The 63032-nt window shown below is 44.1% G+C and overlaps 5 protein-coding genes across 16 annotated transcripts in view; 1 reads left to right on the top strand and 4 right to left on the bottom strand.

Annotated features, from left to right (window-relative positions):
• LOC311106044 (leucine-rich repeat-containing protein 75A-like) overlaps positions 1-6698 on the bottom strand; it is a gene marked incomplete at both ends in the record, with an annotated part of 23582 nt that extends 16884 nt beyond the window's left edge. Inside the window, 2 exons of the mRNA XM_084148323.1 lie at positions 281-418; positions 6444-6698. Coding sequence (XP_084004449.1) covers positions 281-418; positions 6444-6698 — 393 coding nt within the window. The remainder of the gene's footprint in view (positions 1-280; positions 419-6443) is intronic.
• A 2616-nt stretch (positions 6699-9314) lies between these two features.
• On the bottom strand, positions 9315-23972 carry LOC311106294 (polymerase delta-interacting protein 2-like). Of its 12 annotated transcripts, none has more exons than XM_084148590.1 (11): positions 20124-20380; positions 15203-15278; positions 14750-14847; positions 14526-14625; positions 14335-14410; positions 13932-14039; positions 12070-12215; positions 11673-11699; positions 11374-11499; positions 11011-11090; positions 9315-10570 (listed from the first exon to the last, which is right to left on the bottom strand). In XM_084148590.1, exons 1-11 carry the CDS (start codon positions 20303-20305, stop codon positions 10456-10458), a joined length of 1134 nt encoding a protein of 377 aa, XP_084004716.1. In that variant the 5' UTR covers positions 20306-20380; the 3' UTR covers positions 9315-10455. The 12 variants fall into 12 exon arrangements, with proteins under 12 accessions (XP_084004716.1, XP_084004712.1, XP_084004719.1 ...); XM_084148586.1 differs by lacking the exon at positions 20124-20380 and adding an exon at positions 23829-23972 and having other exon boundaries at positions 9325-10570; positions 14526-14643; positions 15203-15284; XM_084148593.1 differs by having other exon boundaries at positions 9325-10570; positions 11367-11499; positions 14526-14643; positions 15203-15284.
• A 3042-nt stretch (positions 23973-27014) lies between these two features.
• Positions 27015-29282, top strand: LOC311106295 (transmembrane protein 199-like). The gene is made up of 6 exons (XM_084148596.1): positions 27015-27610; positions 27705-27778; positions 27875-27964; positions 28075-28117; positions 28241-28353; positions 28606-29282. The coding sequence occupies exons 1-6, from the start codon at positions 27427-27429 to the stop codon at positions 28699-28701; spliced, it is 600 nt and encodes a 199-aa protein (XP_084004722.1). The 5' UTR covers positions 27015-27426; the 3' UTR covers positions 28702-29282.
• A 3876-nt stretch (positions 29283-33158) lies between these two features.
• Positions 33159-34411, bottom strand: LOC311105746 (homeobox protein SEBOX-like; the record flags this gene model as incomplete). Its single annotated transcript, XM_084147955.1, has 3 exons — positions 33159-33782; positions 33903-34105; positions 34408-34411. 3 exons carry the CDS (start codon positions 34409-34411, stop codon positions 33159-33161), a joined length of 831 nt encoding a protein of 276 aa, XP_084004081.1.
• A 6448-nt stretch (positions 34412-40859) lies between these two features.
• On the bottom strand, positions 40860-61795 carry LOC311105460 (smoothelin-like protein 2). The gene is made up of 10 exons (XM_084147619.1): positions 61447-61795; positions 60328-61063; positions 45896-45977; positions 45546-45788; positions 45348-45410; positions 45170-45236; positions 44883-45026; positions 44451-44574; positions 43324-43475; positions 40860-42415 (listed from the first exon to the last, which is right to left on the bottom strand). Exons 2-10 carry the CDS (start codon positions 60862-60864, stop codon positions 42289-42291), a joined length of 1539 nt encoding a protein of 512 aa, XP_084003745.1. The 5' UTR covers positions 60865-61063; positions 61447-61795; the 3' UTR covers positions 40860-42288.
• Between the last annotated feature and the right edge of the window lie 1237 nt (positions 61796-63032).

Below are 63032 nucleotides of genomic sequence, written 5' to 3'. Positions count from 1 at the left end.
AGACATGCATCAGCACACTGAATTAAGTAAGGCTGAGAGGTAATATTGTGATGGGGGATCTGTGAGTAGCATGTAATAATGGAGTAATAATAAATTACCTTTACATGTGCTTTTTACTAGGTCTCAACGCACTTTACGTGTGTGTGTGTGTGTGTGTGTGTGTATATGTGTGTGTATATGTGTGTGCGTGCCCACGCATGTGTCCGTGTGTGTCTGTGTGTGCATATGTGTACTTGCATGTGTGTGTTAACATGTGTGTATGGAGTGTTAGGTGTCCTACCGGGCCTGTCTTGGGGGGACACTGGATGTATCTGGCCAGGCTGATGATGAGGTCGTGGGTGATAGGGTCCACCAGGTTCCTGAAGCTGGCGTAGCGGTACAGCACATCATCCAGAGATGTGGACTCCATCCCCAGGTCCTACACAGAGAGATATACAGGAGAGATGTAGAACAATGTTACAAGATTAGGGCCTGGAGTTTTCACGAACCATGTGACCAGACCAGGAAAAACTCTGCATCCTACTTATAGCCTATAACTCAGGCCCTGGGTTTTTCCCGGTTATACCACGTTGTCAGGAAAACCTCTGGGCTCTACATAATACACAGAATTAATCTCCTGCATAATATATCAATATTACATTAGTTTATGTGACAGTGACTGACTAACATACAGGAAACTAGCACACATCCTTATTGACCTGTACTCAGAGGTGGGATGAGCAAACGTGGAAACACTCACAAATGTACCACTGCTAAGCAAATTTAACACTTAAACCTGCTGATCAAGTAGTGTTGACTCAAATACTAAGATTTCGGCACCAGGAAAGTGAGTGTGCTTGCTGCATGTCAGCAGCCCAACTGTGAAATTGAAAACAACTCATTCATCCTTGAAGCTTTTCCTTCAGGCGCAGGAAGTCTTTGTCAATTCATGCAAAGACCTTGAATTTGCTTAGGCTCCCGAAACATGAACAGACTATTTCCTACAGGTTTCTACCTGAAGCTAAATCCATGGCAGGCTATTTAGAGGCTAGCCGCTGGGTCAACAAACCCTTGGCTCTGGATGATAAGCAGCCTCACTTAGTCTCTCTCTCTCTCTCTCTCTGTGTGTGTGTGTGTGTGTGTCTGAATGAGAATCAGAGCCTTGACACAGTCACAGACACCCCTCAACTGCATTCTCCTCTCTGTGAGGCCAACCACTTCAGACGTTTAGACAACTCAAGTCCCTCCTACACATGTGGTTGACTTCCATAAATATCAACAGGTGCATTATAGCAGTTTGAAGACAAACACAACATTGACTCTTTCTTTGCTATGTTAGTTACCCTAGCATTGAGGCCACATCCAGAATAACGTTTCAACTGTGTGGCATGCGGCCGTTTGAGGGTGTGTGTGCGTGCGTATGCGTCCATGACAGCTGGATGAGTCACAGGACATGAGGGGAGCCAATTCTCTCCGTGCCCGCCGAGCGAGCGATAAGACATCACGCAGCTATGCAAATAGATAACCCCTAAATGGAAATGTATCTGCCATCTCTGTGTGTTATCTTCGGCACAGCAGATTTAGGTACCTGCAGTTACAGATTGGCCACGAATTGGCGAGGGGAGAGGGGCAAGGTGTGGTGGATGGGGGCAGTCTATGGTTCTAGCCAAGGTAAAAACAACATGGCAAAGGCAGAATGAGACTTTGAGGTGGAGAGAGAGAAAGGACAGAAAGAAAAATATGACATTTGAGCAGCAATTCCCTCTAGTAAAGAAAAGGCCATGCATTTTTGATGTCAGTCGTCCTCTATTCAAAATTAATGACTATGACAACTAAAGTCGCAAAATGATTTGAACTGTATGGTGGTGATGGTGGCGTGAGTGGGAGGGTTAGCAGGGGAAGTGAGGACAATAAATTGTCTTTCATTAAAGTATTCCTCCCACATCAATCAGCCACATTCAACATCAAAGCAGTGGACTCCATGTAAAAACCCTGCAAATGGACTCAGGAGGAGAAATGAAGAGTTTTTCGGTACATTAGGTGTTAACAGAGCTGCCCCTTCATTAATCAATTCCCATTTAATGGGAATTTCCATGGTATCCGGGCAACAACGGAGTGCACCTGGTTGCCAGTGAACTGAGATGCTTCTCTCAGTCTCTCCGTCTTTTTCGAAGAACAGGCACTCTCTGTCTACCCGCCACATCACGCTCTCTTTCTCTCTCTCTCTCTCTAAGTCTCTCTCCCTCTACATCTCTTTCTCTCATTCCATCTTCTACTCCCAAATTAATTAGCAGGACAAACAGTAACAGCATCAGAATTAACAGTTTAGTTTCTAATCAACCTGTGTGGACTCAGGGCATGATGATTATACTATATTATACAACGGGTGGGTCTAATCCTGGATGCTGATTGGTTAAAACCGTTTTCCAGCCGGTGACTATTCCACAAGTTACCACCTGCTAAAGCTATGACGTTATAATGCCTATTTACTCTGTTCCATCTGACTGCACAATCCACTGTCTCATCAGCCCAGCCAGGCAATTTATAAACTTGATCTCCACTATAAAAAGCATCTAGACATTATCTCCCATTTCTTTTAGACTAGCATTTGTTTTTCAACTGCGGAGATTTGTATAAACCTTGCTGTCTGTCTCTCCGACATTTGCAAAATTATTTCATATTGAAATTCGATCTCCAGCTGTCCCATAGTAATGAACATGTCGGAAGTTGGGACGAGACAGACAGCTTTTCTCAGCCAGTCGAAATCATGAATCAGCTGACATCATTTTTATGAATATATACAAAGGAATATCAATAGAAAACAGGTCAAACTAAACAAAATTCAGCTAGTTTGCAGTCTTTCCAGCTTCAGTTTGAATTGATTGTGTTAGCTGTGTTGTTGGCTAGCTCCTCTGAACAACAGTGTCCTGACGAGAGAGCACATTTTCTATGCCAGGCGAAATCATGCATCATTAGCTCATTGTTATGGATGTCTCCAAATAAATGTCACTAGAAAACAGCTTAAACAAATGCAAATGCGGCTACTTTGTTGTTATTCTGGCTGCACTGTTTGACGTGACTAAGTTAGCCGTAGTTGGCTAGCTAGCAAGCAAGAGATAAGAACGTTGCCAGCCAGTATGGCAATAGACCATTTAGAACAAACAAATGGGTCGCGTCCATAGATACAGAACAAAAAGACTTCATGACCTGGTCGCATCTCTGGCAACCGAACTGATAGAACGAACGACCAGCCGGCTTGGGTAGCAACCTTAGATTTGTGTCGGGACTATATCTCATGGAAGGATGAAATAGTATGAATAAATTCATCAGAATAATGTTTTTTATGAAAATATGTCAATCATTATTTGAATATGTTGGTAACCCGTTGTATAAAAGTGATAATGCCCTCGAAGCCGGTGTTTGGAGGATGTATTGGCACGGTTAGCCAGCCCTTGACTTCGTCTTGGGCCTAACAACACCCGTGCCAATATATCCTCCAAACACCGGCTTCTCGGGCATTATCACTTAAGTGTAGCAGGTGTGTGTTGAAAATGAGGGCCACACTCTTAGAAAAAAATGTGCTATCTAGAACCTAAAAGGGTTTTTCGGCTGTCCCCATAGGAGAACCCTCTGCACTCTTAGGAAAAAAAAGGGTTCCAAAAGGGTTCTTCAGCTGTCCCCATAGAATAACCCTTTTTGGTTCCAGGTATAACCCTTTTTGGTTCCAGGTAGAACCCTTTTGAGTTCAATGTAGAAACCTTTCCACAGAGGGTTCTACATGGAACCCAAAAGAGTTCTACCTGGAACCAAAAAGGGTTCTCCTATGGGGACAGCCGAAGAACCGTTTTGGAACACTTTTTTCTAAGAGTGCAGAGCCAGAGCTAGAGGATTGATAATGACATGATAATACTCTGTGTCCCTCCCTGGCCTCATCTCAGCTCAGCCTGTGCCTAAATTTACAAAGTGTCTCAGAGTAGGAGTGCTGATCTGGGATCTGGTCCCCCCGTCCATATAATCTAATTCAGTCTGGTCGAAAATACAAAACTGATCCTAGATCAGCACTCGTACTTTGAGACGCTTTGTAAACAGAGGCTCTGATCTCAGAACCACAACCAGCAGGGATTTTTTTATTTAAGCAGGGAGTCATGCTGAGTCTCTTTCACAGATGAGCCCTGCATGAACACATCAATAAACAACAATTACACTATACATATCTACATAGACTCAACATCAACTACACAATACATAAAAAGCAAACAAAACACAAAAAGCAAAACACAGTAATATGAAACAAAAACATTGTTCAGTAACATCCGCCTGAATTGTCCTAGAGGCACCAACTCCACCAACTTTAAGGAATTGTGGGTATCATTCCACATGAGGTGCAAAAAAACTAAAAGCAGATTTATTTAACTCGGTGGAGATGGAATGGATCTCCGGGTTATCCATCCCTGAGTCTGGGTCTGGTAACTTATACATGTGAAGGTTAACAATGAGGTAAGGTATGGTGGAAGTTTATGCAAGAGGGCTTTATAGACAAAAATAGCGCAATCCATCAGTCTAAGAGACTTCAAAGAGGGCCAGGCTACTTTCTGATACAAAATGCAATGATGTGTACGGAACCAATCGCCCGTAATAAAGCGCAATACGCTATGATAAACTGCATCCAATGGCTTCAATACAGTGGCAGCTGCATTCATATAGACTATATTGTCATAGTCAATAACCGGAATGAATGTTGACTGAATTATTTGTTTTCTGCTATTTAATGAAAGACCTGTTTATATAGAAGAAGACTATTTTAATGATTAATTTCTAACTCATCAACATGCTTTTTGAAAGATAGCTTTTTGTCAATCCAGATGCCAAGATATTTATAAGCGGGACACGTTCAATGAGGGCACCAGACATCCTTAAGGGGTGAGGATTGTCTGGCCTCACCACTATGATCCACAGGATAACCCTTAAGATTTAAGTTTACACAGCCGGTGTCTCCAACCTGGAACCTCCATCCTCTCAGATTGGATACTACATGGATGGATTGATTGTAACACAGCCTCTATTTCCAGGCATCTATTTTTGCAAAGCTCAAAATGTATAGAGGGAATGCGACAATATGACGGCCAGGCTGTCTACGTGAGACTAATTTGATCGTAACAAATTATACCTAGTGTTGAAGTAATGAAAACCGATTACCCTTGAGAGTGATATCAAAAAAAGGGATGAACCAATCGATGAAATCATGTCCGATATTCAATATAAAGTGTTTAGGTCTGGTGGGATCTGGATCTTAATGTGGGCCTAAACCACATCCCGAAGTTGCATGCATAGTGAAGTTCTCTTTCTCAATTATGTCTCGAGATAAATGTTATGAGGTAAAAGCACATTAGTAGGAGTAACTCTTCTTCAAACTATCTCTCCCTCCCTCTTACCTCCACTCCCTCTCTTCTTTCCTCCTCTCTCTCCCTACTTTCCTGCTCTCTTTCCATCCTCCCACAGGCCGATCGAGCCAGGCTGAATGGCATCACAGAGGGGCCATAAATTGTGCCACTCCTCTGATTGCATCAGCAGTGAAGGCGAGCCTCTGGGCATCTGTTTCAGCAACATGACAGCCCAGAATGAGTTATGCTTTCTCAAAAAAACCATGGACAGAGGGGCAAAGGAGGTGTGGGACGGGAGGAACACGGGAGAGTTGCAGGATGCATCTCTTCGGCTTGTTATGGTATCGCAACAAGAGCAGATACTGTAGATAGCTGTTGGTGTAAATGTCTATCTGTCATCTAAGTTGATCTAATATCCTTTGATCATTTAACTGTATTCGAATGCTGGGTCGTATTCATCAGGGCACACCCTAGCAAAACATTTCATAACATTGTGCAACGGAAAATGACAACAACGACCATTTCATATTGGACAAGTTCAGGTAGCACCTCCCCATTTCTTCCCATTTTCTTCAGTTTCGTGCCTAATGAACACGACCCTGGTGTGACATAGAATGGAGGTGTAGTTTGAGTTGGTCTTCCTTAGTATTCACGTCCTCTCCTCACTCAGACAGACAGTCACTATAGTTATATATGTCCCTTAAAGCGAGGTGTGCTTGGGCAGATGCACACAGTGTCAGTGTTCCTGTGGTAGAGCTAATCACAACCTAATTGAGAGAAAGCACGACCAGCTTTCTGTTGATCACACCTCTCTACCTGTCTCTGCATCAGTCCGCCCTCCTCTGTCCTCTGGAGCTCTCCTCCCTCCCATCTGTGTCTCCCTGGCCTAGTGAAGGACTTCTATCAGAGATGATGTCATCTAGACTCAGACTAGGATTTGCAGTGAACTTATATCGGATTTGGGGTCATAGTAGATGGTGCACACACATTAATACACACACACACAGGCAAACACACACACATGAACACAGGAGCATACAGGTGTACAAACACACGCACACACACATTTACATATACACACACCTGCCGGAGTGTCTGCAGCATCTCTGTGGCCTTGTCCTGTTTGCCTTGCTTGGCCATCAGCATCATCTCCTGGATCATGCCTATGCGGCGCTGGTAGGGCGGAGGGGTCCCTCCACGACTCAGCCGGTCCCCTGACCTCAACATGAAGGAGGTGAAGATGTCACCCCTCTCCTTGGTAGGGGTCCGTTTCCACCCGTGCTGTGGGCTGGGCCCAGCCTCTTGGCCCCCAGCGCCTTTGGTCTGTTTGGTGCCCATGTTCGGATGTTAGAAGATGCTGTAAGAAATGACTTGCTCCCCCAGGCAGTCATGCAAGGCTGACTTGCATAAAAATATTTGTTTTTGCACTAAACATTAAAACCTGCACATAAAGTCAAGAAGCCTTAAAGTGGATAGGACCTCTGGGTTCATTCCCCACCTGACTAGTTGGACAACACACCTGTCCCCTAGTGAATGGTACACTGTCCAGCTGTTAGAGCGCAATACCAGTGGAGGAAACAACCTCCAACACATTCATTCAGATTTTAATAAAATGTCTAACTCACATAATAAGCTTGAGCGAATTGGCTGCTACTTGTGCCTACTGTAAACACAGACACACACTCAACCCCATAGGGCCTACACTCTTCAACCCAAAACTTTTGTTATGCAATTCAAGGAACATAGCCTATAAATACTTAAATGTTTTCCACATAATTTTGTTAGAATAAAAATGTCAGAGCTAAGTGAAATATGATCAGCTCTCTCTGCACAGAGTCCTTTAGCAAACGATGAAACAAAGGTTGCAAAAAAAGCCTCAGGAATAGCCGTCTTCTAGACACCGAAATAATTTTCACGAATTCACTGTTATAACAATCGTCTGGTAAAAGCCCCTCAAGTCAGGATGATTCCTCCGAGCAGCAGTCCCGCATTTCGCCAGCAAACTCAGGTCGGATGCACTCGCTCACAGTGGCCCGTGCTATCCTGGAGACGACTTAATTACTGTCCTTCAAATATAAACGACTATCATCTGAAGGGCCGCTACTAAGTTGATGTGACTGTCAGTGTTAGGAGTGTCTCCTCTCCTCCCGTCCACATTGGATGTCTCTTCCACCTCCCTTTTAATCAATAATTCCACGCATCCTGCGTCTGTGCGGAAAATGAAGAGGAAGCTAAACGAATGTGGTGGTGGCGATGGAGACAGGGCATGGTAATGTTTACATCTGCTCCGTTTGTTTATTCACCTCCACCGCTCCAAATCATTCACGTGATGTCAACCTTTTCCTTTGCAAGATATTGGATTCGTTGTTCCTATATTATATGATTCGCTCTTCGAGGCATGTCCTGTTAGAAAGGCCTCCGCAATAGCCTAGGGTAGAGTCCCGGACCTGGTTGAAGGTGTCTCTTGTCGGGACTGAATTATGGGCTGCGCACTGTCGGAGGAGCCGACTGGAGCAGGCGCGGTGTGTACAGTGCGTGTGAGCGCTTCTCTCCTCAAGTCCTCGCACTGAAGAGGGATGGGTTGGGCAGGCTGCTCCCCACTACAAAGACGTCCTGCCAAGAGGATATTGTAACAACTATAGCTAGGCCAACATCCATGATATCTTTGCCTTTTTTTCTTAACGGTGTCTGGGTATGGGTTAGGCAAATTTAGAGGTAGTATAGTGCCTACAATAACTTTGAATAACACACTCAGTACTATGACATGCAAATAAATAGATAACATTATGACGTTGGCTTGTACAATAAGCACATTGCAAAGACGACTTCAACAGCAACTTTTAGTCTCGTAATTGCAGTATTTCAAATGACATAAATCTCAGCATTGGTCTGTTTATGTGAAGTGCAAATCATTGTACTGCATTATATTGACCTCTGGTGTTGGCTGCGTGGAATTACATACTATATCTTTTTTATTTTAGGGCCATAGTATTGTTTTATAGCATTATAGTGTAGTATTAAACTATAGAACACTTTAGTATAGTATAGTATTATCTCTCTAAATATGTAAGTTGCCTATTTCTCTGATTTAAAATGAATAGAAATCCCGGCAGCCGATAGGCTACCACTGTCATCAGTTAGATTTGAAATGGGAGTAAAAATTATATTCAATATGCCATCAAATAACATTTTCATTTCATGTTCAATAATAAAAAGGGACCACACAAATCATATGATTACAAGATGCACAGCAAGAACCTAATCACAGGTCAGAGATTCAACAGGAAAGATGGGGGCATGTTTGTAGGGGTTTGGTCTAGCAGTGTGCTCTCAGTGATCGTGATAACTGTTCAGCAAAATCTAATAATATTCACCATCTGTATACTCTAACCTTCCCTTGGAAGGAACTACACGTATAGAAACAGTATGTGCTATATGTCAGCTGAGCTGGTTGCCCTACTCAAATGCATTAGAAACTATTAAATGAAGTTTCATAGTGTCGACCCATGATGGCTTCAAAAACTCAAATCTGAGTGATTGCCTGTGGTTACTAAGGAACTGGATTTCTTTCTGACATGAGGTTTCTAGATGAACAGCAAGAGGGGAGAAACGTATGACCTTGTGCTGTCCTAATAAGCTGAGTGCACACAGCTCAATTTCTCAGCGTCAGCCAAATGCCCCACTCTCCTGCAAGGATAAGGTAGAACAGCGTTTCCCAAACTCGGTCCTTGGGACCCCAAGGGGTGCACGCTTTGGTTTTTGCCCTAACACTACACAGCTGATTCAAATGTTCAAAGCTTGATGATTAGTTGATTATTTGAATCAGCTGTGTAGTGCTAGGGCAAAAACCAAAACGTGCGCCCCTTGGGGTCCCGAGGACCAAGTTTGAGAAACCCTGGGGTAGACTAACTGTCCATTTGCTGATTGATACAGTGACTATCTGACCATTTCTTTAATTATTTTTACAACTTTATTTTACAGAACATCATTCAACCATTAGAGACAGTCATTTCAAATCACCTACCAAAAAGTTAGTTTCCTCCTTTAACAAGGCAAAATCAAAGTTTGAGACTTCAACCCACAGAACTGACTCAAGGGATGGATACTACAGACTCGAGCAGCATAACAGCCAGTCAGTCTCCCAGACACCTCCCTCACCAACACACAATGGTCGAATTCAGTAGGGCGCAACAATATGAAATGTTCAGATATAAATACATTGTGTGGAACAGACATGATTCTCTGTCATGTAGAATGAAGAACCATGTCTGCTCTATGCATGACATTTCTATCTGAAACAGAACATTGCACCCTCCTGAACCCGGCCCTCACATGAGACAAATCTACAGTTGGTAACATCAATGTGGGTCACTATGACATCCTTAGCTCACTGATTCCTCCTGTATTCACTTTCTTACTACATTCAAGGGCTACATCCCAACCGGCAACCTATTCCCTATACAGTGCACTACTTTTGACCAGGGCCCGTGCACTTAATAGGGAATAGGGTGCCATTTGAGACATGCACAAGGTTTTCTTTCCCTTTTCGTCATGTTTCACCACAAGCCCCATCACAGAGGCTCAAAGAAGTAACAGTCAAGCCAAACAACACTCAGAGGAATTTGCAGAACACTATACATCAGAGGAACATGAGGTCTAGACTTGACTGACTGAGGTCTCTGTTAAAGAGTAGGGCTACTATTTCGCTTTAGACGTCTACCTCTGGGTCAAGCTACTATGGCTGAGAAACAATTGGCATGATTTATTCCCACTCATCATCATAATAATAAAAGCAAATACCATCAGTGCTCACCGAGCCATTCTGCCTCTGCAGAACGATCTCAATCAACAACCTCGGTGACCGATCGCTTGTCCTTCTCCTTTCCACTAAAAAGCTAAAGTTGTCATTAGCCACAATAGTGTTGGGAGGATATTTTTTGTCCCTTTTCATTGAACATCTCATTTCAATGTGCTCGATTAAATACGTTTCTTAAAATCTCAACAAGGAAAAGTAGCAGAGGAAGGGTTTTGATCCGTTCCTAAGGATGGCTTGGCTGTCAGACTGCGCTGAGGGACATGGTGCTGCTGCGTTGCCTCAGAGGGTGTAGCCAGCAGGAGGTACCTTCTCATCCTTGTTACTCTCCAGGGAGAACGGGGGAATGCGCACGTCAAAGTGGGAGCCGTCCGTCCGCTCGATGCGGAACGTCCCCCTGTACAGAGAGCATCATTAGAATCTTGACCATCACACCTCTGTACTAAATGTGAGAAAGGTTGATGTTATTTATTTTAGATTTTGAAAAGCTTGAGTTACTCTTGCGTTTACTCCTGTGTTTTAGATTGTTTGTTTACTTGCCTGTAAATCTGTGCAAGATTCACTCAAACATCAATTCCAATTGCATGGTATATATTTCATGTTTCCCCAGTTTATGTTTACCGCAAGGACCAGGTTCAAATAGCAAAACCAGTTTAATAAGTCATTCTCAGACCAGAACATCCATAAACCTGCATTTCAGGTAACTGCTGTGTGTGCTGCTTCTATGACCTACAGTAAGACGTTTACCACAGCAATATTCTTAATTAATGTTAATAATGCAGTTCCATTGTCATGTTACTGTGTGTAGAAGCCAAAGGTAAGCTGGGAAGTACTTACCACATGTGTCCACTGGGTGCTTGAAGGGAAACATGGCTGCTGTACTGGAAGGCTGGCTGCTCTTTGGACAACACTGGCTCCTGGGGATAAAAACCATTGGTTATGGCCTCTACTCAGTCGTGGAGGTAACATACTGTATGAGTGGCTGTGTCAAATACATGCTTCCTCCGTCCTTGTTCCCTCAAAGCTCATTGGAGGAGGTTGCCCGAGGAAGGGACCTTAGATCCTCTCATCCAATGAGCTTGGAGAGGAATTGAGGAAACAAGGACAGAGGAAGCAAGTATTTTGGCAGCTAGTAATGTTTTCAGACACAGCCATTGAGAGTTTGTAATTCCATTGTGTGGTGGTGGTTGTACTATTGACCCGGCCTACGACCCCCCGGCCTCGGACCGTCTCCAGGGTGCCTGACAGGCTGAAAATCCTCCAGTGTCTCTCCCTCAGTTGCACCACCTCACTGCCCATGTTCTCCAGGCGGATGCAGTACCGCCACTGACACACACACACACACACATCAGCATCAGCGTTTGGTCCACATTATGTTGCTGTTCTTACAGTCTACATTTGTGTCCTTGACTGGATATACGAGGCCTACATCATAAATTGGTAAAAGTTCAAATTATTTGTCCTTTTTCAGGGAATTGTAAAAAGTAAATGCTACTTACCCAGTACACATGAGAATTTTGAGCATCCTGAGAAAGAAAATACTTTATTTATTCTTCATGCGCAGATTCAAGATCATAAGAATCACACGACAGAGTGGGAGGACTCAGTGACGAGCAGAACATTATTGAAAGGGGTGAGTTATGGAAAGAGCTCATACTACCCAGTATAATATTGATTTGATAGGAACTGACATAATTAAAACAGAGGCTTTCTCTCAATGTCTTAAAAACCTGTCCTCCCCTTCATCTGCACGGATAGAAAAAAACGGATATGGTGGATGCGCATTACGCTGGCTTTCACCTGGCCAGTTCTTTCAGATCAGTGCAATAAAAAGAAGCGGCAAGGAGAGGACAGATTGAGAAAGAGCCTCAGTCCCAACAGCGACATCATCCTTACCCTCATGCCCATGTAGAAGGGGATGACGGTAACCCTGATGTTCTCCGTCGTCTCTCTGTGTACGTCGGACAGCTCCAGCCAGGGATGGTTCTTCTCCTGCCATGCCTTCAGAGTGTCCCTCGCACTGAACGGGGGAGCTGGGGTGGCTGGACACACACAACACTCAGTTTAAACAGTCGTAACATATACATACACACATTACACACTTGTGAATGCTCACAAAATAACTGGATATATTGTATACTTTACAGTACCTGTGAATGTAAAAAAAAACATTGAATGTTGAATACTTTATAGTACTACTGAATGTTTTTTAAGTGGAAGAAGTTGGAATTCGTGAATGTTCCAAAAAATAACTGGAAATGTACACCGATTGTAGAAAACATTAAGGACACCTGCTCTTTCCATGACATAGACTGACCAGGTGAATCAAGGTGAAAGCTATGACCCCTTATTGAGGTCACTTGCTAAATCCACTTCAAAATCAGTGTAGATGAAGTGGAAGAGACAGGTTAAAGAAGGATTTTTAAGCCTTGAGACAATTGAGACATGGATTGTGTACAATACCAGTCAAAAGTTTTAGAACACCTACTCATTCAAGGGTTTTTCTTTATTTTTACTATTTTCTACATTGTATAATAATAGTGACGACATCAAAACTATGAAATAACACATATGGAATCATGTAGTAACCAAAAAAAGTGTTAAACAAATCAAAACATATTTTATATTTGAGATTCTTCAAATAGCCACCCTTTGCCTTGATGAGAGCTTTGCTCGCTCTTGGCATTCTCTCAACCAGCTTCATGAGGTAGTCACCTGGAATGCATTTCAATAAACAGGTGTGCCTTCTTAAAAGTTAATTTGTGGAATTTCTTTCCTTCTTAACGCATTTGAGCCAATCTGTTGTGTTGTGACAACGTAGAGGGGGTATACAGAAGATAGCCCTATTTGGTAAAAGACCAAGTGCATATTATGGCAAGAACAGCTAAAATAAGCAAATACAAAACAACAGTTCATCATTACTTTAAGACATGAAGGTCAGTCAATACTAAATATTTCAAGAACTTTTAAAGTTTCTTCAAGTGCAGTCACAAAAACCATCAAGCGCTACGATGAAACCTGCTCTCATGAGGACCGCCACAGGAATGAAAGACCCAGAGTTACCAAAGCTGCAGAGCATAAGTTCATTAGAGTTACCAGACTTAGAAACTGCAGCCCAAATAAATTACATTACAGGTGAAGCTGGTTGAGAGAATGCCAAGAGTGTGCAAAGCTGTCTTCAAGGCAAAGGGTGGCTATTTTGATTTGTTTAACACTTTTTTGGTTACTAAATGATTCCATATGTGTTATTTCATAGTTTTGATGTCTTCACTATTATTCTACAATGTAGAAAATAGTAAAAATAAAGAAAAACCCTTGAATGAGTAGGGGTTCTAAAACTTTCGACCGGTAGTGTATGTGTGCCATTCAGAGGGTGAATGGGCAAGACAAAAGACTTATGTGCCTTTGAACGCAGTATGGTAGTAGATGCCAGGCGCACTGGTTTGTGTCAAGAACTGCAACGCTGCTGGATTTTTCACGCTCAACAGTTTTCCATGTGTATCAAGAACGGTCCACCACCCAAAGGACATCCAGCCAACTTGACACAACTGTGGGAATCATTGGAGTCAACATGTGCCAGCATCCCTGTGGAACGCTTTCGACACCTTGTAGAGTCCATGCCCCGACGAATAGGGGCTGTTCTGAGGGCAAAGGGGGGTGCAACTCAATATTAGGAAGGTGTCCTTAATGTTTTGTACACTCAGTGTATACTATGCTGTACAATGGAAACTGGAAAGCAGCGAGCGGCTGGCGCTTACTTTTGTCAGGGTTGAACATGAGGAAGCGCTCAAACAATTCGTGCTGGATGGGGACCTGCTCTGTGGAGTTGTAGGGCAGGATGTCCTCATGACTCACATAGTCCAGACCTGAAACACACACAATGACAGCCAGGCAGAACGTCAGTCAGTCAGGAGGCTGGCTGGGACAGAAGTAGTACAAGGAAGTAACTAGGGTAGTTATACAAAATCACGTGGCAGCCAAGATTATTCATACACACTGACAGTGCCATTTGCTGATAAGAACTCAAAGCATTTTTGTGGGTGGTGCGGGAATGAAAATAAACGATTATTTTAACAACTCTGCTAGCCAATTGTCCTGTTTGAAAAGAAATCAAAGCATGTAGCCATTTACTACATAGGGAGCAGCAGATAATGTGTTTACCTGGGATGGCATAGAGGGCTCTGCTGTCGTCATGGTTCGCCAGGAACGTCACTGCTTCTGTCTGAGACCTCTGAGACTGTCAACACAACAGGAGAAACAACTAGAAGACTAGCAGTCTGGTATATGTCATCATTTAGGCCTAGCCAGTAAGAACAATGGCATTGTATTGGTAGTGTTCAGAGGTAACGTACTATGTGAGGACAGTCCCGTGTGTCGATGAGGACCTGGTAGTAGGTATGAGTTTTCCCCTTCACCTCCTTTGACCCATGTGAACCAGGAGGCTCTGGCTTGCTGGGAGACGGAACATGGCTGTTAAAAAATATCTGACAAATCACCCATTCAAATCAAAAACAAAAACACACATCTAAGAAAAGAAAAAACTCCTGGCCCTACCGGTGGGAGATGTGATACGCACCTGTCAGACACGGGAGGAATGACATCTCTGTCATAGATACGGGCGTGCCAGGGGAACAACACAATCCCTCTGTAGCCAAACACACTATGAAGGAAGAGCTGAGGAGAGAACATGGAGAAACATAGACTTGAGGTTGAAAATACCTTTGTGACAAGGGCAACTACAGTATGCATACACTGGACGACGACATAGGCCTGGGTTTATTGTACAGGACCACCATTCATCTAGGACCGGTTTCCCAGACACAGATTATGACTAGTCCTGGACTAAAAAGCAAGCTCAATTAAAAATCTATTTTTATTCCAGGATTAGGCTTAATCTGTGTCTAGGAATCAAGCCGCCCCTTAATGTTTAGGCATATGACAGTGAGGAAAAATATGATGATTATGAGGGAAAGACAGGACCAATATTTGTGGTCTGGGTGGGTAAACAGCATGGCACTGGCTCTCTTACCTGGCCTGTTTCATATTTGCCATGCTGCTTCAGCGCCTCAAACACTCCCACCGTCTCCAGAACCTTCCCCTCTGGCCTGTTCCTGCCAAACACAGGCCACACTATGACAAACTGGAACAAAATCACATCACACTAGAGGTCTTCACGGGTCCAAGCGAACCTGAATACCTGAGAGCCGACCCAGACCCTACTTGTTAACCAGAAGAGCAACTTGGCTGATAAACATACATTTTGTCACTCGGGTCCAATCGGGTCTGGTCTAGACTCGTACCTGTTAGGGTATGGGTCGGGTCTAGGTCTGATTGTCCTCGGGTCCAACCTTTTGGACCCAAGAAGACCTCTACATCACACTGTAGGCCTACATTAGTCTCACATGTGTTGTAGCAGATTGGAAATGGAGGCTAGTACATACAATACACAACATGAGCACAGAGATGACAGGAACAGGTCATCTCATAGTCATCCCCCTCGACTAAAGCTTAATCTCAATCACAAATCAGACAGGATTGAATAAAACACCTCGAATTATCAAAGTTCAACAAACATAAATAACAAGTCTAATCTCTGTCCCTCCCTTTGGCTTTACCCTTCACTCTATTATATCAACAAGGTATTGTAAACAGCAGCTGGCTGTGTTCAAGTCACTCATACTTTGATGATCTATTCTTCAAAACATGGGGGGGGGGGGGGGGGTGATATAGATGGGGGATTTAGTATTGCCTCTAGATATCCATATTATTGTCAGATGATATGGAGGTGGAAGAGATGATTATTTCACCTTTATTTAACCAGGTAAGCCAGTTGAGAACAAGTTCTCATTTACAACTGCGACCTGGCCAAGATAAATCAAAGCAGTGCGATAAAAACAACAACACAGAGTTACATATGGGATAAACAAAACGTACAGTCAATAACACAATAGAAAACCTATATACAGTGTGTGCAAATGTAGTAAGTTATGGAGGTAAGGCAATAAATAGGCCATAGTGCAAAATAATTACAATTGAGTATTAACACTGGCGTGATAGATGTGCAGAAGATGATGTGCAAATAGAGATACTGGGGTGCAAATGAGCAAAATAAATAACAATTTGGGGATGAGGTAGTTGGGTGGGCTAATTACAGATGGGCTGTGTACAGGTGCAGTGATCGGTAAGCTGCTCTGCCAACTGATGCTTAAAGTTAGTGAGGGAGATAAGAGTCTCCAGCTTCAGAGAATTTTGCAGTTCGTTCCAGTCATTGGCAGCAGAGAACTGGAAGGAATGGCAGCCAAAGGAGGTGTTGGCTTTGGGGATAACCAGTGAGATATACCTGCTGGAGCGCATACTACGGGTGGGTGTTGCTATGGTGACCAATGAGCTAAGATAAGGTGGGGATTTGCCTAGCAGTGATTTATAGATGACCTGGAGCCAGTGGGTTTGGCGACGAATATGTAGTGAGGGCCAGCCAACGAGAGCACACAGGTCACAATGGTGGGTAGTATATGGGGCTTTGGTGACAAAACGGATGGCACTGTGATAGACTACATCCAATTTGCTAAGTAGAGTGTTGGAGGCTATTTTGTAAATGACATCGCCGAAGTCAAGGATCTGTAGGATAATCCGTTTTATGATGGCATGTTTGGCAGCATGAGTGAAGGAGGCTTTGTTGCGAAATAGGAAGCCCAATCTAGATTTAACTTTGGATTGGAGATGCTTAATGTGAGTCTGGAAGGAGAGTTTACGGTCTAACCAGACACCTAGGTATTTGTAGTTGTCCACATATTCTAAGTCAGACCCGCCGAGAGTAGTGATTCTAGTCGGGCGGGCGGGCGCAAGCAGTGTTCGATTGAAGAGCATGCATTTAGTTTTACTAGCGTTTAAGAGCAGTTGGAGGCTACGGAAGGAGTGTTGTATGGCATTGAAGCTCGTTTGGAGGTTTGTTAACACAGTGTCCAATGAAGGGCCAGATGTATACAAAATGGTGTTGTCTGCGTAGAGGTGGATCTGAGAGTCACCAGAAGCAAGAGCGACATCATTGATATACACAGAGAATAGAGTCGGCCCGAGAATTGAACCCTGTGTCACCCCCATAGAGACTGCCAGAGGTCCAGACAACAGGCCCTCCGATTTGACACATTGAACTCTATCTGAGAAGTAGAAGTAGTTGGTGAACCAGGCGAGGCAGTCATTTGAGAAACCAAGGCTATTTAGTCTGCCAATAAGAATGCGGTGATTGACAGAGTCGAAAGCCTTGGCCAGGTCGATGAAGACGGCTGCACAGTACTGTCTTTTATCGATCGCAGTTATAATATCGGCTTGTGTGTTCATCACCTGTGTTGGCGATTATTGGCAGAGGTTGTCCCTTGGATTATAATACCGTCGCTGACAAGAAAGCAAAACCAGGCTGGTGAAATACCATAACAAATACATAAAATGGAGGGTCAGATCGCTAACGTTTCCTAATTTCATGGAGATTTCATCATAACCAAAATAAGAGAGAAAGAGAACAGCAATATCTACAGCAGATCAGGCTTTGTCGATAGGCCCAAAGCTCTCTACGTTCTTCCACTCATAGACAAAAAGTGAACTAGCTAATATAGGCCAGATATGTTGCCTACTTTCTACTAGTGTTCCAATGTCACTTTTTCTAGATAAGTGGCTTAGTGTCCATGTAGGTCTACACTCTAGAGGTCTTCACGGGTCCACCCGAACCCGAATACCTGAAACCTGAGCGGGGCCGGGTCCAAAATTCAAACTTTTCCTGGTCAGGTCCTCTGATTGTCAACGGGTCTCGGGTCTATGGAACTACAGCTGATAGACCCGAGTGGACCCGACTACAGCTCTGTATAGCATATGTATTTTATGCTAATAAAGTGCATTTATTGACTTATAGAAGGCCTAGCCAACATATAAAGACCTATTCGTTAACCAGAAGAGCATCTGGGCTGATAAACTTAATTTTGTCACTCAGGTCCAATCGGGTCTGGAGCCGAGAAGATCTCTACTACACTCCCACTTTGACCTCAACCTGAAAACAACCAGGCTTGCAGCTAGGGCTGACCCCATTTAGTAGACTGGTCGATTGTTTGCTGGTCGATAGGCTGTTGGTCGACCGAGATTTCTTTAGTCGAGCAGTAGCAAAAATATATAAAAGAAAAAAAGAAATCATGGTGTACAAGACACCTGTCTGAGTGGACTGATCCATTGTTGAGGCCGTGGGGATGACACAGTCCATCAATCTAAGACTTGCTAGTGAAATTGTATATGGTTATATTACGTAAGAACAATGGTGCAAATATTATTTTATAACAAATGCGCTTTCTCCCGCATTGGATAGCGGTCACTGTCCGTGGTTCTGAAACACATCAGTGCGCTGTTGAATTGGCACCTTTTCCTAGACCATGTTGCTATGTGCATAAAAGCAAAGTTAACCAGCATATTAGTGTTGAGAACAATGCGGCGGAGGCAGCAGTGGAGTTAGGAGATGAGAAAACAGCCCTTGCCTTAATTGTCTAAGAAAAGTGAGGAGAAGAAACTCCAACTTAATTAGGTCTATAACCAACAGTCTAAAGTCAAATGTGCCTGACTCTATAAATCATCCATATATACAGAAATAAGACAGATCCTGTCTCTGTTGCCTGTTTGTTTAATAGTCTACTTATTCGGTGAGCACCAAGCCTCACACAACCATAACATGTCGGATAAACAACTTCACAAATTCGGCTGTTTTAATTCTTTGCTTTTGAGGAAATAGGGAATGTTTTTCCTAAACAAATGAGGGATTTCGGTAACAGAACTTTTCAGAATTGGCTGTAAGTATGTTGCATCTTCAGCAACATGGACAGCGTGATAAACACTGTTGATGTTATGTGGTGGTCGCTGCAGCAGGGAGGAGAGAGCAACAACGGGTGTTAATCACACAGCGCAGACTGAGCCCGGCCCGGCACAATCAAATCAATTGCAGTCGGACTCCCTCTAGCCATTTGTGTGTCTTAATTATTTCATCAAACTGTGTGCTTAAAGCACCAGACAAGCTCAGTGCATATCGTTGATTTGATTAAAACACATAGGATGTGTCTATATGGAAAAAGATGTTTGAAAATTTCGACCAAGTGTATAAATTGAGCAGTATAATAAGAGAGTCTGGTAGCAGCAGTCGTGATGTGAGTGTAGCATGAATGTACAGTATATGTGTATGTCTGTGTGGGTGTGTGTGTGCATGAGTGAGTGAATGTGTGCTAAGGTTCAGAGAATCAGAGCAGGTGGTCAGTCCAGTTCAAGTGTTCAGCAGTCTGATGGCTTGTAGATAGAAACTGTCTCTGAGTCTAGTTATGAAAACTGAAAATATGCACAGCTCTGCTTGCAAGTTAAGGTCTATCTATAAGCTGTGTGTGTGTTACCAAGTGCATCAAAGTGCCAACATATGACACTGTTTGATATGACACAAACTGAGAATTTGATATGTAAGTTGGAATTTACTAAAAACGAATTGATTTGTCTGACAACAGGAGCTCGTGCAATGTACAAATCATTGTAGCTCTATGCAAAACATTTGCCAATCATATAGCTAGCACCTTCCTGTTTCTGCAAGTTCAGCTCTGCAAGTTACTTTCCAAGCTGACTTCTTGCCAAGTGTTGCGCAATCAATGTTAATTTAATTTACAGAGCATTTATTTTCCTACATTAGCTAGCTAGAGAGATATATTTAGGGAGAGAACTGAAGTTCACTGCTTGTAAGTTCAGCCAGGTAGCTATATCTATCTTAGCTGGCTGTCAATCTTATAGTTAGCGGTGGCAGCTAAAGTAGTGGAGGCATGGCAGCATCAATGATGCATCATTGGGCAGCATTAAAGACAGTGGACAAACTGGTTAACTTGCTAACTCACGTTAGCTAGACAGCTAGCTAGCTAGGACACATTCGCTTAGAAGGTAGCCCTTACCGTGACGATATGAACCTCGTCTGCTGAATGTTGGGCAATCGACATGCTAAACACGGTAACCAGGGTCTCTTCACCTGAAGTCCACTACTCCCTTCAATAATACTCAATATTCTATGTGTGTGTTTCTTCTTGTATTTACTGACAGTAGTCAGAAAGCCTCGTCGTATTGCACAAGCAGCCATCTTTCCTACTTCTGCACATGCACGCCGAGGCTGACGTATAAAAGCGTGCGAATTTTAAAGCTGATTTAAAGGTCAGCTGTTATGTCAATATCAAATCATTTCTGGGTAACAATAAAGTACCTTACTATGATTGTTTTCAATGAAAATGATCAAAAATAAACACAAATATTCCTAGCAAAGAGAAAATTCTCAAGCAAGAATTTAGCTAGGACTGTCTGGGAGTTCTGAGTGGGGAGGGGAAAACTGAAAACGAGCTGTTTTTGGCAGAGGTTTGGAAATCTCTTTCTTATTGGTCTATTGATGTCACCAGGCAGACAAAAACTCCACCCCACCGCAACAGCCCACCACTGAAAGGGCATTATCATACTTTTCACAATTTCACAATATTATGCCAACCTTATAGTGTGGATATATATATATAACACAACAATATCACGTTTTTGAATGCACTGGGCCTAAAAAGTTTAATCTTAGCATCAGGGACTCTGTTGCAATTTACAAGTGTTCAAAGTGTCTCCATTTAAAGGCCCAGTGCAGTCACACACAATTTCAGAGCGTTATTTTGACCAAAATGTACTATGAGGTCAAAATAAAACTCTGAAATTGTGAAAATTATGATAATACGCGTTTTGTGTAAGAGCTGCTTTAAAAAAAAAAAAAATTCAGCCTGTTTGAATGGGATGGAGTTTTTGGTCGACACATTACGTCACACGGCGATCTGATTATAATGGACCAATGACCGTTCATCTTGTTTTTGCCTATTCATCTGGTAATTGCATATGTACCCTCCTACTCTATAATGAGAGAGGGGCTTCTTCTGTCAAAAACACATCCTGCCCTAGGCTACTAGCTAGCTAGCTAACATTACTGTGTGGATATTTGAATAATGACAGATCTTTGGATTACTCATATTTTCATCATGGACAACATGCAAAATGAAGCTACAGCTTTCAATAATGTGTTGCCTTGAATTCACCTGGTGCCATCGACGACACAGCTCTCAGTCAAGAAAGTCAGAAAAAAAGTTAATGCCGAGTGAGAATACAGTTTTACTTTCAGTCTTTTGCTGTGAATCATTCATTCATACACAGGTAAAAAGACTCATGTTATATTTCACTGCACCTATCCGCTGTATGTGACAATAAAACATATTTGTTTTTTTTTGCATACATTTTTTGTTCAACTGTATGAAGTTGTTTGCTTTGCTAGCTTTAACAAAAATTGTTAAAGAATCCAGCCACCCAAGCCATAGACTGTTCTCTCTGCTTCCGCACGGCAAGCGGTACCGGTGCATCAATTCTGACACCAATAGGCTCCTGAAAAGCTTCTATCCCCATGCCATAAGACTGCTAAATAGCTAACAAAATGGCTACACAGACTATCTGAGTTGACCCTTGTATTTATTTTAAATTTTGCCCTGTCTCTAAGCACACTCACAGGACTCTACACACTCAAAGGACTCTACACACTCACACACACTGACACTCAAACACACACATAACATGCACACACATTTGTACTGACTCTACACACAAGCACACACACTCACATAGAATCTTAATTTACGCTGCTGCTACTGTTTATCATGATGCCTAGTCACGTTACTCCTATACATACAGTGCATTCGGAAAGTATTCAGACTTAACTTTTTCCACAATTGGTTACGTTACAGCCTTATTCTAAAATTGATTAAATTATATATTTTCCTCATCAATCTACACACAATACCCAATATTGACAAAATGAAAACAGGTTAGTAGAAAATTTTGCAAATTTACAAAAACTTAAAAACAGAAATACCTTATTTACATAAGTATTCAGACCCTTTGCTATGAGACTCGAAATTGAGCTCAGGTGCATCCTGTTTCAGTCTTCCTTGAGATGTTTCTACAACTTGATTGGAGTTCACCTGTGGTAAATTCAATTGATTGGACATGATTTGGAAAGGCACACACCTGTCTATATAAGGTCCCACAGTTGACAGTGCACGTCAGAGCAAAAAAACAAGCCATGAGGTCGACGGAATTGTCCGTAGAACTCCAAGACAGGATTGTGTCGAGGCACAGACCTGGGGAAGGGTACCAAAAACGTTCTGCAGCATTGAAGGTCCCCAAGAACACAGTTGCCTCCATCATTCTTAAATGGAAGATGTTTGGAACCACAAAGACTCTTCCTAGACCTGGCCGCCCGGCCAAACTGAGCAATCGGGGGGAAGGGCCTTGGTTAGGGAGGTGACCAAGAACCCGATGGTCACTCTGACAGAGCTCCAGAGTTCCTCTGTGGAGATGGGAGAACCTTCCAGAAGGACAACCATCTCTGCAGAACTCCACCAATCAGGCCTTTATGGTAGAGTGGCCAGACGGAAGTCACTCCTCAGATCCTGACCGCCGACTTGGAGTTTGCCAAAAGGCACCTAAAGGACTCTCAGACCATAAGAAACAAGATTCTCTGGTCTGATGAAACCAAGATTGAACTCTTTGGCCTGAATGCCAAGTGTCACGTCTGGAGAAAACCTGGCACCATGCCTACGGTGAAGCATGGTGGTGGCAGCATCATGCTGTGGGGATGTTTTTCAGCGGCAGGGACTGGGAGACTAGTCAGGATCTAGGGAAATTTCAGACTGGAGTGAAGGTTCAACTTCCAACAGGACAACGACTCTAAGACTTGACTGGCCCAGCCAGAGCCTGGACTTGAAGCCGATTGAACATCTCTGGAGAGACCTGGAAATAGCTGTGCAGCGACGCTTCCCATACAACCTGACAGAGCTTGAGAGGATCTGCAGAGAAGAATGGGAGAACCAGGTGTGCAAAGCTTGTAGCGTCATATCCAAGAAGACTCGAGGCTGTAATCGCTGCCAAAGGTGCCTCAACAAAGTACTGAGTAAAGGGTCTGAATACTTACGTAAATGTGATATTTACGTTTTTTATTTTTAATACATTTGCAAAAATTTCAAAAAGCCTGTTTTTGCTTTGTCATTATTGGGTATTGTGTGTAGATTGATGAGGGGAAAAAACTATTGAATCCATTTTAGAATAAGGCTGTAACTTCAATTTTATTGGAAAAAGTCAAGGGGTCTGAATACTTTCCGAATGCACTGTATCTACCTCTATCACTCCAAATCAAATCAAATGTTATTTGTCAAATACACGTTTTTAGCAGATGTTATTGCGGGTGTAGCGAAATGCTTGTGCTTCTAGCTCCGACAGTGCAGTAATATCTAACAAGTAACATCTAACAATTTCACAACATATACCCAATACACACAAATCTAAGTAAGGAATGGAATGTAAGAATATATACATATATGGACAAGCAATGACAGAGCGGCATGGACTAAGATACAGTAGAATATTATAGAATACAGTATATACATATGAGATGAGTAATGCAAGATATGTAAACATTATTAAAGTGACTAGTGTTCCATTTCTTAAAGTGGCCAGTGATTTCAATAGGCAGCAGCAGCCTCTAGTGTGCTGGTTTTTCATTCTCTCTGTCCCAGCTTTGATGCACCTGTACTGACCTTGCCTTCTGGATGATAGCGGGGTGAACAGGCAGTGGCTCGGGTGGTTGATGTCCTTGATAATCTTTTTGGCCTTCCTGTGACATCGGGTGCTGTAGGTGTCCTGGAGGGCGGGTAGTTTGCCCCCGGTAATGCGTTCGGCAGACCACACCACCCTGTGGAGAGCCCTGCGGTTGCGGGCGGTGCAGTTGCCGTACCAGGCGGTGATACAGCCCGACAGGATGCTCTCAATTGTGCATCTGTAAAAGTTTGTGAGGGTTTTAGGTGCCAAGACAAATTTATTCAGCCTCCTGAGGTTGAAGAGGCTCTGTTGCGCCTTCTTCACCACACTGTCTGCGTGGGTGGACCATTTAAGTTTGTTAGTGATGTGTACGCCAAGGAACTCCAGTATCCCTGCACATTGTAAATGTGGTATTGGAACTGACCCTGTATCATAGCTTCTAACTTTCTCGTGTTCATCTTATTTTTTATTTATTTTTCTTGTGTTTCTGTTCTACCTTATGCTATTTTTAGTACTACATTGATATAGAATACGGCATTGTTGGGTTTGAACTTGCAAGAAAGGCATTTCACTGTACTTGTACACGTAACATTAAAACTTGAAACTTGTTGTTCACCCTCGTTGATTCACAGGTGGAGGAGAGGCAGTTATGTTGTTAGCTAGCCAGCTGCATACTGACAGGCAGCTGCATACTATACTGGTTTCCACTAGATAGCACAAACACAAAGTCAAAATTGGCTATTCATGAAAACTTAAAATTAATTTAAGGTTAAGGTTAGGCATAAGGTTAGCAGTGTGGTTAGGGTTAAGGTTAGATTTAAAATCACATTCTAATAATATAATTTGTAGAAATCGGCGGGGTTTATGACTTTGTGGCTGTGGTAACTAGTGACAACCCTGCATACTAGCTAGTTAGCCTTATGTTAGCTGGATTAATGTTGATTGCTCATGCGTTTGCTACCATCATCTTTGTCATTATTGTCTGTTTTTCATGATCAATGAGGAAAATATTAAATGTGGTTTGAATGCTAATCGAAACACATACGTCAGTGGGACAAACTGGCAGTGGTGTAAAGTACTTAAGTAAAAATACTTTAAAGTACTACTTAAGTAGTATATTTTTGACAACTTTTACTTTTACTCCACTACATTCCTAAAGAAAATAATATACTTTTTACTCCATAAATTTTTCCTGATACACAAAAGTACTCGTTACATTTCGAATGCTAAGAAGGACAGGAAAATGGTCCAATTCACACTTATCAAGAGAACATCCCTGGTCATCCCTACTGCCTCTGATCTGGCGGACTCACTAAACACAAATGCTTTGTTTGTAAATGATGTCTGAGTGTTGGATTGTGCCCCTGGCTATCTGTAAAAAATGTATTACAAAAAATTGTGCCGTCTGGTTTGCTTAATATAAGGAATGTGAAATGATTTATACTTTTACTTTTGATACTTAAGTATATTTTAACAATTACATTTACTTTTGAAACTTAAGTATATTTAAAACCAAATACTTTTAGACTTTTAATCAAGTAGTATTTTGCTAGGTGACTTTCACTTTTACTTGAGTCATTTTCTATTAAGGTATTTTTACTTTTACTCAAGTATAACAATTGGGTACTTTTTCCACCACTGCAAACTGGCTATTATTACTGTAGCTAGCTAAATTGGCTGCACAGAAGGTACAGCTAGGTCGTTGTTTGAATATTAAACTACGTACAATACTTCGTAACACGGAACAAAATAAAGTTTGCGCCAGAAGGGGTCAGTTTTTTCAGCTTTTCTCAAATATAATTTGTCCATTGCCATGTCAATCAAAGCTTGATGCTAACACATTAGTTGTATGCCCATTCGTTTTCATTGCAGCCCTGTTTGAACGCATAGTTACGCTAACTCCGTATTCATGATGTATGATACTCAGTGAGTCAACTCACATCCAGCTAGCTGGTAATTATGAAGTTAAATGTTGTTGTTTTTTATCTAGCAATTTATCTTGTTGTGTCTGCATTGCCAGTGCTTAGTTTGGCTGGAAGCAGGTTAAGTATTGGGCAGGCAACCTCTGTGACTTGTTTTTTAGCTGGTGAATTTTAATGTAGTTTACGAAAGTTCAATCAGGAAGGCTGGTCTGAATGCTCGTTTAACTTCATCAAGCTGTTCACTCTGTTTCCCATCCCAGCAAAGGGTTACCAGCATCTGTCATCAGCATTCATCGGAGACGTGGCCATTTCCCATTAAGACTTTTCCATATTGTATTCGGTCTCTGTAGTTCATTCAGTTAAGCCTGTACTCGATTGAAGTACAGTTGCAGCAGTCAACAGGCAATAACTAGCTATAGGAGATGATCAATACATCTTTAACTCTAACCTATTTTTCTGGAATTTGTCTTTCAGCATAAAAATAACCTCCCTCTCCTACACCAGTGAATCAACGAGGATGAACAAGCAGCACTTCAGGTAGTTTGTCTTTGTATTGCCTAACCTTATGATAGTAGATTCTATGACTATGAAACTCCAGCCAATGCAAAGCGTCGGCTGGAGTTGTGTAAAGCTCGCTGCCATTGGACTCGGGAGCAGTGGAAATGCGATGTGTGATGTATGCCTTTTGTTTTGATGACACAACAAAGTAGCGCGCGCACACACCTGTGGAAGTTTGTTGCTTTCAGGGTCCAACTCCAGCTCCAACTGACAAGTTCAATACCATGTGCCTTTGTTTTTTGTTTTTTGAAGTGGTAAGGGGGTGGTCTCTAGATGATTATATCAGCAAATCAGGGCTGTATATGCAAACGTATTAACATTTGTATCCCCATGCCCACACAGTTGTACTGAGCATTTCAGTGGCCCAAGGAGGCTCAAGGAAATAAGTTATGAAAAATATATTTTGTAGTTATATATATATTTAAATAACACACACAGTGATTTACATGGGGGCTTTAATTATTATGCATTCATTTCAAGGCATTGTCATTGAACTAGCTATATCATTATTTGATTTCCCCTGACATTAACCACAATCAATTGAAATAATAACTATATTTGAAAACAATACTTGCACAAAAATCAACACGATAATAATTTCCCCTACATGTATACAAATACTGTATACTATGAACTATGTTTGAAAGTACAGTATTCTTGGTATTTATTTTTGAGTGGACATAGCTACCTACGTCAGATCCTGTCACAAGGTAAACATAGATGCTTCAGACAACTCTGGCTGCTTCCTCTCTCGGCTGTCGTTACTTCTAGTTAGTAAAATTAACTAAACTCTCATCATTACCGGACAACTTAAAATGGGTAGTTAATACGATGATTAGATGAATACTAAATGTATCAATTTGTGAAGAATTGGGAATGGATCATCTGTATAAACTGTCAACGTTTCCTTCTGGTCGTAGGTTTGCTAGCTAACGCCGTTAGCTGCTAGTTATCCTTGTAGCCAGAGCCTTCTCTTCTTGTAGCTAGCTAGATCAGCAGGCTAACTCTGCTCTACCAGCCAGTACGGGAGAATAACAACTAGCTAATCCAGCCACTTGTTAGCACAGTTCATTGTAGCTAACTACATAAGTTTGACAGTTAACGTTAGCTAAAGAGAATGGCGTCGTCATTTGTGATTGGAAACACATTTCGAGAGAGGGTAAGAGACTTGTTGGAGAAGGATGAGGCTTCAGTTCCAACAGAACTACAGAAAGAATTGGAGGATATTCTTCAACAGGAACAACCATCAACTCTGTCCTTCAGAACTGCAAGAAAACTTCATAAATGTCTGCAAGACAATGGTATTTATAAATACAGTTATATTACATATAGCTACACAGGTCTTAAATTTCACGAATTAAGTACTAGCCTATGTGTGCTTTTCCTTCCTCTCAGGTCAACCCTTCTACCTTAATGAGTTGTTGGAGGACAGCTCATTGCACCTGCCTAAGGTTGAAACACCCCCCAGAGTAAGTGAGATCTCGGTGTATGGTTATTCCTTCAGTCACTTAATTTGATCTCCATCATGAGGACCACACTAAAGTGTTACACCCTGTTTGTGACAGAACCCTGTGCTTGTGGCTCGTCTGGAACGAATCAAAGCCAAGTTGGCCAATGAAGAATACAACAGGATCACACGGAATGTAAACACTCAGGTGAATTGCACAGTGCACACTCAGCATGTAGCCTACTGTATGTATTGGATTGACATATTTGGGTTTGGGGTTGTGTTGTTGATTCATACGAGTTCTTCTCTGCCCCCCAGCAAATTAATCGTCGTGAAACACTGGCAGACTTTGGGAGAGAAGGTTGGTATGGGTTACAAACGTTTGCATGCAATCTGTCTCTAAGATTCTTACTGTCCTCTTCATCTACCTTTTCCTCAACCCATCCTCCTCTAATGTTGACGTGTGTGTGTGGTCTGTCTCTAGTGCGCTCAGCCAAAGCTGCTGTTGTGACAGTCTTAAACTTCCTAGTGACAGTGGTGGCGACGTTCGCTTGCTCCTATCTCGGCAGCCAATACCTCTTCACAGAGACAACGTCGGTAAGAATCCATACAAAGATCCCTCACTCGTACAAGCTGGGAAAGCATAATCCCCTATTGCCTGACGAGATTAATCGTGTCACTTAAACCTCGATTGCATGATAAGCGATGATTAAACTAGTACTGCATTGTGTTGTAATATGACAAAAATATTGTTTGAAAATGTAATCACGAAGAAAGCTACATTTCAAAACCCTTTAACCCTGTTTAAGAATCAGTATCTTTGTTGACATGTTTGCTTGTGTGTTTCAGAGGGTGATATCTGCAGTGATTGCTGCGTCCGTAGTCGGCCTGGCAGAGCTGTATGTTCTAGTAAGGACCATGGAGGGAGAGCTAGGAGAACCATAGCACCGGTCTGTGTTCTTATCAACAAAACACATTCCTGGAGAACTATGCCCTTACCTGACCCACCAGTGGACTTCAAAAAGGAAATCAAAGGGGTTACATTTACATTACATTTGAGTCATTTAGCTTTTTTGAGTCTTATCCAGAGCGACTTACATGAGCAATTAGGGTTAAGGGCACATCAACAGATTTTTCACCTGGTCAGTTTGGGGATTCGAACGAGCAACCTTTCGGATACTGGCCCAACCTCTTAACCGCTAGGCTACCTGAGTGGAAGTTGATGTACTGCTTTGACATAACCACAAAACTAGTGATATGAATTGTCCCACGTTGTTCATAAATTGAAAACAGATTAGTGTGAAGATTTGAATGTGACCCAGATGTAAAACTTGTTTGTGCTTTACCATCGCTTCTCTATTATGAGGATGTTGACTCCATGTTTCCCAACTCATTTATTTACTGATGTGCACTAAACAAGTTGGGATATTTAGCTATTTATTTACATCCATTTTGCTTTTATAGGGCCTGTCTGTGTAGTCAGTATTGTTTGTCTATTCAATAAAATTTGCGCCCATGTAATTACATACTCTGAGAGCAGTTTGGTTCAATGTAAAAAAATATATATCTATTGTATATACAGAACCAGTCCACGGTTTGGACACACCTACTCGTTCAAGGGTTTTTCTTAATTTTTTTACTATTTTCTACGTTGTAGAATAATAGTGAAGACATCAAAACTATGATATAACACATATGGAATCATGTAGTAACCAAAAAAGTGTTAAACGAATCAAAATATATTTGATATTTGATATTCTTCAAATAGCCACCCTTTGCCTTGATGACAGCTTTGCACACTCTTGTGTTATTTGATAGTTTTGATGTCTTCACTATTATTCTACAATGTAAAAATAAAGAAAAACCCTTGAATGAGTAGGTGTGTCCAAACTTTTGACTGGTACTGTATATACACACACACACACAAACAAACATACCCCCTCTATGGTTAGGATTGAAGCCTTGAGCTGCTTCATAACAATTCTTGATAAATCCCTCTCTACCCTTACATTGAGCTTTTTAGCCCTGGTAATATTAGGGATATTCCATGTTCTATTGGAAATAAAATAGATTGTTGTTTTTGTCCATTGTACCTGTCCATTTACAGTAAACTGAGGCAAGTGGTAAACTTTGAGTGACAATTGTCTCACATCAGAGTGAGTACAATTGACCTATACTTGGGCTAGAAAAACTCCCAGGCACTGTCTTTGGAGAATATGGTTGTTTATGACTATACAGTAACTAGTGAAGTTATTATTCCAGCCAGCTCTCTAGCACAGGGTTTCCCAAACTCAGTCCTGTGGGGCCCCCTGGGTGAACTTTTTGGTTTTTGCCCTAACACTACACAGCTGATTCAACAGCTGTGCTATGGCAAAAACCAAAACGTGCACCCAGGGGAGGCCCCAGGACCGAGTTTGGGAAACTCTGTTCTAGCATATAGCTTACCTGCTGCCAGATGTGGCAAACAGTATTGTCTTCAATTGCCGATGGGCACTAATCTGTTTTGAGGTGAATTAGAGAGCAAGATGGATTTTACAGGTCAGAAACAAACAACCAATTACAGTTACCCTGAGAGCTGTATCGTACTTAAATCCCTTCTATGACAACACATATCTCTTTTCATGATTCAAAACAATTTTAATACGATATCTGGCTTGTGTTATGACTTTTCCCCCACCTGTACTGTATCTCTGGACAATTTCCTTTCAGTCCTGTCCTTTCATATCAGTTGAAAGATTAAAGGATGTAACTACATCTGGAATACAAAAAAGTATCTCTCAAAGATCTGAGATTTGACACCCGGATTAAGGGTTTATTGAAAGATTATTTGGTATTAAAGATGATTATGATATGCAGAGATCACTGTCCAGCAGGCCGGGGTGAACTGTCATAGTGCTCTTGTCATATCTTTACTGTATTACTCACATGTAATACTTCAATGGAGACCTTAAACCCAGCTAGAATTAAAGAGCTGGTAAGCTGATAGACCCTGAGCTTCAGTTTTAATTTATTTCTTATTATTAATTTTTTCCTCTGTCCACCCCATACTTATGGGGGGGGGAAAAGAAATCTTTGGGAAATAATTATTTATATCGTGGTATCTTTCCACAAGGAATCATTTTAATCAGGATATTTTGAAAGATAATACTACCGGAAACATGAAATGTTGAATCAAATCCACCTAGAACGAAGAACAGACCAAATGGATCTATGAGAGCTGATTCTATGTCAGGAAGAATACAAATACCTCAGTAAACAACTATGTAACGTTACAGCACGTTATGCATATTGGTCCTCTTATACTCATAGCAGAAAGCTGCTTGACCATCAAAGACCTTACAAAATAAAACTATGAGAGGGCTCTCCTATAGGTAACCCCATCTCTGTAACCATATATTATTATTTTACTGTTTTAAAAAGGTCATATTAAACTTCTAATCAATCATTACAATGGTGAAATAAATCAATTTATTCCTCTTTGGATGAAGTAAACATACATATTACGATTATTCACAAGCTAATGAAAGACACAAGATATAAGATCCACACATTTAACAACAAAATAAAAACAAAGAAAATGTTACAATTGGACAGATTTCTGCCAATGTGGAGAGACAGACAACACACATACAGTGCCTTCAGAAAGTATTCACACCCCTTGACCTTTTCCACATTTTGTTGTGTTACAGCCTGAATTTAAAATTGATTAAATTGAGATGTGTCATTGGCCTACACACAATACCCCATAATGTCAAAGTGGAGTTATATTTTTAGAAATGTGTACAAATTAATTAAAAATGAAAAGCTGAAATGTCTTGAGTTAATAAGTATTTAACCTCTTTGTTATGGCAAGCCTAAATGAGTTCAGGAGTAAAAATGTACTTAACATTTTCGTCATTTAGCAGATTTACAGTTAGTGAGTGCATACATTTTTCATGCTGGCCCCCTCCGTGGGAAACGAACCCACAACTCTGGCGTTGCAAGCGCCATGCTCTACCAACTGAGCTACAGGAGACTTAACAAGTCACATAAATTGCATGGACTCACTATGTGTGCAATAATAGTGTTTAACATGATTTTTGAATGACTACCTCATCTCTGTACCCCACACATACAATTATCTGTAAGGTCACTCAGTCGAGCAGTGAATTTCAAACACAGACCAGGGAGGTTTTCCAATCCCTTGAAAAGAAGGGCACCTATTGATATTATTAATTACACTTTGGATGGTGTATCAATAGACCCAGTCACTACAAAGATACAAGCGTCCTTCCTAACTCAGTTGCTGGAGAGGATGGAAACTGCTCAGGGATTTCACCACGAGGCCAATGGTGACTTTAAAACAGTTACAGAGTTTAATGGCTGTGATAGGAGAAAACCGATGATGGATCAACAACATTGTAGTTAGTCCACAATACTAACCTAAATGACAGAGTGAAAAGAAAGAAGCCAGTACATAATACAAATATTCCAAAACATGCATTTGTTTGCAATAAGGCACTAAAGTAAAACTGCAAAAGATGTGGCAAAGAAATGTACTTTATGTCCTGAATACAAAGCGTTATGTTTGGGGCAAATCCAACACAACACATCACTGAGTTCCACTCTTCATATTTTGAAGCATGGTGGTGGCTTCATCATGTTATGGGTATGCTTGTCAGGACTAGGGAGTTTTTTAGGATAAAAATAAACAGAATAGAGCTATGCACAGGCAAAATCCTAAAGGAAAATCTGGTTCAGTCTGCTTTCCAACAGACCTGGGAGACAAATTCGCCTTTCAGCAGGAGAAGGCCAAATGTACACTGGAGTTGCTTACCAAGATGACAATGAATGTTCCTGAGTGGCCTAGTTACAGTTCTGACTGAAATCATCTTGAAGATATATGGCAAGACTTGCAAATGGCTGTCTAGCAATGATCAACAACCAACTTAACAGAGCTTGAATAATTCTTAAAAGAATAATGTGCAAATATTGTACAATCCAGGTGTGCAAAACTCATAGAGACTTACCCAGAAAGACTCACAGCTGTAATCCCTGCCAAAGGTGAGTCTAACATACAGTATATTGACTCAGGGGTGTGAATACTTATGTAAATGTATATTTCTGTATTTCATTTTCAATAAAATTGCTGAAATGTCTAAACGCATGTTTTCACTTTGTCATTATGGGGTATTGTGTGTAGATGGGTGTGATTTTTAAAAATATTTAATCAATTTTGAATTCAGGCTGTAACACAACAAAATGTGGAAAAAGTCAAGGGGTGTGAATACTTTCAGAATACACTGTATTGGGCAAGTGTTATAGCCTAGTGATCCCACATCGGTTTGTGCTGTCTTGCCTCCTGGCAAGACAGCACCACCAGAGCTGGGACCACCAGGCTATAGGTAAGCAGGGGCAGGACATTAGAACTCCAGGAAGTTGGTGACAATAGCAGCATTATAGATCAGGTCCGAAATGTATCCGATTGAGGTCTGGGGGCCCACCTGAGTATGATGACCCTGTCCTTGAGTCACATCCCAGTACATCTGCTGTGGATGGGAAGGGACAACCTGGTCCACTGAGGTTTGATGACCATATCTGGCCTGTGACTCAGCTAGAGTCTGTGGATTAAAGTTCCTATACCCTGAGGTCCCCACACAGGGCTGGTTGAACCCATCCCGGAATGGCCGTGAGGAGTGTGCTTGCCTTCCAATGGGTGCAGTGGTAGTAGCAAGAGATCCCAGGTGAGATCGGCGGTCTTCCTCCCACAGTAGGGATTCTGCCAGGTTTGGGGAGACCGGTGTAGGCTGATGAGACACAGGGTTGCTGTAGAGACGGATCCAGTCAGAGTAGAACTGCTGACCATCATCACACTGAATCTGGTCTGGTCGGAACATCTCCCCCATTGTGGTTGGGGTGAAGGAGGGACCAGGGGAGGGGACCATTGGGCGAGGTTGGCATGTTGCACCTCTTCCAAAAGTAGTCTTAGTTGATTTGGTGAGTCTTCCACTCTTGATACTTCTTGCCCGTCTGTTTTGGAACCACACCTGTGAAAAATGAGTAGAGTCAGGTAAATATGTTGTTGTAGCCTAAATGCAAAATATATATATATATATATATACAGAAAGTGTAAATAACTAACTTTTAGTTATTATCACTTCACAAACCTGTATCTTGCTTTCAGGTAGATGCGTATGTGCGGCCAAGCGTTCACGGAGAGTGATGTCTGGGTACGGCGTCAGAGCGAAAGCTTGTTCTAACTCAGACAATTGGGCGCGGCTGAAGATGGTTCTTTTGCGTTTCCTTTGGCCCTCTGTAAACCCGCTTCTCTCAGGTTCGGGTGATGAACGTCCATTGTCATTCCTCACGTCTAAACAACAACAAAAACAACAATTTTGAGAAATTAAAATTTGGCTAATCTATGATTCATAGATTATTATTTAAGTAGCCTAAAATACCGGTATAGCGTTAGAAAATTATTAAAGACAATTGAGGAATTATTAAACGAAGTGTACCGTATGTTTTCGTTTCGTTTTCATCTGCATTTCTGTTTAAATCAATTGATATCTTTCTATATATTATAACTTTATGTTTTTGTTTGTTTCTTTGTGCTCTAAAATATAACTGTCACAATTGTAACATATTTTTTTTACTTTGATGGTAAGCTTTTACGCATAGGCCTACAACCGGAACATTTGAAAATTATTTACATAGCCTACCTTTACATTGATCTTGGTCTCCAAAAAGTGCAGTAAAATCCATTTCTTTATGGCAAGTCAGTCTGTGTGCAGTGAATTCTTGATTGATGAAGAGAGATAGAATTCCATGTACCTCTACAGCTTGGTCTGGTGATGCGTAAATGATGCGCTCAGCGCTGGGTAGCGGTGCCCTCTTATAGCGGGAACACCCTCTCAATCCCATAACGCCCACGGTCCACCCCAAATTAATCTGGGCACGTTCAGGTGTTACAGGCCTATAGTGGAGCCCAGTACCCACCTCTCAAATCCTGAATTGCAGATGGTGACCTTGCCACGAATTGACAAGAAACAGATGAAAGCGGCAATGGTGTATAAACCCGCTGTTTCCGCTGTCGCTGTTGTCTGACACTCCCTGTGTCAGACTGTCAGATCTCGTCCCGGGGCAATCGACTGCAAAGAGGAACCCCGTGGAGATTGGAGCGCAGGGCAGGCAGCGCTTGTTGAATGCACAAAGCAGAGTCAATCTACATAGGCCTACTGTCTCATAGCCCATTCACTGCGAGAGTAATATTTGTTCTTCAGCACCCCATTTGCTGTCCTGTCATTTGTCACATGCCTACTAAAAATTAATTGCCAAATTATGCTTAATCGAATTGATCAATATTGATGACAGACGTTATCATGTGCAATATATATATATATATATTTTATAGGCCCAACTCAACAAATTGATTTGTTGAGTTGGGCCTATAAAAACTAATTCGCAAATTCTCTCTCAATTAATTACAATATATGTATATATTTTTTCGGGGCGATTAGGATGAACGAAAAGTAAACTATAGCCTAACTATTATCTTATGCAGGAAAAAGCCTAGCAACTTCAAAAGCTGGTTTCACACTTTCTCTTCCTGTGTATTGAAGTCAATTAGCCTAGCGATCGATTTCCATTTCCTTGAACACCAGTTCAACTTCTGAGAAAAGCTCTAAATACACCAATGTACACAAATCCCCAAATTTACATTTCTGAACGAAGCTGGAAGGGTTTAGAAGAATACACATTGTACAAGCACGAACTCCATATCTACTCTTTTTTAATGAGCCAATTAGTAATGGTTTATATTGGCCTGTTCTACCCCTTTCCTTTTTTCTCCTTTTATGTGAAAGGATCATGCTAAATAATCATAAAACATTTTGGTCCTCAAATGTGTTCATTTATTGCTAAAGTATTCCAATTGTGCGCCGCCCCATGGGTCTCCCGGTCGCGGCCGGCTACGACAAAGCCTGGATTCGTACCAGGATCTCTAGTGGCACAGCTAGCACTGTGATGCAGTGCCTTAGACCACTGCACCACTCAGGAGGCCATCATCTATCATCTGTATACCACCCCTACCTTGTCACAACACAACTGATTGGCTCAAATGCACTAAGGAGGAAATAAATTCCACAAATTAACTTTTAAGAAGGCACACCTGTTAATTGAAATGCATTCCAGGTGACTACCACATTATTCTGGTTGAGAGAATGCCAAGAGTGTGAAAAGCTGTCATCAAGGCAAAGGGTGGCTATTTGAAGAATCTCAAATATAAAATATATTTTGATTTGTTTAACAATTCTTTGGTTACTACATGATTCCATATGTGTTATTTCATAGTTTTGATGTCTTCACTATTATTCTAGCCAGACTACGGTTTGCAACTGCACATGGGGACAAAGATCGTACTTTTTGGAGAATTGTCCTCTGGTCTGATGAAACAAAAATATAACTGTTTGGCCATAATGACCATCGTTATGTTTGGAGGAAAAAGGGGGTCCTTGCAAGCCGAAGAACACCATCCCAACCGTGAATCACGGGGGTGGCAGCATCATGCTGTGGGGGTGCTTTTCTGCAGGAGGGACTGGTGCACTTCACAAAATAGATGGCATCATGAGGAAGGAAAATTATGTGGCTATATTGAAGCAACATCTCAAGACATCAGTCAGGAAGTTAAAGCTTGGTCGCAAATGGGTCTTCCAAATGGACAATGACCCCAAGCATACTTCCAAAGTTGTGGCAAAATGGCTTAAGGACAATAAAGTCAAGATATTGGAGTGGCCATCACAAAGCCCTGACCTCAATCCTATAGAACATTTGTGGGCAGAACTGAAAAAGCGTGTGCGAGCAAGGAGGCCTACAAACCTGACTCAGTTACACCAGCTCTGTCAGGAGGAATGGGCCAAAATTCACCCAACTTATTTTGGAAGCTTGTGGAAGGCTACTTGAAACGTTTGACCCAAGTTAAACAATTTAAAGGCAATACTACCAAATACTAATTGAGTGTATGTAAACTTCTGACCCACTGGGAACGTGATGAAAGAAATAAAAACAGAAATAAATCATTATCTCTGCTATTATTCTGACATTTCAAATTTTTTAAATAAAGTGGTGATCCTAACTGACCTAAGACAGGGAAGTTTTACTAGGATTAAATGTCAGGAATTATGAAAAACTGAGTTTAAATGTATTTGGCTAAGGTGTATGTAAACTTCCGACTTCAACTGTACAGTGGGGAGAACAAGTATTTGATACACTGCCGATTTTGCAGGTTTTCCTACTTACAAAGCATGTAGAGGTCTGTAATAAAAAATCCAGAAAATCACATTGTATGATTTTTAAGTCATTCATTTGCATTTTATTGCATGACATACAGTGAGGGAAAAAAGTATTTGATCCCCTGCTGATTTTGTACGTTTGCCCACTGACAAAGACATGATCAGTCTATAATGTTAATGGTAGATTTATTTGAACAGTGAGAGACAGAATAACAACAAAAAATCCAGAAAAACGCATGTCAAAAATGTTATAATTTGATTTGCATTTTAATGAGGGAAATAAGTATTTGACCCCTCTGCAAAACATGACTTAGTACTTTGTGGCAAAACCCTTGTTGGCAATCACAGAGGTCAGACCTTTCTTGTAGTTGGCCACCAGGTTTGCACACATCTCAGGAGGGATTTTGTCCCACTCCTCTTTGCAGATCTTCTCCAAGTCATTAAGGTTTTGAGGCTGAGGTTTGCAACTCGAACCTTCAGCTCCCTCCACAGATTTTCTATGGGATTAAGGTCTGGAGACTGGCTAGGCCACTCCAGGACCTTAATGTGCTTCTTCTTGAGCCACTCCTTTGTTGCCTTGGCCGTGTGTTTTGGGTCATTGTCAAGCTGGAATACCCATCCACGACCCATTTTCAATGCCCTTGCTGAGGGAAGGAGGTTGTCACCCAAGATTTGACAGTACATGGCCCTGTCCATCGTCCCTTTGATGCGGTGAAGTTGTCCTGTCTCCTTAGCAGAAAAACACCCCCAAAGCATAATGTTTCCACCTCCATGTTTGACGGTGGGGATGGTGTTCTTGGGGTCATAGGCAGCATTCCTCCTCCTCCAAACACGGCGAGTTGAGTTGATGCCAAAGACCTCCATTTTGGTCTCATCTGACCACAACACTTTCACCCAGTTCTCCTCTGAATCATTCAGATGTTCATTGGCAAACTTCAGACGTGCCTGTATATGTGCTTTCTTGAGCAGGGGGACCTTGCGGGGGCTGCAGGATTTCAGTCCTTCACGGCGTAGTGTGTTACCAATTGCTTTCTTGGTGACTATGGTCCCAGCTGCCTTGAGATCATTGACAAGATCCTCCCATGTAGTTCTGGGCTGATTCCTCACCGTTCTCATGATCATTGTACCTCCACGAGGTGAGATCTTGCATGGAGCCGCAGGCCGAGGGAGATTGACAGTTATTTTGTGTTTCTTCCATTTGCGAATAATCACACCAACTGTTGTCACCTTCTCACCAAGCTGCTTGGCGATGGTCTTGTAGCCCATTCCAGCCTTGTGTAGGTCTACAATCTTGTCCCTGACATCATTGGAGAGCTCTTTGGTCTTGGCCATGGTGGAGAGTTTGGAATCTGATTGATTGATTGCTTCTGTGGACAGGTGTCTTTTATACAGTTAACAAACTGATATTAGGAGCACTCCCTTTAAGAGTGTGCTCCTAATCTCAGCTCGTTACCTGTATAAAAGACACCTGGGAGCCAGAAATCTTTCTGATTGAGAGGGGGTCAAACACTTATTTCCGTCATTAAAATGCAGATCAATTTATAACATTTTTTACATGCGTTTTTCTGGATTTTTTTGTTGTTATTATGTCTCTCACTGTTCAAATAAACCTACCATTAAAATTATAGACTGATAATTTCTTTGTCAGTGGGCAAACGTACAAAATCAGCAGGGGATCAAATACTTTTTTCCCTCACTGTAAGTGTTTGAAACATCAGAAAAGCAGAACTTAATATTTGGTACAGAAACCTTTGTTTGCAATTAATACGTTTCCTGTAGGTCTTGACCAGGTTTGCACACACTGCAGCAGGGATTTTGGCCCACTCCTCCATACAGACCTTCTCCAGATCCTTCAGGTTTCGGGGCTGTCGCTGGGCAATACGGACTTTCAGCTCCCTCCAAAGATTTTCTATTGGGTTCAGGTCTGGAGACTGGCTAGGCCACTCCAGGACCTTGAGATGCTTCTTACGGAGCCACTCCTTTGTTGCCCTGGCTGTGTGTTTCGGGTCTTTGTCATGCTGGAAGACCCAGCCACGACCCATCTTCAATGCTCTTACTGAGGGAAGGAGGTTGTTGGCCAATATCTTGCGATACATGGCCCCATCCATCTTCCCCTCAATACGGTGCAGTCGTCCTGTCCCCTTTGCAGAAAAGCATCCCCAAAGAATGATGTTTCCACCTCCATGCTTCACGGTTGGGATGGTGTTCTTGGGGTTGTACTCATCCTTCTTCTTCCTCCAAACACGGCGAGTGGAGTTTAGACCAAAAAGCTCTATTTTTGTCTCATCAGACCACATGACCTTCTCCCATTCCTCCTCTGGATCATCCAGATGGTCATTGGCAAACTTCAGACGGGCCTGGACATGCGCTGGCTTGAGCAGGGGGACCTTGCGTGCGCTGCAGGATTTTAATCCATGACGGCGTAGTGTGTTACTAATGGTTTTCTTTGAGACTGTGGTCCCAGCTCTCTTCAGGTCATTGACCAGGTCCTGCCGTGTAGTTCTGGGCTGATCCCTCACCTTCCTCATGATCATTGATGCCCCACGAGGTGAGATCTTGCATGGAGCCCCAGACCGAGGGTGATTGACCGTTATCTTGAACTTCTTCCATTTTCTAATAATTGTGCCAACAGTTGTTGCCTTCTCACCAAGCTGCTTGCCTATTGTCCTGTAGCCCATCCCAGCCTTGTGCAGGTCTACAATTGTATCCCTGATGTCCTTACACAGCTCTCTGGTCTTGGCCATTGTGGAGAGGTTAGAGTCTGTTTGATTGAGTATGTGGACAGGTGTCTTTTATACAGATAACGAGTTCAAACAGGTCCAGTTAATACAGGTAATGAGTGGAGAACAGGAGGGCTTCTTAAAGAAAAACTAACAGGTCTGTGAGAGACGGAATTCTTACTTGTTGGTAGGTGATCAAATACTTATGTCATGCAATAAAATGCAAATTAATTACTTAAAAATCATACAATGTGATTTTCTGGATTTTTGTTTTAGATTCCGTCTCTCACAGTTGAAGTGTACCTATGATAAATATTACAGACCTCTACATGATTCGTAAGTAGGAAAACCTGCAAAATCGGCAGTGTATCAAATACTTGTTCTCTCCACTGTTTATATATACACACTACCGGTCAAAAGTTTTAGAACACCTACTCATTCAAGGGTTTTTCTTTATTTTTACTATTTTGTACATTGTAGAATAATAGTGAAGACATCAAAACTATGAAATAACACATATGGAATCATGTAGTAACCAAAGAAGTGTTAAACAAATCAAAATATAGTTTATATTTGAGATTCTTCAAATAGCCACCTTTTGCCTTGATGACAGCTTTACACACACTTGGCATTCTCTCTCAACCAGCTTCATGATTAACAGGTGTGCCTTCTTAAAAGTTAATTTGTGGAATTTATTTCCTCCTTAGTGCATTTGAGCCAATCAGTTGTGTTGTGACAAGGTAGGGGTGGTATACAGAAGATAGCCTCCCGAGTGGTGCAGTGGTCTAAGGCAGTGCTAGCTGTGCCACTAGAGATCCTGGTTCGAATCCAGGCTTTGTCGTAGCCGGCCGCGACCGGGAGACCCATGGGGCGGCGCACAATTGGCCCAGGGTAAGGGGAGGGAATGGCCGGCAGGGATGTAGCTCAGTTGTTAGAGCACGGTGTTTGCAATGCCAGGGTTGTGGGTTTGATTCCCACGGGGGGTATGAAAAAATAATGTATGCACTCACTAATTGTAAGTTGCTCTGGATAAGAATGACTAAAATGTATAGCCCAATTTGGTAAAAGACCAAGTCCATATTATGGCAAGAACAGCTCAAATAAGCAAAGAGAAACGACAGTCCATCATTACTTTAAGACATGAATGTCAGTCAATACGGAACATTTCAAGAACTTTGAAAGTTTCTTCAAGTGCAGTCGCAAAAACCATCAAGGGCTATGATGAAACTGGCTCTCATGAGTACCGCCACAGGAATGGAAGACCCAGAGGTACCTCTGCTGCAGAGCATACGTTTATTAGTTACCAGCCTCAGAAATTGTAACCCCAAAAAATGCTTCACTGAGTTCAAGTAATAGACACATTGAATTCATATTAGTTGACAACTCAACCAAATGTAAATCAAAACTACATGTTGAATTTACTTCTGTGCCCAGTGTGAAGAATATATTAAGGTTTTGATTTTGTCCAAAGTAATGGTAAGAAAAATCAGGTAAATTGATGAAGCACACTTTCTTTAACTTGTATAGATTATGTATTTTGGATGTTTTCAGACTTATTATTTTCTTAGTGCACTAATATTACAAAAAGTTAACTCAAGTTAATTAATTAGCTGACAGCCCTACTATAAAATGATGACATAAAAAAACAAAGGTATGTGTGAAACAAGTGACAATTTATTTAGGATTTATTATTGTCTCTTTTTTTGTCTATGAAAATCAAATAAAATCACAACCATAACAATAACACTATAAGAACACAGGCTGTTTTACCTTTGCATGTAGTGGGTACATATGTGCAGTTCATCTTCGCAGTTCTAGCTCCTTAAATAGCAAACCTTTCAACTTTATAGTGAGTGTACTTGGGTTCCTCTGTTTGGCTGATGTTAAGGCACACTTTGGTATAGCTTTTCTATTGTGCTGCAATGCAAGGCCTTTTGTGGACACATTCGGGTCTGAGAAACCACAGTAGGACAATAAAGTAAATGATGCCTGAACAAATACAACTCTAGAAGGAACCAAATGATGATAACATCCTATTTAGACTGATCCACAGTGTCAATCCTCTGGATCCTCAGTCCTTTGTCCTTGGTCCAGTGTTATAGGCCTACTGTTCAAGTCCTCTTGCAGCTTCTTCAAAGGGACTAGGTTTTCTCCCCAGCAAAGAGTTGATTCCGCAACCTGTCCCATTCTCTCAAACAGCAACTGTGCCAATATAAGCCTTAAACATGGTCGGTCAACATCAAAAATGGAGAAAGATCCTTCCTTTCTCTGAAACGTAGCACAGACTTTCAGGGAATAAACACTCAGCCACTCATACACAAACAGGGATAATATAGCCTTTTTTTTATTTGTGAATAGCTGTGAGTACTCAACATTGCAGAGTGAAACATCTCTCAAACTTGAGAAATACTTGTAATACTCTGTCCATTCCAGCAGGGGGAAGTGTAGTCTTTCAGTGTGCATTGCTGCTGTCCCTGTAGGCAAGAGAGTGGTGGTAGTGGTGGTTGGGTAGTGATGTCGTCAAGTAGCTGCCAGGTCATCGTTCATCACTCAAACTTGCGCAGGTGGTTGTACATGGACTGGACGTAGGTAAAGACACACATGGGGTCCGGCTTGCGCCCCATCACCATCATGTCCTCCACCTCGATGAGCCGGTCACAGCCCGCCTTCTCCCTGTATCAGACAGAGGGCACAGCACAAGTCAGGAGGAGTCTAGGACTATCTATGTCATTCCTTAGTTAACGGGGCTGATATATCATTAGCCTGGTCCCAGGTCTGTTTGAACTGTTTTCCCAACTCATTCGGTGTTGTTGGCAAGACAGCACAAACAGACCTGGGACCAGGCTAATAGATCACATGGAACAATGTGGACTAATTTGTGGTATTGTACAGAAGCTCATGTGTTAGAACTATCTCTGCATATGGTTAGATGCACACATGATTTTGATCTATGTTTTTTCTGTGTACTGTATGTATCCATGTGTCAGGAGGATTATGAGAGGCTGTGTTGCAGCAGTGGTGTTGTTAGTAGTGAGGTCAGGCTGGAGGAAGCAGAGCAGAGGGAAGAGAAGAGAAGAGGAGGTTAGTGTGGGGAGAGGAGAGGGTATTCTCTGGTAGCGGCTGCCTTGCTGGCTTAACGTGCGGGCTACAGACACTCTTTACCAAGATGCAACAGAAACATTGTAAGATCATCTCAGTGGTACAATCGTTTATGTATCAACGCTATTAATGGAATCTGAAAGTGATTCCATTCATGTTATTTCTATTTGTATGGTGGCCAGGGACACTGTGACTCTAAATGTATTTACGCAGGTAACTTGGGTTCGCCATTATAACAAGCACAGCATAGTAGTGTTCTTTGCTTAACCAAACCAAAAGGAGAGCGACACTGGAAATGCACATGAATAGGCCGATACATAAAAGATTGTACAACTGAGATGATCTTACAATGTTTCTACATAATGAATGGATGAATCATTCCAACATGATTCAAGACAGAAGAGCATGGGTGTGTGTATAATGCTTAGAAATACTATACAGGACATATAGATAACGCTTATTACAATGTAAAAGTCACTTACTCTGCTGTTCCGAAGGCCAGCTCAAAGTTGTGTTTGCGGTCAGCAGGCGTCAGCACGTTATAGTCATACTGAGTGGGGAAGAAGGAATGGACCAGGGCACAGAAGGCCATGCCATCACTCCAACTGGACGAGAAGTTCTGGATGTCTATGTTCTGGGGTCAGAGAGACAGAGTTAGGAGTGTGTGGTTGTGTGTGCGTGTGCGCGTGTGTGTCTGGACTGTACATGTCTGAGTGTGTGTGGTGTATTTCCACATGTGTTTAGTGAGGGAATACGGAGACACTGTAAAAGAGACTTAAGAATGAATCAGACATACGAAAAATGCCAATAAAAATGATTGGCTACCTATTCTAACGTCATGAAATGTCCTCTCCCAGGTTTCTCTGTCATAATGGGGAAAACAGAGGAGGAATGCTGAATGGTTTTTTATCCTCAATTCCTCTCCCTGCGTCCCTCTCTCTCTCCAATTGGACATGCTTTCAGAACTGTGTAATTTCACGGTTTTTGTGTCCTTAGCCTAGCCTATAAAAGCCTCAGCGTGTCAGTGGGAAAATACAACTTGTCATGTTTGTCGAGCGCCAGTCAGGTCTCTAATTTGAGTGTGAGGAGGAGCTGCCTGCGGGAAGCGGCCGGTGCTGTTTGCTCTGCGAGGCCGGCCTTGGCCGTGACAGCTCTCTGTTTAACCAGAGCCACATGGACAGACTGGCACAGCTGCTGCTGCAGAGTGAATGACAGAGTGAAGCCAACGACCCTAGCACTGAGCCGTAACTCAAACACTCACGCACAGACACGGATATGCATGTTCACACACAGACACATACACACACACACACACACACACACACAAACGTTCAATATACTACAATAATACGCTTAGTTCAGTATGCAGCATACCCATGGCAATGTGCTTCTCATTAACACATTAAAGACATTAAGACTGCTCCTGTGTTGTGGATTTCAGGTGACCAGATGACAGTTCCATATTCATCATCTTTGTTACTGGCTGCTATGGGGCTGTATTCATAATGGGGGACCTGATCCTAGATCAGCCTCTACTCTGAGGTGCTTTGTGAATACGGCCCAGGTCTCTGTTCCGGTGTGTAGCTGTGTTCTGTGACCACAATCTCACCTGGTATCCTATGGTTTTGGAGCGGCACCACTCCAGAAGAATCTGCTTGATGCTGCTGGCACTGGACACACCAAAGCTCTGAGAACGCTTCAGTTTGGGCTTGGAGTCCATGGGCTTGGGTCTACTGAGAGGAGCGGGGACAGGGGTCAACAAGATGAGCCAGAAAACATGACAGAGGTCATGTCCCCATTCTCTGCCTTTCTCCCGAAGTGTACACTTGCACACTCCCCGTCGTTGGGTGGTGTTCTTCTACCATTGTTAAATCCATGAGAGAGTGTGTGCAAGGGTAGAGAATTGGGACGCAGCCGAAGTATGAGTTAAGAATTACCCAGAAGAAAGGAGGGATAATATGAGGGAAAGGAGAGAACCTATCAGTTTAGGGATGGATGGATGGGATAGAAAGAGAGATGGTGGGAGGAGAGAGGGTGGTACCTGCTGGCTTCAGAATCCAGCCTTTCAAAGATGGACCGGCGGGCCTGAGCTCCAAGGTTGCGCGGCAACGTCTGTGACCTCACCAGCTCCCGCCTCCGCTCCACTCCCCTCCCAAAGGACATGTCCCCGCCCGCATCTTCCACCCTGCAGGTCGGAGAACGGAGGAGTGTCATACATCAACTTGGGCCACAATGAGGCCATTCCAAATGGCAAATGGGTTATCGCATGTGGGTTAAAGCATGGACTATCTCAATTCTCTAGGACTGAGTAAAGAATAGTTCACTCACCTGTCTGTGTTGTGTTGGATGAGGCCAGAGTAAGTCACTGACTTCAGGGGAGCAGACGAGGACTTTTCTGCAAATGACAAATCAAAGAACATATAAGGAAACTGTGGGAATAAAACATTGTGTGAGTCTAGTTAGTTCCAGTTCTAGTAACAAGCCTGACTTGTTAGATCCCTCTTACCTGACAGTCGAGGAGAGCCCAGACCTCGGCTGAGACTGGGGGTCCATGTCTTCATAGAAGACACTGAACAACATAAAATACAAAGTGTAACAAAGGATATTATGGCTTATGGAGCAGAAGAACCATATAAGGATATAGAAGTCGAGAGTTCAAATATTTGGTCTGGACAGCTTTTAGCTGATGTCTGGTCTCTCATACCTGGTTGAATGGGGAATTCTGGGATGGCTTGAGGCTGGTTGTTGTCAGTAGGCTCTGATACAGACGAGGGCTGAGAGCGTACAGGACTGGTGGGAGATTCACTCTTCATAACTGAGGGGTCAGCCATTTTGGTTGTGGCGGTGATGGGTAGGTGTGGCATCCGCATGGCAACAGGGTCCGTGTTTTCATACGGGACATTGTTATTGGCTGGTGAGCTCTTTCCATGTGACACTGTTGAGTTTTCTGATTGGACAAGCATTGAGAAAATAAATCCCCTCATACAGTACATGGATGGCAAGTATGGCTGTATTTCTACTGTAGCTGAGATGGTAGATTAGAACAGCCATTACCTGGGTCAGTAGAGTGTCCATTCTCCAGTCCAGGGGATACAGGGGCTGGATCCACCTCTATTGGCTCCTCACGTTCAATACTCTACAGGACACAGAGAGAGAATCACATGAACACCCCCCACAGTACTCCGGTGTCACAGTATCTTAACAACAATATTTTGATGACAGGCCCTTTAAACATGTGAATAACCTTTGGATTACAAAATATGCATGTTATCTGTGACATCATCAGAGCAAGCCATTTTTATCTAATTAAATCCTTCCCCAACGTTACATCTATTACTTTCATTAGTAAGTGACTGGCACTCAGTACACTGTGTGCCTGACTAACCAGCCAATCCACAGAGGAGCCTTTCAGAAAGACAACCAGGAAGTGACTGAGGGCTGTGTGATTTGTCTGTGGAGGATGTGTCATGTTTCTGTCTTGCTCTTTCTTGCTCTTTTTCTCTCTCACACATACTCACACACGTACGTGTGCATGCAAGCACGCACACACACACATGCGCACACACACATACAATGCAAGTTATTATATACAGTTATTATCAAAGAAAGGGTACATTCTTCCCAGTGAAAATAAAGTCAATAATTGAGCTGTAGGGGAGAGAGGAGCCAGGTGACCTCAGCAGAGAGGAATGCTGCTGTTGCTGGGTTGTGTGTGTGTGTGTGTGTATGTGTGTTACTGCATTAGGAGGGCTGAGGGGAGCAGGGAGCTGGGAACAGCTGGCTGTCCCACTGGGAGAAGGTGATTTGGGGAGACAGATTTCCCCGCCTCAACCATGGAAGCCCCTGAGCCCCGATCAACCCTGATGCTCTGGCTGAAACCCAAAGCTCCTCCTGGCTTGGTGTGTCCCAGTTATGGAAACTTTCTGTACTAAGTCACGCTTCTCCTCCTGTCCGAATGGGCCACCAGGTACGTGTGTGAGACTGTGGTGCTCTGGGCCTGAAGATAAAAGTAGGCAAATCTTTTCGGGTAATAACGATCGAACGTAGAGGGTATCCTCGGTTGAATCTGATCTCGGACCAAAGTTAATGCAGCGACAAAGGGAAGGCACTTTTCAAATCATGTATCTTTTGTCTTTGTGCATCTCAAACGCTAAAACAGTGTGGAGCTCAACCTAGTGTGTGCAGTCAGCTCTGCTGTCATCAGCTGCCCAGATACAATGCTATATTTAAGAGGATGACCAGGAATCAAGGCACACCCCACAGAGCAACACCCACACACGCACCCACACACTCTCACGCACGCACAAGCACCCACACACTATCACGCACACGCACACGCATCCACACACTCTCACGCACATGCACCAATTCTCCACACAACACAGGCAGGAGCACACAAAAGCCCCTCTCTCCGCCTTCCTGGAACGACAAATCCCCCGGTCCCTGAGAGTGCGTCATCGAATTATCAGTGGGGAACTATAAAATATTTAGAGGAAATCGTGAAATTAAGTAGAAAATGTGGAAAAGCCCTCAGTCTGCTACACTGACTCATGGGATGACATTTGACAATGGGGGCATGTTGTGAGAACACTGGGCTGGGGAGTTGAGTGGGGTGGGGGTATGACAGTATGTGTCACTCAGGATTTTGGGCACAGTGTTGGGCACAGAAACAAAGATAGCCAGCTCTTATGGACAACAACACCCTGCCATACAATAAGCCTCATTAATAGGAATATTCACATTTTCCATTGATCACATACAAATGCTTTCCAACACAGGACGTTGTTCTATGAATGCTTCACAACACAGCTGTCTCAGTTACCATTTCCACACCAAACACACAAACAAACAAAATAGAAGGAAATATCTATGTATAAACAATGCTATTGTAGACTATGGTAAACAGCATGCAAACACATGCTTTCAATGTACCGTCATGATAATTTAATAAGACAATTAGAGGGATAGAAATATATTGTGACTAAAAGGTGCATTACTCATCCAGGTGTGTACAGTACATTATCACATATTTAACGAACTCTGCACCGCCTTCAAATTAACAAAACCAACACACACAAGCACAACACACATAACTGCACACACACACACACACACACACACACACAGCCATCAGAGCTGTTCAGAGCCCTGAGCCCTGAGAGCAAGCAGACAGTACAGTTATAGTGGGCCTCTCATCACAGGCCTATAAAATTGGTATTTTCTCTGTCATTTCCTTGTAGAACAGGGAAATCCTCATGGAGGGAGAGACACACAAAACCACCTGTTCTTCAAAAGACCCACAAAGCCTGCAATTTCGCAGGGAGACCCAGGCCGGTGCCTTGGTCCTACAGAAACGGAGGGGGCCCTTTGTACACTTTCTTTACATCACCTGACTACAGGGGCCCCTGCCTTATCTGATGGGTGTGTGTGGGAGCGAGGCTGTTTGGCCGAGCACGCACACACACGTGCGCACGCACTCACACACTCACACACTCACACACAGGCCCTTGTATTAAGCTAACTGGGCACGCATTCCCTTCTCAAGTGCGTCAGCGAGCCTCCCTCCTTTAATCCCCCTATAAACCTGCTTCAGTAGCTCTCCTCTGTTACTGGGATTTTCCAGGGTTTCAGTCACAAGGCAGGGTCCATAAAATGCTGTCAAAGGTTAAGAGTAGATATACCCCAATGTCACTGACGTACAGATAAGATAACCTTATGTTCCGGTCAGGGGCTGGATGTCACGGAAGACAATGTACCATTGATTGTGTGCCGCATGCGGCAATGTAAGATTGTGCGTGTGTGCTGCAGAAAGACATGTAGGATGTGTGTGTGTGTGTTTGTGATGCGGAAGTCCATGTAAGATTGAGAGTGCGTAAGGGGACGGGGAGGGAAGGGAGATGGGACCGACTCACCGACTCCCCAGGACAGCACAGCAGTTGGCACCCAAGAACTTCGACATCTCCAAGATCTAAGAGCTTTAGTAGTCTGCTCTCGGGTTACAAGGCACAAGCTGCGGAAGACATCGGTATCCCAGCCTCCCAACACCAAAACAAATCAATACAACCTGGTGATATGATATGACTGTTTGATGATTCAATCAGCTAAGTTACAGGTGCTAGGACACATGCTCCGATCTGACGCTCACCAAAAACAGCACACCCTCTCTAGTCCATACAGTATGGCTGCGTGAAAAACGTTGAGTCAAACCAGTGCACACAAGTCTAATACAAACACTAATTCGTACTATACGTTTGCTGTTATTGTCTGTCTGTTTGAAAATGTTTTAATGTATAAATAAATACAATAATAATAAAACAAACACTATTTCTCCCTCCCTCCCTGAGTGTCATGACTTCCGCCGAGGCTGCCTCCCCTCCTTGTTTGGGCAGGTTTCGGCGTTCGTCGTCACTGGCTTACTAGCTACTGCCGATCCCATTCTCATCACCCCACTTGTCATGTCCTGTCTTGTCAATCACACACACCTGGTGCTCATTCCCCTAATTAGTATATGTATACAGTGGGGGAAAAAAGTATTTAGTCAGCCACCAATTGTGCAAGTTCTCCCACTTAAAAAGATGAGAGAGACCTGTAATTTTCATCATAGGTACACGTCAACTATGACAGACAAAATGAGAATTTTCTTTCCAGAAAATCACATTGTAGGATTTTTAATGAATTTATTTGCAAATTATGGTGGAAAATAAGTATTTGGTCAATAACAAAAGTTTCTCAATTCTTTGTTATATACCCTTTGTTGGCAATGACACAGGTCAAATGTTTTCTGTAAGTCTTCACAAGGTTTTCACACACTGTTGCTGGTATTTTGGCCCATTCCTCCATGCAGATCTCCTCTGGAGCAGTGATGTTTTGGGGCTGTCGCTGGGCAACACGGACTTTCAACTCCCTCCAAAGATTTTCTATGGGGTTGAGATCTGGAGACTGGCTAGGCCACTCCAGGACCTTGAAATGCTTCTTACGAAGCCACTCCTTCGTTGCCCGGGCGGTGTGTTTGGGATCATTGTCATGCTGAAAGACCCAGCCACATTTCATCTTCAATGCCCTTGCTGATGGAAGGAGGTTTTCACTCAAAATCTCACGATACATGGCCCCATTCATTCTTTCCTTTACACGGATCAGTCGCCCTGGTCCCTTTGCAGAAAAACAGCCCCAAAGCATGATGTTTCCACCCCCATGCTTCACAGTAGGCATGGTGTTCTTTGGATGCAACTCAGCATTCTTTGTCCTCCAAACACGACGAGTTGAGTTTTTACCAAAAAGTTATATTTTGGTTTCATCTGACCATATGACATTCTCCCAATCCTCTTCTGGATCATCCAAATGCACTCTAGCAAACTTCAGACGGGCCTGGACATGTACTGGCTTAAGCAGGGGGACACGTCTGGCACTGCAGGATTTGAGTCCCTGGCGGCGTAGTGTGTTACTGATTGAAGGCTTTGTTACTTTGGTCCCAGCTCTCTGCAGGTCATTCACTAGGTCCCCCCGTGTGGTTCTGGGATTTTTGCTCACCGTTCTTGTGATCATTTTGACCCCACGGGGTGAGATCTTGCGTGGAGCCCCAGATCAAGGGAGTTTATCAGTGGTCTTGTATGTCTTCCATTTCCTAATAATTGCTCCCACAGTTGATTTCTTCAAACCAAGCTGCTTACCTATTGCAGATTCAGTCTTCCCAGCCTGGTGCAGGTCTACAATTTTGTTTTCTGGTGTCCTTTGACAGCTCTTTGGTCTTGGCCATAGTGGAGTTTGGAGTGTGACTGTTTGAGGTTGTGGACAGGTGTCTTTTATACTGATAACAAGTTCAAACAGGTGCCATTAATACAGGTAACGAGTGGAGGACAGAGGAGCCTCTTAAAGAAGAAGTTACAGGTCTGTGAGAGCCAGAAATCTTGCTTGTTTGTAGGTGACCAAATACTTATTTTCCACCATAATTTGCAAATAAATTCATAAAAAATCCTACAATGTGATTTTCTGGATTGTTTTTTCTCAATTTGTCTGTCATAGTTGACGTGTACCTATGATGAAAATTACAGGCCTCTCTCATCTTTTTAAGTGGGAGAACTTGCACAATTGGTGGCTGACTAAATACTTTTTTTCCCCACTGTAAGTGTTCCCTCTGTTTCCCTTGTCTTTGTGAGTGATTGTTTCATTGTGAGTGCGAGGAGCTCGGTTGAGCTACTCTTCCATTTGTTATTGCCAAGTTGGAATATTTCCCTTGTGATAGTTTTGTTTTGACGCTGGGTGCGTTTTATTTATGTAAACGGAATAAACTCTGGACTTCGGTGTTTTACCTCCTGCACCTGACTCCTTCATTCACACCTCATCACAGAATCACTCACCCGCTGAATGGAGTCAGCAGGAGAAGACCGCATGCCTGGAGTTGTGGCAAGGGTCCAGGAGCATTCCTCGATGCTGGCCAGCTTGGGAGAAGCGATGGATCGGGTTCTTCAGGTGGTACAACGCCTGGAGAAGAGAGGACCCGATCTATCGAGACCAGCTGGTCAACCTGATCCAACCACCTACACCCCAGCCCCTGGAGGGATCCAGATATCCCGGCCACCGGCGTTTGATGGGACGGCAGCACGATGTAAGGGATTTTCCGCTCCAACTAGAGTTGTATTTCTCCAGCATCAGGCCGGCGCCACTGGAGCGGGAGAAGGTATCCGTCCTCATTTCCTGCCTTTGTGGGAGAGCCCTGGAGTGGGCCAACGCGGTGTGGAACGAGGACTACGGGGAGTTTGCTCGCCTCTTTTGGGCCATTTTCGATCACCCGCCTGAGGGTCGAGAGGCGGGCGAACGACTGGTCCATCTGAGGCAGGGGACGAGGACCGCACAGGACTACGTGCTGGAGTTCCGGACGCTGGCAGCAGGGTCTGGGTGGAATGAGCGGGCCCTGACCGACCATTTCCGGTGCCACCTAAGGGAGGACGTCCGACGGGAGCTAGCCTGCCGTGATGCCATGCTATCGTTCTCCCAACTGGTGGACATGGCCATCCGGCTGGACAATCTGCTAGCAGCCAGAGGACGTCCTGGTAGGGTCTGCCCGTTCCCACTCCGGACGACTCTGCCCCCGAGCAGATGGAGCTGGGGGGAGCCGCCGGTCGAGAGAGCGCAGGAGGACAGCGACAGTGCCACTCTGGTGGCACGAAGGGGCAATCCACCTCACGTCGCAGTCAATGTTCCTTTGGGTCTGGAGGCGGTAGGCAGTGTACTCACGCATCACCCCAGGTAACGAACACCCAAACTTGTTCAGAGCCCTTAGCGGCGCACTGTACCTTATCTATCTCCTTTCCCGATCACCTGGTAGTTTCCCAGTGTAAGGCGCTAGTCGATTCAGGCGCAGCTGGGAACTTTATGGACAGGGCATTTGCACGCCGTCAAGGCATTTCATTGGTTCCCCTATCCATTCCACTCCCCATCAGAGCACTTGATAGTCGACCATTAGGGTCCGGGTTTGTTAAGGAAGTTACTGTACCAGTCACCATGATCACCCAGGAGACTCATTGTGAGCAGGTTACTTTTTCTATTATTGAGTCTCCTGCTTTCGCTGTGGTATTGGGCCTCCTATAGCTCAGTTGGTAGAGCATTGCGCTTGCAATGCCAGGGTTGTGGGTTCGATTCCCACGGGGGGGCAGTATGAAAAATGTATGCACTCACTAACTGTAAATCGCTCTGGATAAGAGTGTCTGCTAAATGACTAAAATGTAAAAATGTAATGTATTAGGTATCCCTTGGCTAGCACTCCACAACCACACCTTCTCATGGCCACAGAGGGTTCTCACGGGGTGGTTGCAAGAGTGTCAGGGTAGGTGTCTAGGTGTTTCCGTTGGTGCAACCATGGTGGAAAGTCCAGACGGTACCTCCACCATGCGCATTCCCCTCGATCTGGCGCACGCGTTTTCAAAGACGCAGGCGACAGAATTACCACCTCATTGGGCGGGGGATTGCGCGATAAACCTTCGGGTAGACTCTGTACCTCCCAGGAGTCATGTGTACCCCCTGTCGCAGGCTGAAAAGGAGGCCATGGAAACATACGTCACCGAGTCCCTGGGCCAGGGGTATATACGTCCCTCCACTTCACCCGCTTCCTCAAGTTTCTTCTTTGTGAAGAAGAAAGACGGCGGTCTGCGCCCGTGCATTGATTATCGATCACTGAACAAGGAGACGATAAGATTTAGCTATCCTCTCCTCCTCATTCCTTCAGTGATTGAGTCAATGCATGGGGTGCGCTTCTTCACCAAATTAGATCTCAGGAGTGCATACAACCTGGTGCGTTTTCGGGAGGGGGATGAGTGGAAGACAGCATTCAGCACAACCACGGGGCATTATGAATACCTGGTGATGCCCTACGGTTTGATGAATGCTCCATCCGTCTTCCAGTCCTTTGTGAACGAGGTGTTTCGGGACATGCTTGGTCGCCGTGTGGTGGTCTACATCGATGACATCCTGGTGTATTCCGCCACGCACGCCGAGCATGTGTCCCTGGTTCGCAAAGTGCTGGCCCAACTGTTGGAAAATTACCTTTACGCCAAGGCAGAGAAGTGTATGTTTTTCCAGCAGTCCGTCTCCTTCCTCGGATACCGCATTACCACCTCAGGTGTGGAGATGGAGGGAGATCGCATTTCAGCCGTGCGTAATTGGCCAACTCCAACCACGGTTAAGGAGGTGCAGCGCTTCCTTGGCTTCACAGCTCCCATTACATCCCTGTTGAAGGGTGGGCTGGTCTGCTGAGGCTGACCTGGCCTTCAGTAGACTGCGGGGTCTGTTCACCTCAGCCCCGGTACTGGCCAACCCCGATCCATCACTACCGTTCATAGTGGAGGTGGATGCTTCTGAGGTAGGGATAGGCACTGTCCTATCTCAACGCTCTGGCACGCCACCCAAGCTCCGCCCCTATGCCTTCTTCTCTAAGAAGCTCAGTCCGGCGGAGCAGAACTATGACGTTGGTGATCGGGAGCTGTTGGCTGTTGTCCGAGCTTTGACCGTGTGGAGGCATTGGCTCGAAGGGGCGAAACACCCTTTCCTCGTCTGGACGGACCACCGTAACCTGGAGTACATCCGGGCAGCGAGGAGGCTGAATCCTCTCCAGGCCAGGTGGGCCCTATTCTTCACCCGGTTTGAGTTTACACTGTCATACATTCCGGGTACGAAGAACGTGAAGGCAGACGCACTGTCCTGGCTGTATGACACAGAGGAGAGGCCCAGAGACAACACCCCCATACTCCCGGCCTCCTCCATTGTGGCGCCGGTAGTATGGGCGATGGACGCGGATATAGAGCAGGCATTACGCACAGATCCATCTCCACCTCAGTGTCCAGCTGGGCTGCGGTACGTGCCTGCTCTTATCCGTGATCGGCTGATCTTCTGGGCACACACGTCACCCTCCTCTGGTCACCCAGGTATCGGTCGTACAGTGCGCTGCCTGACCGGAAAGTACTGGTGGCCTACCTTGGCTAAAGACGTGAGGGTGTACGTCTCCTCCTGCTCGGTGTGCGCCCAGAGTAAGGCACCTAGGCACTTCCCATCGGGTAAGTTACAACATTTACCAGTTCCACAACGACCATGGTCTCACCTAAGTGTTGATTCTTTTGACTGATCTTCCCCTCTCCCAAGGTAACACCACCATCCTGGTCGTTGTGGACTGCTTTTCCAAGTCCTGCCGCCTCCTTCCTCTGCCCGGTCTCACCACGGCCCTGCAAACTGCGGAGGCCCTGTTTACTCACGTCTATAAGTGTTCCCTCTGCCCCCGTTGTAGAATACATTGTAGAATAATAGTGAAGACATCGAAACTATGAAATAACACATATGGAATCATGTAGTAACCAAAAAAGTGTTAAACAAATCAAAATATATATTATCTTTGAGATTCTTCAAATAGCCACCCTTTGCCTTGATGACATCTTTGCACACTCTTGGCATTCTCTCAACCAGCTTCATCAGGTAGTCATGAAGCTGGAATGGTGGCACCTTAATTGGGGAGGATGGGCTCGTGGTAATGGCTGGAGCAGAATTAGTGGAATGGTATCAAATACATCAAACACATGGTTTCCATGTGGTTGCTGCCATTCCACATGCTCCGTTCCAGCCATTATTATGAGCCGTCCTCCCATCAGCAGCCTGTGTGCATACGTGCACATCATGAGCCAATGATCACAAATAGTAATTTGGTTTGGAGCAGGATTAGTGCTTTTTTCCCCCCATTCATACAATCTATCCATCAGACTATACTAGACTGTGGCGAACACACGCACCCATGGCACTGCAAGGTAAACCAAGCAATCTGTTAGTAATTGCATGTTTGAACAACAGTGCAGAGGACTGAGGTTGAGTAATGTTAATAGTGGGAGTGGGGGTCCTGTATTGTAGGGAGTGGAGAGAGTATATGATGGTGGTGTATTGTGTGTGTGTGTGTGTGAGTTTACGTGTAGCAGTGACAGGGAGGATTGGCTTTTAGCTGATTTTACGGGTCCTGATAGTAGAACCTAAGAGTGCTCTGCTCCTCTTTTAGAAGTCCTCTCCGTGTATGACAGTATGTGTGTGTGTAGCGTATGTAATGGGATCCTACCATTGGAGGTGTGTTGAGTGCAGGACGCAGTGGGGGTTGTTTGTGCGTGCAAGGTGTGTGTCTGTGTTTGCTCACGTTGACAGCGTGAGCGTGCTCTGACGGAGTTTCCACTGATAAAGTCTCACACATCTTAACCTTCCTCCCCTCCCCTGCTGTCGGTTCACATGCCCTGAAGATGCCTCAGTCTGAGAGAAGACACACACACACACACACACACACACGCATGCACCCAGGCATGCACACACAGCCCACATGAACACAACCCAGCCCAGGGCAGGGACAGGGCAGGACAGTGCGGGTCCTAATGATTCACACTGTGGTCCTGTGTTATGTAGTTACGCTAACTGTCAAAGATAACATTGTGACCTGGGTGGAATCTATCCAGTTCATCTTCTAATAGGGAACAGCCGCTCTCCCCTCAACTGGAGTACGCTGAGGAATGTAGTGAACGTGAGGTTCGAGGTGTACAGGTGTGGTCTGTCTGCGAAAGCATGCCTGTGTGTGAGTGTACTTGAGTGAATTCTGACGCATGCTACAAGGGGAGCAGAGGTGAAGAGGAGGTGAGGAAGGGAGGAAGGGAGGAGAGGAGGAGAGGGCCCTGACTCACTCCTGACGCCCAGAGAAGGAGTGTGGAGTCTAGGGATGGCTGGGTCCTGGGTGAGGAGGACGAAGAGGAGGACGAGGGAGGAGGAGGGGGAGGGGAGGAGGGAAGAGGAGGAGGATTCCTGTCTAGTATTGTCAGAGCAGCAGCCCTGATCAGCACAGTGGTTGAGGCTCATATATTCAACACATCTCTCTCTGAAGAGGAGTATCAAAAATCCTAGTGAAACCAACTACCTGTCCTCCTCGGACTCTGGGGGACCTGGTGTGTGCTCAAGGGGACTGAGGGGAACGTCTGATGAACTGTGCTCAGCCACGTAAGAATGCATAAAAACAGGGCCTAGTTAGGACCAGAGGGCTCCATAGAGGCTCTGCTCATGAGAGAGACGGGGAGAGAGGGAGGGAGTAAAAAGAGAGAGAAAGAGAGGGAGGGAGACTCATATCTGCATCAGTGTCAGGTGTCCAGGGCACAGTCGAGCACAGGTGGAGATGTACAGTAACCAACCCTATAGTGAAAGTGGAGTCCCAGGGCAGGCCCGCACACATCCTAATTTGCTGTGCTCTCTCAGTGAAGCGACGCTTAACTCCAGGGCTGCAAAACCATCTTCAGATGTGCCTGGAGGTCCCGAGCGCAATCAGCTCCCTCCCTCAGACCTGCTGAAACAGCCCCATCGGACTTTACGAGGCCAACATCCTGTACGGTCTCTCTCTATCTCTCATTGGCCGTGTCTAGACTTGACAGTTCATGCAGCTTTTGTATTCTGATCATAGAGTTCTGGTCATGGAATTCCGAACACGTCTACACCTACATTTAAATGTGTCTACCGTGTCCACATTGTGTCCGGATTCCCTTTTCCCGTACTATATTCAAATGCAGTATGCATTCTGCAAACAGTGGAACAGGCTAAATCTGATAACACAACAACAGCAACTTGATGGCAGTAGCCAACTACTGAAGCTAACTAGCCAGCTAACCTATGAAACTAGCCAGCAAGCTAACTAGCAAAGCTAAAGGGATTGCAAACATGTTAGCATAACTCTGGCCAAACAAAAAAATGTTTTTCTAAATAAGCTAGCTGGATAGCATTTATGAGGCCAGCAAACACGTTCCTCACACGCTAGGAATGTATTTCCTTCAATGTTTAATGAAGAAAGGTGCCTCTTACTCCCAAAACACACGTTTTCTGGAGACTTGTGGGCGGAGAGCTGATGATGTCGCCCACTGTATGTGCTTTCAGCAGCCTGATTGTGTCCAGACCGAGGAGAATTCCCCACACAATGCATCTGTGACCACCTCCTGAGGTGGTTAGGGAGATCTGAACACAATCCGACCTTAATGCGACTTTTCTGCGTCTAGACCTGTCTTTTCAATGCGATCTTCATACTCTGATAGCAGAAATCGCATGTAAGTGTCAAGTGTAGACAGGGCCATTGAGGCTGAAAGGTGTTGATGTGGCTGTAGAGGAAATCTGAAAAGCATAGCGTTTCCCTGTTGAGTTCTGGGTACATGTAAATATTAACTAGAATAGATTTACACGCACACCAATGAATATATTTGCATTGGATCAATAGACGAGGAACTCACATTAGTTTTCTACAGTATTATGATCCAATCTCTGTCTGGTTGTTTGGAAATTTGAAGAAAAAAGTTTGGGCCACCCACAAAAAGGGGATCTCCAACAATCTATTATGAGAAACAAAGGACCTCTGTTTCATACTAACTAAAATTTTTACATAGATAAGAATCCTCAGATGCTTTACTACATACTTTGTTAAGATAAGGCATATGACATCAGTGTGTATGTGTGTGTGTGTGTGTGTGTGTGTGCACATGTGTATGTGTGTGTGTTTGTTGTGTCTATGGCTGTGGGTGAGCAGTCACAGTTAACAGTCAACATCCGTGCCAGAGTGTCAAGGGTTCGTTTGCTACAGAAAGCAGCTGTGAGTTTACAACCAAGACACAACAAAGAACCTCAGAGCTGAGAGGAAAAACTCAGAATCAAATAAAGAGTCCCGTGTACTTCAGTTGGTAGAGCATGGCGTTTGCAACGCCAGGGTTGTGGGTTCGATTCCCACGGGGGGCCAGTATGAAAATGTATGCACTCACTAACTGTAAGTTGCTCTGGATAAGAGCGTCTGCTAAAATGACAACAACAACAAAAAACTTTTTTTTAAATCACCAAAAACATTCCCAAATCAAATTGTATTTGCCACGCCGAATACAACAGGTGTAGACATTACCGTGAAATGCTTACTTACAGCCCTTAACCAACAATGCATTTATTTTTTAATAAAAAAGTAAAATAAAACAACAACAAAAAAGTGTTGAGAAAAAAAGAGCAGAAGTCTCCTGAGTGGCGCAGTGGTCTAAGGCACTGCATCGCAGTGCTAACTGTGCCACTAGAGATCCTGGTTCGAATCCAGGCTCTGTCGCTGCCGGCCGCGACCGGGAGACTCATGGGCGGCGCACAATTGGCCCAGCGTTGTCCAGGGTAGGGGAGGGAATGGCCGGCAGGGATGTAGCTCAGTTGATAGAGCATGGCGTTTGCAACGCCAGGGTTGTGGGTTCGATTCCCACAGGGGGCCAGTATAAAAAAAATATGTATTCACTAACTGTAAGTCGCTCTGGATAAGAGCGTCTGCTAAATGACTAAAAATGTAAAATGTAAAATAAAATAACAGTAGGGAGGCTATATACATGGGGGTACCGGTGCAGTCAATGTGCGGGAGCACCGGCTAGTTGAGGTAGTTGAGGTAATATGGAGGTAACAGAGTAGCAGCAGCGTTAAAAGATGGGGTGGGGGGGTAGTGCAAATAGTCCGGGTAGCCATGATTAGCTGTTCAGGAATCTTATGGCTTGGAGGTAGAAGCTGTTGAGAAGCCTTTTGGACCTAGACTTGGCGCTCCAGTACCGCTTGCCGTGCGGTAGCAGAGAGAACAGTCTATGACTAGGGTGGCTGGAGTCTTTGACAATTTTGAGGGCCTTCCTCTGACACCGCCTGTTATAGAGGTCCTGGATGGCAGGAAGCTTGGCCCCAGTGATGTACTGGGCCGTACGCACTACCCTCTGTAGTGCTTTGCGGTCGGAGGGCGAGCAGTTGCCATACCAGGCGGTGATGCAACCAGTCAGGATGCTCTCGATGGTGCAGCTGTATAACTTTTTGAGCATCTGAAGACCCATGCCAAATCTTTTCAGTCTCCTGAGGGGGAATAGGCTTTGTCGTGCCCTCTTCACGACTGTCTTGGTGTGTTTGGACCATGATAGGTCGTTGGTGATGTGGACACCAAGGAACTTGAAGCTCTCAACCTGTTCCACTACAGCCCCGTCGATGAGAATGGGGGCGTGCTCAGTCCTCTTTTTTTCCCCCTGTAGTCCACAATCATCTCAATCACTGAGTTCCCACCCAAACCTCATCAACAAGTGTCAAACTGCACAGTACCTTGGAACTGACCAACTACGACAGCATTAGCTTTCATCAACTGTAACAAAGTACACTTGTTTGTCTTCAGTCCCTCACATATTAGTCAAATGTCCCAATGACAGTCCCGATAGGGGTAAGTGAGAAACTGTGTTTATATTTGTTACTAGTAAAACTGAAGGACACGATTGAATCCATTCAAAATGTTGCGCAAACTGTGTTGCCACTCAACAAAGAGAATAGTGGGAGAAGATTCATGAGCAACATGTTGTCAGCAGCATGATAGCAGTATATGTGCAAAAGAAAAAGAACCATTCATCACAGAGGGAGAGAGAAAAAGGGAGAGAGAGAGAAAGAGAGAGAGACTCCTCCCATGATCTATCACTCTCAGGAAAGAGAGATCTAGTGCTACAAGAACAGCTTCTTTCTCAGACTGCAGAGATTGGACGGACATTAGAATAAGCAATTACTTCTACCAAAATGTTCAGCGATGGGAAATTATCCTGATTGCTTTCATCTGGTATCTACTCTGCTTGCGTGTCTAAATATTAAGTTGAATATGACGAGTTTCCCCACCGCTGTCAAAGCTCTGACATCATCCCAGTGAAGTAGCCAAGAAAGTCTATTCAATCCCCATATCATGATTTAGTATAAACACACTCTGGAGACTGGATGAACCATTGCACAGTCTTGACAGTCTCTCAGAACCACATACTGTCACCACCACAGAATTAAATACAACACATTAATTTATCCCTGATCAAGATGGCTGCCATTATCAGCCCATTCTAGAGTTCTGGAGGTTCATGACATAGTCTACTGCTCTAATGTACCTCTATGTTCCCCATAACCCCAACCCATTCTCCTCAGTATATAAGGCTACTCACGTTAGTCTTGCTGGACACAGCGAAGGTAGCTCGGCTGGAGAAGCGGGCGGCGGTTGGGCTGGAGGCCGAGCCCGAGGCTGACCCGGTCAGGGCTCCCATGCTGGGGCCACCAGCAAGGCTGGTGGGGGAGGTGGAGGGGGACTGGGGGCTCGCCCCCTCCTGGCTGCTGCTGTGTGTCTGGGCCTGGATGGAGGCTGGCTGGTGCTGGTTGTTGTTGTTGTTAGTCATCAGGGCGCCTCTGTCGCACACTGACCCAGTGAGGAGCTCTACCTGATGTGTAAGGGCCTCCAGCTGGCTCCGGAGCTGCCGGTTCTCCTGCTGCAGCTGGGCCACAGCCCGGCCTAGGGGGCCCTCGCTGGTGTGGGCCGTCGCCCCCTCCAGACGTCGCTCCACACCCTGCTTGAAGGCGCTCACATCCACGTGGATCTCACGCACAGCATCCCTCAGTGTGGCCTCGTAGCGGGCGAGCGCGGCACACACAGTCTCGCCCTCCGGAGAAGAGCCCTCTCTCATGGCTGTCAGAGGACCTGTGTCCATCTCTGCCTCCAGTCCCTATGTTCCTCACTGGGTCTTCTCTGCTCTCTCTGGGGCTGCTCCCTCCGCACTACTCCTCCTGTCTGAGTGTCCCAGACACATGCACTTTGAATGGAGATTGGGGAGAATTCTGTCTTGTCAGCTGCAGTTGAACTTTTCAGGTCCCATTCGCTCCAGGAGGTCCCTCAGGGTATCCTCTATCCTGCGAAGTCAAAGCTCACATTTATAAGCCTGCTACGACACACTGAATGACAATACTGAGGTCTATCGAAACGCAAACACTATTCAAACATGACAGACTCTAAAAGAAGTGAAGTGAATCAGTAGAAAAATGACACAATCTGTGTTGAAGCCAGGCATGTGACAAGGCTGTTGTGAATTAAACCAGTGAGGTAATTGTAACTTAGTTTCTGTGAGTGTACAGTGTGTGTGTGTGTCTGAGAGACAGAGACAGAGACAGAGACAGAGACAGAGAGAGAGAGAGAGAGAGAGAGAGAGAGAGAGAGAGAGAGAGAGAGAGAGAGAGAGAGAGAGAGAGAGAGAGAGAGAGAGAGAGAGAGAGAGAGAGATAGTAGTAACCCATACGCAAGTTCAGCTCTCGAGCTCCGATATAGTATTCTCCCTCAGCGCTGGCCAGCTATGAGTGTCTGCTCTGCTCGGCTTTAAAACACTCCTCTCTCTCACACACTCACTCAGGTTAATCTCCCTCTTCTCCACTGGTCAGGGGGAGGGAGCAGGAATACAGAAGAGGGAGGGAAAGAGGGAGGGAAAGAGGGAGGGAGGGAGGGAGGGAGGGAGGGAGGGAGGGAGGGAGGGAGGGAGGTGGGCTAGATTTCCTCTTTATCCCACCCAGCACTCTGTGAACTGTGGAAGGAATCATCTGTGTTGATGTTGCCTTTCCCCTTCCTCCTCCTCCTCCTCCTCCTCCTCCTCCTCCTCCTCCTCCCAGACCCTTCCTCCTCCTAGTGTATTTGTGTCACTCTCTCACCGAGTGAACTTTTAACAGCAGGACGTTCAATCAGCATTCTCTCTCTCTCTCTCTCTCTCTCTCTGTCTTTCTCTCTCTGATCTCATTCCTCTCGGTTCCAAGTCTTGTCAATCACGCCGGCTGTCTCCCTCTTTTAGCAGCGCTGTCATAGATCAGGGGGGAAACTGACGCTTTCTTCCTCCCCCCATGCCTCTCTCTTTCCCCCCCCTCTCTCTTTCTCTCTAATAGTATTATTATAGGTGGGTGGACAAGATAAGAGAGATAAGACAGGATAAATAAACCTGTGAGATTACTTTTAATGAGAGAGAGATTGACGGGCAAGATAATGATTGACTTCAGGTAATCTGTGAAAATATACATCCAGGTAGTGGAAAATGCCTTTCTCTGTGAGTATTCCATTGTATAGTTGTATTGTGATGTGAACAATTATTGCTAAAATTGTATTTTCAAAGTGGGTAGTGATAAAAGCTGTGTTTGAGCCTGGTGAGTGAAGGGTAGGGCTGCACCCCTCTTCTCGTCCCCTCCCCCGCGTAACAGGACCCTAGCAGAGCAAACATTCCATATCAGATTGGAGAGTGAGTGAGTGGGGGTCTGGCTGGGATGGTTGGATGGGTGGCTGGGTTGGGGGGCACAATGCTTGACAGACCAACACTGCCCTGCACCACCATCACAATGAGAGCAGACGGACAGACACAAATAACTTTACATTCCACCCCACTGTTTACTGTAAACACAGGGGGGTTGGAGGGGGGCTTGGGAGGGGGGTGATTTACGATGGCAGACTGACTGTCCACCCTGGACATCCCTCCCTCCCTCCATCCCTAATTCCCTCCCTCCCTCCATCCATCCCTAATTCCCTTCCTCCCTCCATCCCTAATTCCCTCCCTCCCTCCATCCCTAATTCCCTTCCTCCCTCCATCCCTAATTCCCTCCCTCCCTCCCTCATACCCCAGGCCTTATGTAAGTCTGCCTGGCTGAGACACAGCAGCCAGCTACCACAGGGACCACAGTCTACAGTAACCTGGTTAAACTAGACTGAATGCTGTGCTCACCATTGTTTCAATTGAGTGCAGCATTCAGGCTGCTTTAACCAGGCTAGATCTGCAGGGGTGAGAAGAAAGAGAACTCCCAACAACTCCTATCCTGTCAATGTGTGTTAATTGAATCTGGATAAATCATGGCA

This window comes from Coregonus lavaretus (assembly GCF_964263955.1).
Source record: "Coregonus lavaretus genome assembly, chromosome: 30".
Lineage (NCBI taxonomy): Eukaryota > Metazoa > Chordata > Actinopteri > Salmoniformes > Salmonidae > Coregonus > Coregonus lavaretus.
Note: the sequence above shows the minus strand (reverse complement) of the source record. Positions and strands in the feature narration are given on the sequence as shown.

Coding starts and splice junctions, on each gene's coding strand:
- LOC311106295 (XM_084148596.1), top strand. CDS start 27,427: ATGGCGTCGTCATTTGTGATTGGAAACACATTTCGAGAGAGGGTAAGA. Junction 27,611..27,704: donor TAAATGTCTGCAAGACAATG/GTATTTATAAAT, acceptor CCTTCCTCTCAG/GTCAACCCTTCTACCTTAAT. Junction 28,354..28,605: donor TCTTCACAGAGACAACGTCG/GTAAGAATCCAT, acceptor TGTGTGTTTCAG/AGGGTGATATCTGCAGTGAT.
- LOC311105460 (XM_084147619.1), bottom strand. CDS start 60,864: ATGGACACAGGTCCTCTGACAGCCATGAGAGAGGGCTCTTCTCCGGAG. Junction 45,237..45,347: donor GGGCTCTCCTCGACTGTCAG/GTAAGAGGGATC, acceptor TGTCATTTGCAG/AAAAGTCCTCGTCTGCTCCC. Junction 43,476..44,450: donor CCAAAACCATAGGATACCAG/GTGAGATTGTGG, acceptor CTCTGACCCCAG/AACATAGACATCCAGAACTT.
- LOC311106294 (XM_084148584.1), bottom strand. CDS start 20,305: ATGGCTGCTTGTGCAATACGACGAGGCTTTCTGACTACTGTCAGTAAA. Junction 14,040..14,334: donor AGCCCTCTATGCCATCCCAG/GTAAACACATTA, acceptor TGTGTGTTTCAG/GTCTGGACTATGTGAGTCAT. Junction 11,700..12,069: donor CCTTCTACATGGGCATGAGG/GTAAGGATGATG, acceptor TTTCTTTCTCAG/GATGCTCAAAATTCTCATGT.